Source organism: Setaria viridis, chromosome 9 (genome assembly GCF_005286985.2).
Source record: "Setaria viridis chromosome 9, Setaria_viridis_v4.0, whole genome shotgun sequence".
NCBI lineage: Eukaryota > Viridiplantae > Streptophyta > Magnoliopsida > Poales > Poaceae > Setaria > Setaria viridis.
Genome location: NC_048271.2, coordinates 42,191,050 through 42,257,460, shown reverse-complemented (window position 1 = coordinate 42,257,460; position 66,411 = coordinate 42,191,050). Strand labels below are relative to the sequence as shown.

General features: G+C 45.7%; 6 protein-coding genes and 1 pseudogene across 9 annotated transcripts; 2 read left to right on the top strand and 5 right to left on the bottom strand.

Annotated features, from left to right (window-relative positions):
* The first annotated feature begins 4,070 nt into the window (after positions 1-4,070).
* On the top strand, positions 4,071-8,426 carry LOC117835950 (phospholipase D alpha 1). Of its 4 annotated transcripts, none has more exons than XM_034715285.2 (4): positions 4,071-4,349; positions 5,674-5,733; positions 5,828-7,721; positions 7,807-8,426. In XM_034715285.2, the coding sequence occupies exons 1-4, from the start codon at positions 4,254-4,256 to the stop codon at positions 8,250-8,252; spliced, it is 2,496 nt and encodes an 831-aa protein (XP_034571176.1). In that variant the 5' UTR covers positions 4,071-4,253; the 3' UTR covers positions 8,253-8,426. The 4 variants fall into 4 exon arrangements, with proteins under 4 accessions (XP_034571176.1, XP_034571174.1, XP_034571173.1 ...); XM_034715283.2 differs by having other exon boundaries at positions 4,071-4,355; XM_034715282.2 differs by having other exon boundaries at positions 4,071-4,355; positions 5,825-7,721.
* A 6,070-nt stretch (positions 8,427-14,496) lies between these two features.
* LOC117838989 (uncharacterized) lies at positions 14,497-17,709 on the bottom strand. Its single transcript, XM_034719210.2, has 4 exons — positions 17,458-17,709; positions 16,365-16,759; positions 16,134-16,277; positions 14,497-16,045 (listed from the first exon to the last, which is right to left on the bottom strand). Exon 4 carries the CDS (start codon positions 16,017-16,019, stop codon positions 15,078-15,080), a length of 942 nt encoding a protein of 313 aa, XP_034575101.1. The 5' UTR covers positions 16,020-16,045; positions 16,134-16,277; positions 16,365-16,759; positions 17,458-17,709; the 3' UTR covers positions 14,497-15,077.
* A 17,467-nt stretch (positions 17,710-35,176) lies between these two features.
* LOC117835688 (cyclin-D2-2) lies at positions 35,177-36,888 on the bottom strand. The gene is made up of 7 exons (XM_072290528.1): positions 36,576-36,888; positions 36,203-36,293; positions 36,145-36,155; positions 36,025-36,114; positions 35,737-35,938; positions 35,506-35,630; positions 35,177-35,407 (listed from the first exon to the last, which is right to left on the bottom strand). The coding sequence occupies exons 1-7, from the start codon at positions 36,858-36,860 to the stop codon at positions 35,177-35,179; spliced, it is 1,035 nt and encodes a 344-aa protein (XP_072146629.1). The 5' UTR covers positions 36,861-36,888.
* A 2,081-nt stretch (positions 36,889-38,969) lies between these two features.
* On the bottom strand, positions 38,970-45,114 carry LOC117835847 (dolichyl-diphosphooligosaccharide--protein glycosyltransferase subunit 4C-like). Its single transcript, XM_072291078.1, has 2 exons — positions 44,982-45,114; positions 38,970-39,431 (listed from the first exon to the last, which is right to left on the bottom strand). Exon 2 carries the CDS (start codon positions 39,429-39,431, stop codon positions 39,318-39,320), a length of 114 nt encoding a protein of 37 aa, XP_072147179.1. The 5' UTR covers positions 44,982-45,114; the 3' UTR covers positions 38,970-39,317.
* A 2,451-nt stretch (positions 45,115-47,565) lies between these two features.
* On the bottom strand, positions 47,566-54,912 carry LOC117835687 (uncharacterized; annotated as a pseudogene).
* A 3,078-nt stretch (positions 54,913-57,990) lies between these two features.
* LOC117838418 (uncharacterized) lies at positions 57,991-61,717 on the top strand. The gene is made up of 7 exons (XM_034718441.2): positions 57,991-58,210; positions 58,623-58,785; positions 59,022-59,162; positions 59,834-59,942; positions 60,071-60,132; positions 60,851-60,954; positions 61,241-61,717. The coding sequence occupies exons 2-7, from the start codon at positions 58,693-58,695 to the stop codon at positions 61,341-61,343; spliced, it is 612 nt and encodes a 203-aa protein (XP_034574332.1). The 5' UTR covers positions 57,991-58,210; positions 58,623-58,692; the 3' UTR covers positions 61,344-61,717.
* A 488-nt stretch (positions 61,718-62,205) lies between these two features.
* LOC117838417 (uncharacterized) lies at positions 62,206-65,186 on the bottom strand. The gene is made up of 2 exons (XM_034718440.2): positions 63,536-65,186; positions 62,206-62,481 (listed from the first exon to the last, which is right to left on the bottom strand). The coding sequence occupies exon 1, from the start codon at positions 65,117-65,119 to the stop codon at positions 63,917-63,919; it is 1,203 nt and encodes a 400-aa protein (XP_034574331.1). The 5' UTR covers positions 65,120-65,186; the 3' UTR covers positions 62,206-62,481; positions 63,536-63,916.
* Positions 65,187-66,411: the final 1,225 nt, after the last annotated feature.

The following is a 66,411-nucleotide window of genomic DNA, read 5'->3' as shown; positions in this document are numbered from 1 at the left end:
AAATCGTACTATGTGGGAAATGAAACTTATCTGCAGCTTGTACTGGATCATTTTTTTCATGCCAGACAAGATGAACAATGATGTCTATCAATTACTACCATGTGGATGCAAAATATCATTTTTTATCGATTGACTACATTATACAAATGACTTTCAATCAAACAACAACTAACAACACTTAACTCTATCTAGATCCTTTGTCTAAGCTAGTTTTGGTCATCAAGATCAATCAACAATTTTTAACAAATAGAAATAAATATTTCTTAGCAATCCATTGAAAAACTAACAATCCTAAACACTTAAGAGAACACAATCCCAATATACATTCCAAGTTGTCAGAGTTCATGAGATTTTTAGGATTTCTGTGCTTTCTAACTCCGCTCTCTCTTCAAATATGTCACAACACATCTCAACAAATGTCATGCTCACTTCTAGACTTCAACAATGGAAAAGTGTTTATCAGTTGGTTCTGTTAATATTTAATAATCAATCATAATATAATTATCCTACCAAAAATATAAAAAAGTTACTAATACTCTTATATAACCATTTTTGAAATATATACACTATCATTTTTATGTAGCATGGAAAATATCTTTTGTGTATAAATCTTTTATCTAGAAACATCTTTAGAAGTATCAAGTTTTATATGATTTCTATATTATTTGTAAGAGTTATATATCTATTTGATTTAAATAACATTTTAGAAAAATTTTCTTAGTGAATTAGAGATTTTTAGAGGTGTTAATTGTCACGTTATCTTAAGGTGGCAATTAACCTCCTTCATTGTCGAAGGGGTGCGTCACCGCATCAGACACACCAAATCTCCAATCTTCTTCATTTCCACATAATAGTGCGCTCCGGGTGTCCGCAATGATCCTCTACCATCGCTAGCCAACGTGTGCCCTTCACCCTCATGCTATTTCACTCCACAACCAGCTAGGGACAATAGTCGCCATCCCCTCCGCCCATGATGTTAAGCATGTGGAGGTAGAGCCCATCAAGCACCAATCTCTCGTCCAAATATATGCTTATAATCTTTTCTAATCTAGAGTAGTTAGCAGTGCATCATCTTCATTCAAGTGTAATAGCTTTAACCATTTACCTTGAATGAGCAATTGTGTCCATGGTGGTTCAAGTTGGGTGTGCCATCGTTTCTTCGTGCCATTATCAAATGGTGTTGATTGTTTAGCTAATTCACAAGAAGAACATAGCTGGGGGGAACTTGTATAAAAAGTGGTGGTTAAACTATCATGTTGTTGATGTTGATTCCTCAGTGATACCCTCTCACCCCGTTTATCCTTAATATTAGAAGGAAGATAACATCATTATCATTGATCATACCTCATAATTAGACCGTATTCACATGTAGCTATGTTTCTAGAGTATACCGTAATTTCGCAGAAAATTGGCCCAATTTGGACCATTTACATGAAAAAAAAAAAACAGCATCCAGCATAGAAGAAATGAAGCTCAACAACCCTAATGAGGTTGGGCTGATCATTTGGAAGGAGCCCAAGGCCGATTGGTCTAGTCTAGTCCATCACGCAACCACGTCCAGATTCAACAAATGACTATTGTCAAAGACTTGGGGTGGATTTTGAAAAGATATAATCTTAGAGATCACGTCGTAGCAAACTAGTGATTGGAAGATGATCAAATATATGAGAAGAACCATTCATATCTAAAGGGATTTCAATAGCCAGGACGAACATGCAATTGGCTAAGACTTTCTGGAGGACATGGGAACAACTTGGTGGTGATGATACGTGAATAGGAGGAAAAAGGAACCAAGACGATCGGCATGGACCCCCTTCCCCTGGCTAGTCAACCTCTAGCATTCCTTTTCTCGAATTTGCACATTTATATCACGACATTTTCAAGGTATAACTACTCACCTTCTTGATCAGCGCATCATCATTCTGCCCAAAAGTCAAGGAACTTGAGGGACAACCATATGTAGAAAGTTAGGATAATGAAAATTGTCCAAAGGTTAGCTTAGGCTAGACTCTGGCTGGTGTGATCACCTTGCGAAGAAGATCCATGCCGGAGTTTTGGAACTAGGAGACACAAGTTAGAGGCACGATCTAAATGGTGATCTTGTGATGAACATATTGCAATAGCAATGTAATCACATCATGTTCTGATTCAATTGCATACCATATGCCTCCTTTTATGTTTTCTACTACCATGCTCATGCTCATGATCATGCTTATTCTAGTATAATAACTAGCTAGATTGCTCGGACTACTTTTGTAGTCATGGTGAATAGAATTGCATATCGGAATCATGATAGCTAGACATGTGTCAGATGTCTCCCTCTGAGCTCTCCATGTTCATGTTTAATTTGTGGACTCTCTCGTGTGGAAGGTAGGATCATCTGGACCTAATAGGACGGTCAGTACGTACTCGAGGGATAGATTGGAGGTGAAGATCTAAAGATGTTTTAATTGAGGGCAACATTTTTGCACTTTTTATATGGTATCATTATCAACTACTCAAGTTTTAGTAAGATGCATGATTGAGATAAGTAAGTTTCTGCACGTTCTTGAATGAGTTGTTTGAAGTGTGCGAAGCTAGGGATCCGAGAAAATACATTTCGGTCCTTCTTGGGCCATCGCCAACCACCCAACACAACAGGCTGACCTAATTAGGTCCTCATAGACTATTTATTTTGTTTCAGCTCAACTATATACAGCTTTAGCTCTGTTACGAGTATATCTATATGTTTATTATAGTAGAAGATTTTTTGTATCATAATTATTGTACATCCATGCAACTCTGTGTTCACCTCGCGTCGCTCAACAGCGAATACTCATGGCTTGTTCCTTTCTAAGGAAATTCTCCTGCGATCTTCCAAGGTATTCAGCAGGTCAGGTCAGCTTAGAATCTCCTGCTAAGCACAAGACTTCCTTGTGCCCAGGGTAGAAAAACTAAAGAGAAAGCACACATGGCCTGTCATCCAGTAAGGACTAGAACAGAGCTGCAGATCTCTTGGCTACTGATCGAGATCTCGCTGCCTGCCAAAAGGAGAGCTTGTGACTATTTCAGAACTGCCAAAAGGATAACATTTTTGTACTGGAGCTTTTCGACTCATGTGTCTTGAACTCCTGTGTTTTAAAATAGACCTTTTTAGCTATGTGCCTATGCAGGAGATTTAAATCCACGTAGTATTGTCATCTGGCTGTTGTCATGTGTTGCTCTCGAGCTCTCTTTTTACATTTCAACTATCATATTGTCATGTATCTGAGAAATTAGCGAGAGCTCTTGCCTCTTGGTTGTTATTAAAAATCTGTTTGAGACCATGTTTGTTTGTGATGGGCTGAGACTTTATTTCTATTTTTTATATTTGAAAAAATGATTGAAATTTGAATTTTATTTGAAATCATGAATTTAAATATGGTTCATTTGTATGCATTACAAATAATTTAGTTTGAATTGTTGTTATATGAGATGGAGAGTATACATAGTGGATATGTGGAAATAAAAGAGAAAAATAAGTAGGGCTGAGAAGGAGGGATCTTTACTGGAGTTGTGTGAAAAACAAGCTCCACTATAGAAACCTGAGAAATCTAAAGTAGAAGCTATTGTTGGAGTTGCTCTTAGTCCACTAATGTGCAGCATCTGAGAAACCTGAAGTTGAAGCTGCTAATGTGCAGCATCTTGAAAGCACGCATGTTCTGACCGGAGCTGTAAAACCGAATGGCGGGCCCCCAGAATCAAATCTTCAGCACTTTTACGCACCTAGAATAAAAAAGGCGAGCCGGCGCATCTCGCGAAACCCCAATCGAAATCCAGCATCGCCTCGACGGTCGACGAACTGGTCGCTGTCGAACTTGTCCTTTACTTTTCTTGCATTGCTCTGCGCGTGCTCGTGAAGTCACGGTAGGATCCCTTGCCTCGATACCTTCCGGCAGCTAGCGGCCCTCTTTTCGGTTTCATTCCCTTCTCAGATTGTTCTTGAAGCAAGGAAGGAGGGAAAGCGCAGGTGATGAGTGACCCACAGCACCCTGTTCCTCGGCGCTTTCCTCTCCATGGATATACTTATGATATTGTCCTTCTTGCAGCTGCAGCTGGCGTGCTTTCTTGGGGTTCCGTAGAGCCCAGCTTGCTCTATCGGACGGGAAGGGCTAGTGTATATAAACTGCGCGCACACCACCTTCTTGGCCTCGTCGGCTCGCTCGGAGCAAGAAGCACAGAGGGCTAGGCCAAGGCGGCGGAAGAGGAGCTCGGAGACCAAGGCGCCGAACGCCATGGCACAGCTGCTGCTGCACGGGTTGATCGACGCCAGGATCGTGGCGGCCGACCTGTCCGTCACGTCAGATGGCCAGCTGCAGCCGACCAAGAAGGTAGAGGTAGTGCTGCTGTATACTCTGTTTTCGAGAAACCTAGTAAAATCTTACTTGAGCGTTTTAGTAAAATCTTACTTGCAAAGAAGTGTGGTAGAGAACCAGGTGGAGTTTCTGCTTTCGAGTACTTGCCTAGATTGCCAGAGAACATTTCAATTTCATCCTAAAATTCTCGATCGAGGCGGATTTAAGTTTGGACAGGAAATCAGAAGGCTCAAATAAATCCGTTTCTTTTTGTTCAAAAACAAGGATAAACCCTTAGTCTTGCTGCACATCCTAACGATGGGCTGGGTCTCTTTTGATATCATGCATGACACGCCTTGTTCTCTGCTGGGCTGGGCCTACGCACTTGGGAGGTTTGGACTGCTTTCTCAAAGAAGTACCAACTTTTGCAAAACTATGGGCTCTTTGACAAAAGTACTAGTTTAGCGACAGTTGTGTCACATGAATTACATATTTAAGCCTACATATCATAAATCCATGTGTGAATTGTCGCAAAGTACCGTCGCAAATACTTGATGCTTTGATCAAAATTTGGCCAAACTTTGAAATTTTGGCCGTCAATAGTTGTCATAATATTTAGTTTGGGAACATAAGCATCATATGCTTAGATTTTTCTTGCAAAATACTTTTGTAATCTCAAAGGTTTATTAGATATTGTATCTATATATTCTAATAAAAATATTGATCATAGTTATATATAACTAAAAGACTACAAATATTCACAAGTGTCAAAGTATTTGTGACGCGGGTGTATATAGGCTTACGAACGCTAAATATGTAGTTTAATGATAACCCAGTTTAAATATGTAGTTTTGTAAGAACAAAGATACTCCCTCCATCCCAAATTACTATTCGTTTTGGCTTTTTCTATCTAAAAAGCCAAAACGAACAGTACTTTGGGACGGAGGGAGTATATACGTAGTCTTGCAAAGTCTATCATTCAAAAGAGGTATTACTATACAAGCCTTCCTCGGAATAATCATGGACCCTACTTTCTCATAGGATAATGAATATCACTCTAATTACACAAATATAAGTTGTTAAAGACACCGACATTGTCTACAAGGTACAACTCTGACTATTTATTATGAAAATGTTATTCAAAATGAAATGGATTGTTTGTCATAATGAAAGTATCTTTAACGATGAATCTATTAGCATCAATACTTATTGTTAATCTATCCACTATTTATGTATTGATGATCGGAGTTGGAAAAGTTTGACGGGTAGAAAGACGATTTTTATGATTATAAATTGCATCGCAAATCGAAAATGCCATTGGTTAACAAATTTTTCAAATTTTGATCTTGTCTGAAACCAGACTCGGATGAAGAGGAAGGTCTTCTCATGGATCAGCAAGCTGCCCTTCTGCAAATGCCAGGTTTAGCTCATCCCAGCTGGGTTGGCCATGGTACCACACCTGCCCATCCTTGCCATCGTACATAATCCTGACGCTGCTTTCGCGCTCGCAGCAGCGGCTGGAGAACGCCATCGGCCTCGGCACGGCCGGCAAGCTGTACGCGACGGTGGACATCGACAAGGCCCGTGTCGGGCGGACGCGCATGCTGGACCCCGTCCACTCTCCGCGCTGGAACGAGGCCTTCCGCATCTACTGCGCGCACGACGCCAGCAACATCATCTTCACTGTCAAGGCCGACAACGCCATCGGCGCCACGCTCATCGGCCGCGCCTACCTGCCCACCAGGGACGTCGTCGCCGGCCAGAAGGTGGAGCGGTGGCTCGACATCTGCGACGAGAAGCGCCAGCCCCTGGAAGGCGGGGACAAGATCCACGTCCAGCTCCAGTTCACGGACGTCGCCGCGGACCCCGAGGGCGGCTGGGGCGCCGGCGTCGGCGGCGCAGGGCCGTACGGGGGCGTCCCGCGCACCTTCTTCGAGCAGCGCCGCGGCTGCCGGGTCCGCCTGTACGGGGACGCGCACGTCTTCGACGGCTTCGCGCCGCACGTCCAGCTCGACGGCGGCAGGCCGTACGAGCCCCGCCGGTGCTGGGAGGACGTCTTCGAGGCGATCAATAACGCCCGGCGGATGGTGTACATCGCCGGGTGGTCCGTGAACACCGGCGTCCAGCTAGTGCGTGACCCGCGGCGGCCGTCGTCGGAGACGCTCGGGCAGCTGCTCATCCGGAAGGCCGACGAGGGCGTCACGGTGCTGATGCTGGTGTGGGACGACCGCACGTCGGGGGGGCTCGGCCCGATCAAGCGAGACGGGTTGATGGCCACGCACGACGAGGACACGGCGGGCTTCTTCCGCGGGACCAGGGTGCACTGCGTGCTCTGCCCGCGGAACCCCGACAAGGACCGGAGCTACGTGCAGGACGTCGAGACGGCCACCATGTTCACGCACCACCAGAAGACGGTGGTCGTCGACGGCGGCGGCGTCCCGGGGCCGAACGCGCCGCCGGAGCTCGTGAGCTTCCTCGGCGGCATCGACCTGTGCGACGGGCGGTACGACACGCAGGAGCACCCGCTGTTCCGCACGCTGGGCACCACGCACAACAAGGACTTCCACCAGCCCAACTTCCCCGGCGCGTCCATCAAGAAGGGCGGACCCAGGGAGCCATGGCACGACGTCCACTGCCGCGTCGAGGGCCCGGCGGCGTGGGACGTGCTCGACAACTTCGAGCAGCGGTGGCGGAAGCAGGGCAGCGGCGACAACCTCCTGGTCGCGCTGGACAAAGCGTGGGCGCCGCGCGAGGCGGCCGCCGGCGACGCCGAGTCCTGGAACGTGCAGGTGTTCCGGTCCATCGACGGCGGCGCGGCGGCAGGGTTCCCGGAGAACCGCGACGAGGCCCCCGACGAGGCCGCGCGGCGCGGCCTGGTGAGCGGCAAGGACCACGTGATCGAGCGCAGCATCCAGGACGCATACATCCACGCCATCCGCCGCGCCCGGGACTTCGTCTACATCGAGAACCAGTACTTCCTGGGGAGCTCCTACGCGTGGCGGCAGAACGACGGCGTGACCGTGGAGGCCATCAACGCGCTGCACCTCATCCCCAAGGAGCTGTCGCTCAAGATCGTGAGCAAGATCGAGGCCGGCGAGCGGTTCGCCGTGTACGTGGTGCTGCCCATGTGGCCGGAGGGCGTGCCGGAGAGCGGCTCCGTGCAGGCCATCCTGGACTGGCAGCGCCGCACGATGGAGATGATGTACAGGGACGTGTCGCTAGCCATCCGCGCCAAGGGGCTCCAGGCTGACCCCAGGGACTACCTCACCTTCTTCTGCCTCGGCAACCGCGAGGCGCCGCGCCCCGGCGAGTACGTGCCGCCGGAGCGGCCGGACCCCGACACCGACTACGAGAGGGCGCAGCAGGCCAGGCGCTTCATGATCTACGTCCACGCCAAGACGATGATAGGTAACTTGCATCTTGGCCGATTAATTTCAAGAACATCATGGATTTCATGTTGATCGATCGTTGCTTTCTCGATGGCCGTTTGCAGTCGACGACGAGTACATCATCGTGGGATCGGCGAACATCAACCAGCGCTCCATGGACGGCGGCCGCGATACGGAGATCGCGATGGGTGCGTACCAGCCGAGCCACCTGGCGACCAGGAACCGACCGGCGAGGGGCGAGGTCCACGGCTTCCGGGTCGCGCTGTGGCAGGAGCACCTGGGACAGGCGGCGGCGGCGGCGGCGGGAGAGCTCCTCCTCCGGCCGTCGAGCCTGGCTTGCGTGCACAGGGTGAACCAGGTGGCGCAGCAGCACTGGGACATGTTCGCGAGCGACACGTTCCAGGGCGACCTCCCTGGCCACCTCATGGCGTACCCGATCGTTGTGGGCGACGAAGGCAAGATCACGGGGATGACGACGCAGTTCCCGGACACCAAGGCCAAGGTGCTCGGCAGCAAGTCCAACGTCCTCCCGCCCATCCTCACCACATAATTTAATGATGATTTGATGCACCGTGAACTGCAGCCTGGGGTGAAATGTTGTTCATTGTTGATGTATATGTGCAAGCAAAGTGTGTGACTGGTATTGCAACTGGTGTGTGTGAGTAAAAGATGTGGATTGCAATTTATATGTGAATGGAATAAAGCACAAATGTGATTTCTATTCTTCCTATTTGCAACCATACACTTACGATTCATCCTGAGAGGAACTATAAGAGAATTTTGTTAAAAAGAAAGTATACATCCAATTTCAAACTTGGGTCATGGGTGCACACTCACACCTCATCATCCACCAAATAAGCTAAGTTTTCAACTTGGATCGATCTAATCATACCCGCATGAGGGTGGCCCTGACAAAAAAGCATGGCACAAAAATGATCTTATAGGTTAATAAATGTATATAATGTTGGTTAGGTGAGAAGATCTATTCTATGTATTAACAAATACTCTCATCCCAAAACAACAAGCACTACTACACAAAACGTTATCACCGCCGGTTCCCAAATGGCATCACCGCCGGTTTGGGAGTCCGGCGGATAAAGGTCGGCGATGATGCTCAGTGGTATCACCGCCGACCTCCAAACCGGTTGTGATGCCATTTTTAAAAACTAAAAGAAAAGGAAAAAAATACACCTGTCGCCGCTGCCGTACCCACCGTCGCCCCGCCGGTCCTCACCCACCGTCACCGTCTCTCCTCGTGATGCCCACATCACCTCGCTGCGTTGCCGGTTCTCACCCACCGTCACCGCCGTGCCTCAGCCCCACACAGACCAGATCCGGTCATTGAGGGAAAGAGGGAAATCTGAGCGAGGAGAGAGAACTCACCAAGTGTTGCCCACCGCCGCCACTGCCCAGCGCCACTATGGCTCCCCCGTGCGCCATCCTGCGCCGCGCGGCTCCACCACACGTCAAATCCACCGCCGTTGCTCCTCACTAGCAGAGGGGAGAGAGTTGAGGGGGGCAGTCGCAGTGGCGCAGGGGAGGGAGGAGAGGAAGGGGTGAGAGGGAGAGAAGGGGAGAGATCAAGTTGAGGGAAGAGCGGGGTGTGGGGAAGGCAAGCAGATAAGGGAGCCGCCGGGCACGCGGGGTAGGGAGACGGGTTGGTTTCAGGACACGAGGCAAGTCAAAATTGGAGTTCATAATAATTTCGGATCCGCGAACCCCCCATCACCGCCGGTTTGTATGACGAGCTGGCGGTGATAGGATATTATCACCGCCGGTTTTAGTTTTCACCGCCGGATCATGTAAAAATTCGACGGTGATAACTTATCACTGCCGGCTCGTCGAAAAACGACGGTGATGGCATTTTTTCTAGTAGTGAAGCCTCCTAGCATCATCTCATATTCAATTACTTTAATCTCTATAGGCCACCATGTTGTTTTCCCCTCAATGCATATACAATATGGCCATTTATTGGGCATCCTATAGTCCAATGCCGTGACATGACCTATATTGCTTTAAAAGATATTAAACATTGAATCTTTGATAAAATATTTGAACAAAATATCCACAACACACTAAATGATCTACATGGAGAGTGATAACTCCCATCACATTCTCCCTAGCTATGTATGGCAACAAACTAAGGGCATGTTTATTTGAGCTGCGCCTTTTGGAGCTTTTATGAAAAGTTGGTACTGGTTTTTTTTCTAAAAAACAACAGTAGATTTTCAAAGATGTTTTTAGCTTTTTGAGTAAAGAAAGCTATGAAAAGCTCGGCTTCTGGCTTTACGAAAGCTGCACGAGAAGTTCGATGTTTGTTTGAACTTCTGACTTTTCACACTAAGAAGCTACCCATAATCTCGAACAAACAGACCCTAAAAACTCCTATCTGCACTTCAAGCTTACAAAATGCATTATCCCATCATAATTTCACATACAGCTTGATTGAAAATCCTCAAAAAATGTAGTTGTTTACTTATTTACCATATTGTACTATTGCAAGAAAATATAAAAGAGTCAAAAAAATTTACAAGGATCATGCAAGCATACATAGAGAAGAATACACATATTAGATCCACATACACGTTAGTGTGCCTCCTTTTTCTATCGCAACCTACAAACAATTCACTAAAAATGTTTGCATGTGCGTAAATCATAGAAAACATGACTAAAATTCATGTTGATGGATTCGTACCTATGCAGCTTCACTGGACAAAGAACTTAATACTTTTAAATTTGCTTCTAGACATAGATATTTATCTAGAACATAGACTTGCACTATTATATAGACTATAAGTTTGAGCTTAGTCATATCAGAGCATAATTATTTTAATATAAGGAACCATGTCTATTGCGTTGCTAGAATCAAGGTTCCATATTTGAAGCCAGTGAAGCTTCCCTTGTGGTACAATTATCTTCATGTTGAGATCCTTTCTCCACAAAGAAAAGAAAAAATTCTTGATAATGTAATCTCCACTATTTTTTGAAAATAAAATGCAGAAGAGTGGAGTTGAATGATGTCGGACTTCCTACTCAAATAGAAACTGATAATGTGTCGTCTCACCTATTCATTGTTGGAATCCTTAGCCATTCAAAAATCATTGTTTTCATGATTGACAAAAATCATTGTTTTCATTACCGTAGGCAAATTAAAAAAATAGTAAATATATATCTTTAGTTAATATTTTCTTTTGAATGTAAAGTATTAGAATGATATGTATTTAGGAGCAAAACATAAATGGTAGAATGTTTGTACACCCATATGTAACGTTTTGTGTTCGTCACTGACCCATGTAGAAATATGAAGAAGAATATGAGAAAATTGCAATTGAAGTTATTTCAATTTCTCTATTTCTTGTTATTTGATCTTTAATGTTATAAACTCACCTTCTAACATTCAATTAGAAGATATGATGATAGTGAGAAAGTCTCCATAACACTAATCAATAGTCAGGGATTGTGAGAAATGTGTATAAAAAATGATCATAGCCCTAGATAAAAGATCTCAGCCATATCCTGGAGAAGATATAGAGAAGTTATTGAGAAATTTTAATAGTTGTTGCTCGCAATCTCTCATCAAAATATTCTAGGTTTTCTTTGTCCATATATAGTTTTTTTTGTTGTCACTAAAGGTCCAACACTAGTATTAAAATATAAATACTTATAAATTCCAAAGCGAACATTTAGATTAAATTTCTTAAAAAATTACGAATCTAAATATTTGTATTAACCTAGAAAATGTTCCAAGTTTAGAATAAAAAATTATTTGAGCTTCATGAGAAAATGTTCCAGGTTCAAGAAAGTTCCTGTATAAAACTGCTCCAACTTTGGAGAAAGTTGTTCTAACGTTAAGATTTAATTTATTTAAAATTTAGGAGAAAATTTTCCAATTAACATGATGTTCCAGCTCCCCAAGGAAAAATATTCTAACTACACAAGGAAAATAAAGATTAAAAATTAAAAAAAATATCCACGTTGATTATTATTTGGTTGCATTATTCCAAAGAGCATAAAGGTTCAAAACTAATTTAAAAAATAGATGTATAATTTAAGAGGTAAAAGGAACTAAAAGTTTAACAGGAAAGAAAAATGTGTTCTGCAATAGAATTGCACGCAGCTACGTGCACGAAATATAGCACTAGCCTTGGAGGTGGGTGTGCAAAATACCAGTGACATTAACAATAAAGAAAAATAAGAAGCTAAAATGATGTTTTTTAAAAAAAAAATAATTCTCAGTTATGAATGGAGCGGAGCTCAGCTGGTTAGCTTCTTTTACCCGAAGTCTGAGAGGAACCTCAACCTACTTTTTTATTTCAGACATGTTTAATTCGCTCTCGCAGAGATTCAAACCTAAGTCTGTTGGATATTACTCATATGCTTTAACCACTAAGCTAGAGGCTATTTTGCGCTGGTTAGCTTCCTTGCAGTGGAATCTGCTCACCCGGGTGCTCACAATTTTTTAGATTTATATTATGCTATTATTTTAGTGGTAGGTGACGTGTCAGCGTCTATGGTGATTTTATCAATCTCAACTTCTCGAGGTTTATCGGCTCTGTCTCTCGTGGGGTTACTCGTAATGTTTGGGCTGCATGCATAAGAGTTGCTCGTAATGTTTGGGTTGCATGCATGTATGCGTGTATGGTGATTTTATCAATCTCAACTTCTCAATATCTGTTGGCTCTATCTCTCATGGGGTTGCTCGTAATGTTTGAGCTAGATGCGTGTATTTATAGGGATAAGTGTATGTGTGTATGTGTGTGCGAATCTACGTTTGTACTATGTTTGGATGATGATACTATTTGACTTTGAAAGAATTAGTTGGACCAACTATTTAGAAGGTTCGTAGAAATAGTGAGGGAGAAGGGGAGATGTAGTGGGCTTAGGGGCTCCTATATAGCTTTCGAATCCAGATCATATACATATAGTGGTTAACTAGCATCTTCAGCAGATTAATCATTCTTCTCCCTAATACTAAAAAACTGTCATTTTGGTGATGAGAGGTGCTCCAGCAGATTACCAATCCGATCCCTATTAAAAAATAATTTGGTAATCACCAAAACACACCTCCCTCTCACCTAAATGAAGGGGATTCATCCATGTACCCGATTCATGAGTATGAGGTGTTTTGGTACTCTGCTGCATCACTAGTTAAAAATAAGAAGTTATTGATGAGGGAAAGAGAAAATATATTGATGGAGAATGAGTAATCTGATGGAGATGCTGGCTTCCCCCCCCTCCCCCCTCCATTTACTTAGTACGAATTTTAAACGGTGAAAGTTTATAAGAAAAAATAGTTATACAGGATTTCAAAACTTCCGAGTAGAATACCTTCCAGCCTGTGTTATCATCTCTCTCTCCTCGTCTTCCTCTGTCTGTTGTAGTCTGTACTACTAGGTAACTGGGCCAGGCCCATCGCAAGCCTGCAGGGAGGAGACGGCACCTTTGCGGTTCCTATCTAGGACGAATTCGAGCGCAGCAACGCACGCAGCACTCAGGGAAGAGCGCTGCGGGCGCGGGGTTAATCTCGAGGCACCCCGCGCCTACGCGGCCACGCCACGCAAGTTGTGGGAAAAGGTGGAAAGCAAAGGCGCTCGGCGCTCGGCGGCGGGACGGCGGCACACGCGGGACCAAGGTGACTGACAGTGGCAAGCAAGCAGCCGCGTGCCGGTGCGGCCGCCGATCCTGCTCGTCGCATGCCAGAAAGCTGCTCGGCCGCTGCGCACTCGGCCGTCCCACGTCCCGGTCCCAGCGCGCGCTTGGGCATGCATGCATCCCGGCGCAGGGTGGGGGAAAAAATCACACGCCTAATAACTTCCTGGCAGCCTTTTTCCCCTGACCCGCCGTCCCTACAGCTGCGGGCCGACGATCTCGTACGAAGCCGAGCTCCATCCTCCGGTAGCACAGAGGTGGCGTGGAGGATCCCGATCTGGGGGCAGAGAAGGCGCGGCGGCCGGCCGGCCGGTCTTCCATGATGTCAGGCGAGCACGAGCCAGCGACGGGCCATCGAGCAGCGGATTGCTGCCACTGCCAGGATCCCTCCACGGAACCTGGGCCTTTCCCGCTCCATTCCATTCCGCTTTGGCCGGCGGGACGGCCCCCACCACACTCTGGCAAAGCAAAGCAGAGCCGGCACTCATGCCCGTTGCGAGGCTCGCCGCACGCCCCGTCCCCCACGCGTGCTGCTGCCCCGCGCACTCGGAATCCGCTATCCCCGCATCCCGTTCCCCGGCACCGGCAGAGCCTCCCAACCTGGCGCCGCACCCTCCAAGGGCAGTGGACGAGGGGAGGAGAGGACTCAACTCATGATGCAGCCTCTCTCTTCCAAAGCAATCATGAGAGCGATGCACACTCAATGAACAAGGCTCCAACAGGGGAATCCTTTGAGGATACTACTACCCCCTCGCTGCTGCACGTGCACGCGAACCAGCGCGCCATTTTCCAACCGCATACATGTCACTACGACAGGAAACTACTGCAATAATACGTACACCAAAGGTACCAAAGCGTTTTGCTTTGGGTCCCAGCCAAGGCGTATAAAGCCGTGGCAAAGCGAGTACAGAGACGGGCACACATATATGGTAGTGGGCGTACGTAGCGAGGAGGGAGAAAGAAGAAAGCAGGGGGTTGATGAAAGGCGGTGATGAGGTTGAGCTCCACACAACACTTTGCTGAATGCAGGACCGGTTGGACCCCAGGAACTCCCCACACAACCTAACCTTGAGCTATCCCTCCCCCCCCCACCCCCCACCCCCCCCCCCCCCCCCCCCACCCCGGGTAGTTGGGTCAAAAAGCCATGGGCGCAAACAGCACAACAGTGCCCTTTGCATGGAATGGGCTCCTTTAGGCCCCTTTGCTTGCTTTGGATCCCGCTCAGGCTCGGCGGAAGATCTTTGTAGCTTTGCATAACATATTGCTCCTATCAACGCCATGAGGGACTTTTGAGGAGGGTGGTGATGCAAAGGCACCGAGGCACCACCGACAGGGAGTCTGGGACGGAGAAGATCACCGAAGCCCTGTGGCAGAAAGATGGTGGTAGACTAACTAGCTCACCGGAGAGTGGTATGGCGAGCTAGGTGGAACTTGTGGCCTCCAGGACTAGCACTCCACCGCAATGCAAGAAAGCATTCCATGCCTTGATTCAGTTTAAGTGGGGTTGCAATGCTGCATGTTCATTGTCCACTCAATCATCAAAGCCTCCTGTTATTGGTACGGGCCATGCCAAGCAAGCGCCACACCACTGGATCCTTTTCTTCCAGTGCATCCTCTCAAGCACCAAATTGAGCTGTCTTTGGCATCTTCACCTTATTACTAATACTGGCACTTCATATATGCACAAGCTAGTGGCTTCATTAACCAAATCACAACTGCCCAGGAGCTAGAGGGAGACAGCTCCCAGCGTCTTGACCTTCAGTTTCAGATACTGCAGGTAGCATATTGCTTCATCGAGAACAGCTGTGGCATCTTTGGCGATGCCCCCAGGGACAATCTTCCTGAGTGCAGCAACAGTCTCTTGGATCCTCTCTCTTCTTCGATTCTGATCGTCGGGGTTGTCACCCTCAGCTGCTTCACCTTCCCCCAGAAAGAACTTGTGATCACTCTCCACTTCACCAATGCAACAGGACTGTGCATCAGAGTCATTAACAAGAAGCTTCTGTTCGATGGAATGATCAAGCCTTGCTGAACTGGCCGTGTCCACAACAGACTTGTCAGTGCCAGAGCTGAGTTTTCTCTTCTTGGCCGGTCGCACAGAACCTGCACTAGCACCAGCACTGGCCACTGATTCCACACTCAAGGTGTCATTCTCAGCAGGAGATGGCTTCCTAACTCTGTTGAGTTCTTGAACCTTTTCATACCCTTCATCTGAGTCAGAATCGAGGAGTGCATTGATCTCATCTGTGTTCTCATGAATACCCTCAGTTTCTTCTGCTCCAACATCAGTTACATTAGTCTCATTGCTACCTTGGAGCTCTGGCACAGGATCCAGTGTCTGCTTGCTTATCAAAGGAGCTGCAATAGGAGTATGATTCTCCTGGTAGAAAACCAGAGATCTCTTATGCGAGGGATACAGTGCAGAAAATTCAAAACTCGGTGCCAATTTTGTGACAAATCTTGGAGCCATTGGAAGAGGTCTGTCAGCAACTGATGCTGTGAAAAATGGCACAGGTGCAGCAACAGTGTTCAGATATGTAGGCAATGCCACCGAATTGGCATCAACAAGTCCAATGTCAGGTGGGTAGATATTGCCCGCAGAGCTTTCAGTGTTGAATTTCCATGGAGGATTAGGCCAATGGCACCAAGGATTAACCTTGTCCGCCATGAAGAGACAACCACCAAAAAAATTACCTGAAATTAACAAGAAATTGAGCATTAGTATATCCATATCAAATAATAACAGGTAGCCACAACATGAACGAAAGAAGGATATCATTACCAGCAGAAAGTTCAGATGAACGGGGAATTCTCCCACTTGAATTGTGATGGAGAAAAATCTAAATCAGAAATTTTTCTTCAGCAGCAAATGGAGAGCAGAGCGAAGCTACGTCACAGGCTTGAGGAGATGGCGGAAGTACTCGGCCTACAGAAAATATGCCAAAGCAATGTCAGGACCATCAGGTGAAGAAAGGCAACTCTTAACAACAGCTGGCTTCTTTCCTCACATTACCTGGCAATTCTGCAGCGGCTGGAAGCAAGCTATAACTCTCACAGCGATTCCGTTCTCATGCTTAAACACGCGGAATCTTGTCTGAGCAGCTGCTTTCCACACCATTAGTACTCCACTCCGTTCTCCTCAAAAGCTTTGGCCAAGCAACCACAGCACCTTAACAGCAACACCAGAGACTGGATGGGGAAGTTTTGAAATGCCTTCACAAGCTTATGAATCAGGAATGTCTCCAGTATCCACAGAGGTGATTTACAGAATCACACGGCAGTAAAGGTTCAAGGAGATCCCCCAGCGGAACACGTCAACCGAAAGACCCAGCCATTGCATGCTTTCAGGGCCCCTGCGCTAGAGTGTCAAGTCTCCGGTTCTTCTGCTTATTCTGCACCAGAAATTACCTGCACGAGTGGAAATTCGGTTCTTGGTAAGTATATTGATACACAACCGCCCTGGCATATGCAGTAGACAATCGTATTTTGCACAGCAGTAATCTGGTCCCAGTATAATTTGAGAAAATGAGGCTAATTAAGTGGACTTTGAGAAGCAATGTCCAATCAATTCAGGGTCAAATTGGCTGGCAGCTCTAAGATCCAGGTGTCGTTAGAGCATAATGCGAACCCACAAGTTATCCAAACCGTCGGTTAACACAAGAATTTACACCCGGACAACTGGAAAGAAAAGGAAATGCGGAGGCTTTAGCACGTTTTCCCTCCCGTTGGACACCACACAAATTTTTACTACTGCTAGTGCTTATTGCATAGTACATACGACGCGCGATGAAGCATGAAATGGCGGCGCAACAATCCCCCGAATGAGCCCGGCAAAGTAATAAATCTTGGAAGGCCCGATTCCAACAAGAGTATACAGATCGATCTGCCCATTTAGGCAGACCCAGAATTGAGTGGAATGGGGCGGCAACGTAACCCCAATGCCGAATCCCACGAACACCTTGAAAAAACCCAAATCACCAACCAGTTCGACACCATTCTCAACGACGGCGTCGGCGAATTTGAGACCCCGAATCTACCAGTAGCCGACGAGACCGCAACCAGAATGGCTCCCCCCCAACCCCCACACAGGCAGCCAGGTCACTCACCAGATCGAGCGCGCGTGGGAAGAAGAAGCCGGATGGAGCGGACGGGAGGCGCCACCGATGGGGCGAGTCGAGGGGAGCACGCGCGCGAGAGGAGACGGGACTGCGATTGCGAGGAGGAGCGTGCGCGCCTCGGAGTCGGAGGCGAGGCGTGCGGGCGTCTCTGTGGGCGAGGCTGTGGGTGGCTCACGAGAAAGGCAGGGAGGAGGAGGAGGAGGAGGACTGGAGGAGGCTGCGGGGAGGGGAGGCAGGGCAGGGCAGGCGCGTGGAGTGGAGTCTTATGGGCGGGCCTTGACGGAAATGCCCCCGCGGCGTGCTGGTATTTGCGCGCGTGCACTGTCCGGCTGTCCGAGCCGTGCCACGACAATAGCCCGGTGGCTTTTCGGAGGGCGCCCGGTGGCTATCATTCCTCCAGCTCGGCCACACTCAAGATCAGTAGCACCGAAATTTTTCCTCAATGAAATCCAGGGAAGGTGCACGTCCAGCGTATGATTATTGATTAGTAACACTTGAACCTAGTTTGGTAACATACACCGTAGTAGACGTAGGGGGTGTTTGGGAGGCATGTGCTAAATTTTAGCACATGTCACATCGGATGTTTGGACACTAATTAGGAGTATTAAACATAGCCTAATTATAAAACTAATTGCACAACCCCTAGGCTAAATCGCGAGACGAATCTATTAAGCCTAATTAGTCCATGATTTGACAATGTGGTGCTACAGTAACCATTCGCTAATGATGGATTAATTAGGCTTAATAGATTCGTCTCGCGATTTAGCCTAGGGGTTGTGCAATTAGTTTTGTAATTAGACTATGTTTAATACTCCTAATTAGTGTCCAAACATCCGATATGACAGGTGCTAAAATTTAACACCTGCTATCCAAACACCCCCGTAGTATTGTTGAAATGGTCATTTGTGGGCGGCCAAATTAAACACGCGGTTTGATTTCTGCGTTTCTTCTTTTTTATAAGTTCCATCTTCAACATTTCAAAAGTTAAGTATATGTATGGTCTACTATTTATTAATTTTGATATCTTTCTAAAAATTATCACTCGTGACAGAAGAGCTATTTGGGAGAGAAGAAACTGATCTACCATTATTGCTGAATCTCTCTAAGGTTTTAGTTTTACTATGCTTTTTCTATACCATGCTTGAATTTGATTTCCAATTGTTTGGGCTATTTGGTTTGCATATTTGCAGGCTAGCAGCTACATATAGTCTACCTCTACCAATGATACTTCCAAACCTTAGCTATTATCACATAGTATTTATAGTATACTTAGGTGCCTGTGGATTTACAAAGTTGGTGCACGATGGGCTAGCAATCATTTTTCCCAATTCTTAAAGATAAAGAAGCTAGAGCGTGGGAAAGATGCGGGCAACGGAATTCATTGCTTTTCCTCTTTGGATTGGAGGAGGAGGTGGATTTGTTTATCCGGGGTGCGTAGCTAGGTTTGGTAGTGCTACTAGGTAGGAGTAGTAGCTAGGATAGTAGGATACGCATGCTGCATGGCATGAAGTCAGAGGCAAGTCTAGTTCTTCGTGGCTCCGCGGCACCAAACCGTGTCCGCACGCGCAATGGAGGTTGACGAGTTCGCAATACTCGCAACATGATGCAAAACCTGCTGCCCCCCCTTTGTACGTGGTGACTGGTGAGCCACCTTCTTCTTCTTCCATGCATGCATGATGCATTATGGGATTGGAACCTTCTAAGGTACCTTAGAACTGTTATGTATGCATATCTATCCCCAACTTATTACTCAACAGATACAATGTGATATCATGGTTATGTCCAATCTTGTGATGTTGATCGAACATTCTTGTGTTGGCAGTGGCAGTATGTGGAATGTTGAACCTTGAAGGTACTGTACCAATCGAAATTGGCTCGTGGTTCCATTGGATGTGAAAAGGTAAAGTAGAACTATGCTATGACACATAAGCATCCTCTTTTTATTTTGGTCTCGAAATTTTGAGCTGGCATGAGAACCTTTATCGTATTTGTCGTATTTGGTCTCAAGAAATGGAGCACTACCTATTTAGTTTCGTCGTGTCACTCTCAAGCAGAATGCGCCACTCCAGTTAAGCCTAGCATGCGGGTGGCGGCGACACTGACAGGAGAGGAAAAAACATGAGAAAGAAAAGGAAAAGGTTTCTCGGCACTCGGCAGGACCATCCCGTCCCTCCCTCCACCACTTGTCCCGGAGATGCCGGGCCTGCCTGCAAGAAAACAACCGCATGCCTCAAGGCTCAAAGGCTCCTCCGAAGCCAAGCCAAACCGAGATGCCTCTGTGCGTGCTGCGTGAGAGTGCAGACGACTTCATTCTTCTCCTTCCTATCCTCCACCATCCAAGGATTGAATTGAAGCGTGCATGGCCAGCTGCACGGTTCCCCACTCTCTCTGGGCCTGAGATGAGCGAGAGTGAAGTGAGCATGCATGCGTGGAGCAAAAGAAAAAGGCAAAGGAAGCAGTAAAGCCACGCGCATTTTGTATGCTAGCCCCCATGTATGCGTATGCGTGTGGCCGTGCCTGCTGCGCTGCCTTTTTCTCTCTCGTGCCCAATGGATGGCGGGTGGCAGTGACATGGCTCATGGCTCATGGCTGGTGGCATCAATTATCCTGCAGAGCCAGAGCAGAGCCCGCCCGTCGCCGCCGTCAGTCACTGTGCGCTATCCATCGCCAGCTTTGCGCTGTGCCATCGAGCTCGCGAGCTGCTGCTACCTGGTGGTGGTGCTTGGATGTGTATGGTGGCACTGGCATATTGTTGTGTCGCGGCCGGTTTCCGTGGTGGACGTCTCTGCGCAGACGCTAGCTAGCGGCTCTCGTGGATGGGCGACCGAGATTAGACAATGGCGTATGTACGCCTTCCTTTGCCACACTTGTCATCTGGATGTGCAAATGTGTGAAGCCTTGAAATCCCCCGTGCTGTTCATCACTCACTCGGTGTGCGTTCACGCGGCGGCCGAACAGGACGCTCGCTGGCCCATCTCAGCTCCGTTTTTCCTTCTTCTTTTTTACCGTACGTACGTGCTCCCTTTTCCACAAAGGAAGCCAACAAGGTAACAACTCGATTTCGTACTCGAGTTTAGGTCAAAGCTGGTGGGGGCCGGGGCCTAATTTTTGTGCCCATACCGGCAGCTGTACGAGGAGTTGTAGTGCGCCACGCGCGCCGTCGTCGTCGTCCGGCCGCTAGGTACCTTTATTTTACCTGCTACGGCGTCGCCGCTCCCCCATGCATCGTGATTCGCGCGGTACTTGCACGCGTATCCCAAGCGCACCTGTCAGGGCCGTTTTTCCAAGTCGTGCCTGTGCACACCATACAGCCTACTCATACAGCTGACCAATGGACCGAGTCCATTTGCGACTAGTGTCAAAGCGCACCCAAAACGCTACGTTCACACCAAAGGCAGCGCTCCAAGATTTTCCTAGCTAATTTGCATATATACTCCACTGCGCAGGTGGTTTAATTAGGGACTATGGAGTGCACGACAGGCGACAGCACAAAAAGGTTATAACGGCCGGTTCATAATTGATGAGTGAGTATTTCATATGCACAACATGTTTGTCATTTTTCTAGTGCTTAAACATTGCATGTATATGTTATCACTTTACTGCAGTATTACTAGGATAATTTGTTTTTACTATGTAATTTAGGAGTATCACCAGGAGTGAATAAACGACAGAGACAGTAGAGCACAAATATCAAATTGGTTGCAACCATATGTAGGCACCTAGTTGGTTTTGAATTTAAAGGGTAACAACAAAGTTGTATATATCAGTGAGAGCTGCTTCTAGTTTCAGCATTGCCATCTTCATGTGCTCCTTCTCGCACTGCTTCATATTATGGCCCTGTTTGGCACGGCTCCACTCCTAAACTCCAGTAACTCCATCAAAAAATTCAGCCAAACACCCCAACTCCAAAACTCCATGGAGTTGCCAACTCCATGGAACTGTAGTGCAAATGGAGGTGGAGTTTTGGAGCACCTCTTTTGCTGCTCCAGAAACCTCTCTTTTGAACCTTCTCGTGGAGTTGGTGGGTAATTACCCACCAATGCCACTGGTTACAAAAAAACGTTTCATTCTATTCTCCCTTCTATTCTCCCGAGCCCCACTCGCCGCCAGAGCCCTGCCCGTCGCCGCCCCCGTGGCCGGCCGACCCCGCCGCCCGTCGCCTGTTGCCGCCCGTCGCCGCCCGCCGCCCGCCGCCACGCCCGCCGCCCGTCGCCGCCCGTCGCCGCCCGTCGCCGCCCGCCGCCGCGCCCGTCGCCCGTCGCCGCCCGCCGCCGCCCGTCACCGCGCCCGTCGCCCGTCGCCGCCCGCCGCTGCCCGTCACCGCGCCCGCCGCCCGTCGCCGCCCGCCGCCGCCCGTCACCGCGCCCGCCGCCCGTCGCCGCCCGCCGCCGCCCGTCGTCGCCCGTCGCCACCCACCCAGCCTCCTGTCGTCGCCCGTCGCCGCTCGCCACCTGTCGTCGCCCGTCGCCACCCGCCGCCCCGTCGCTACCCACCCCGCCGCCCGTGGAGGGTCTCCCGTGTGCGGCACAGTGCAGTGGAAAAAGGGGAAGAAGAAGATGGGATAGAGAGGATGACAAGTGGGGCCTCAATTAGGGGGCAACAATGGCAATCCACACTGAAATCGATCTTTTTTGGAGCTGAGAGTACCCATCTAGCCAAACACCTCATTTTTTTCTGGAGTTTTGGAGTGGAGCTGGCTCCATGTGGAGTTCTGGAGTGGAGCAGCTCCACCCGGAGTTGGAGCCATGCCAAACAGGGCCTATATCTGGATATGTCCTAGCAGCAGAAGCGGCAGTAGGAGGAAGGGTCTCCGACGGCAGTCCAGGGGAGGACCAGGCGGAGGGGAAAACGGTCACACTCACACGGCGGCGAACGGCACCGCGCGCCGGCGGCGCTCGGCCACTTGTGCCCAGACCGTCTTGCTCGCGCGCCTTGGCCTCCTTGCTCGCACGCCCCGACGCCGCTCAGCCCGCGCTCCCCAGCCTCCGTGCTCGCGCACCCCGGCCTCCGTGCCCACACGCCCCCGTGACGCTCGGCCTCCGCGCCCAGACCACCTTGCCCGTGCTCCCCGACGGGGTTTGCTCCAATCCTCTGCACTTAAGCACCGGCCTCGCTCGCCCTCCGCGCCCGCATCCTCCTTCCTCGCCGTTTCCCTCCCGTGGCTACTCCGGCGACTCGATTTGGAGGGCCTGACGGGAGCCCGCCGTGTCGGGCGGAACCGATGCCGTGACTTGAGATAAGGCTGGCCGGTCGTGGGGCCACATTGTCATTGTGACAGGGGCAGTTTAGCCATTGAAATCAGTGGGAATTTGCTGTTCAGATTGTGGGCCACCTAGTCACTGAGAAGCCACTTAACATGCTTTGACGGAAGTGAAGGTAAAATTTAAAACAGTGGTAGTGAAGGAAATTCGAGAATTTGGATGGCAATGAAGGAAGTTCTAGAAATTCTAATAGCATTAAGGGAATTCTCTCTATATCTTATGCCTCAAAGGGTGTCCTCCATATAACAATTTGTCCAAAACAAAAGAAAAATGACAAGAAATAAAAAACCATAGCTTTCTGAGTATTCAAAACGCACACGCACAAAAGGGAGTCCACGCACGCCGATGAAGCCGAATCTTAAGAACCTCTAAAGCAGAAGATTTGGGCCCTAATAGTTTATTTCCCCTCACCGTCGTCATTACATCGGCACTCCTCGTTGCCTGCTGCCCCCTTTATCTGCACTTTTTTCCACTTTACACACACTCTCTCTCTCACACACACACGCAGAGAGAGAAAGAGATGATTAGCAGGAAGGATTGTACACTAAAGGTACCTGTAGGCTAAAGCAAGCGTGTGGTTGGCCACTTTAACTAATGAATGGATTGATTACATCTGCTGTTATGTTAGTCGAGTAGAGTAGTGGGAGAACGAAGAAAGAAGGCCGGGAACAAACAAACAGATGGCAACAAAGGGCAATAAGCTAAGGCATGCTGCATGCAGCCAGCCGCGAGCTAGTCAATCCGTGGGGCACACAGGTCTATCTGCTAGCTACTCTTTTGGTCTACCCCTCCTCCTCCCTAATCTGCTTTAGCGTTAGTTAATTACTCTGCCGACTGCAGCCTGTGGTGGTTAGCTAGCTAGCTTGCTTAATCTGCAGCACAAAGCATGAGTGCGTGAGAGGGCCGGGCGGTAGCTTTATTAAAGCCCAGCAAGCGCTCTGATTGCATGCACCCGCAGCAGACTAATCCATCCTAGGCGTGAGGGGGCTCCGGCCTCTCATCAGTGATCTCAGCTGTGGATTAGTGAGCCAAGTCTCTGATGGCCTGGCCCTGTTCGTCGTCAATGATGCTACTAACCTCTGTCTTTAGACGACTGACAGTGTGCTTACGGAGCTGTGTCTGTAGGTGCTGACGCGACGTGTCGCACGCGGAGGGCGCGTGCGGAGGAGGATTAAGGTCCTTTGGGCTTTTCGGTTATGGACACAAGGATATGGCGCAGTTTCTGCTTCCTTTGATCCATAAACTATGAAAGGGTGGGTACGCATGAATCTTTGTCAAGTGTTGACGTGAATCACGTACGCAACCATGCGTGCTGCTGCTTCTAGCTAGCTTTAATTTGCTCAACCGACCAAGCTAAGCTGCCTATTTTTTTTCCTTTTACCGGCCCCAATATAATACTGCACTGGACATTGGACATGCCGAAATGTTGCCCATAATTAAGGCAAATTTAAGGATCGAGCTCAATAAGAACTGAACTATAATATTATATAATATTATATGATTTTGAACTAAAAATAGATAAGGTTGAGTTGGATTATGAAAGAGACTGAGGGCCATGATCCATTACCATATCCCTACCCATAATACATCTGAGACCTCTACCCATGGACAGAAACTTTCAACCCAAGGTAGAGTACATGTTCCTTGAGTCAGATAAAACAATTGATCTTTTTAGCTAGGTAAAAGAAAAAAAATCTTTTAGCCTCTGCCTCAAGGGTGCGTGTATGATGCACACAGCCTAGTCTCTACACTGATTTGGAGTAGAGCTAACAAATCAACGGGATAAAAGAAAACCGAGTGATGCTTGGAGAAGTCGAGCAACACACAGCCTATTAATAAATCTCAACTCATGCTTGACTATTTATTCCTACAATAACGACTTCTGATCCAAAGAGTGCCATGCGATGATTGTCGCCACCTTTTTCTCCTTTTGCTGTTTTGCAGCAAAGCTCAATGCCCAGTGCCAGTAGGCTCATCTGAAGATTACCAGTACATATAAAAATGCTGCAGTTGTTTCTTTCTTTTTTCCAAAGACGGTACCATTCGGACAAAGCCAAATGACCTAATATGCATATATGATATATCCTGAAGTAACCCAACCAAGATTGCATTATTTTTTGGTTTTGATCTTATATCCATAGGCCAATTTGGATAAATTAGAGTTGTGCGAGGATTAATTAGTAGTTGTAATAACTACCATTCCAATTTCCTCTAGCAACGAGGTTACCGAACTTTATCAAGAACACAACGGATACAAACATTGTAAGCTTATTATTGTGAAGCAATCAGATTAATAATTAGACTTCAATTTGCGCAAGCTTCATATCCCACTGTCCAAAACTCAACACCATGCTTCCTTGTTTTTTTTAATTATCAAGCATTAGCTTTTGATCAAGCACGGATCGCGTCTGAAAGCCAGAAAATAAGGCCGAAGGACGATTATACTTGGCGTACTTGCTATTAACCCTAGCTAGATCAATTTAGCCGCCGTCTAGTTTGACTGCCACTCCACACTCCTAATCGGAATGCATTCGAATCAGCAGCGTGCGTGTACGTGGGCTATTGACCGCACTTGGGTTATGCTACCGGCCGGCGGAGCCACTCGAGTCCGGGAGTGGTTGGGATCGCACTCAGCTAGCAGCTCGATCACTTTCTTGGGCGCTCCAGTAGAACCACTTGCTCCACTACTGCACCTGTCGGGGCCTGGAAAAAGGCGCCTCGTGATTCGTGCTCGTCGGCACCACCCTCCAACGAACGATGTAGTAGTGTGTGTGTGTGTGTACTATCTCGATCGGTCCCACAACGTTCCATTCCAGCTTCCACTTTTCACACGATGCACGGCTCGACCTGCAAATGCATGCGTGCTTTAGGCCGGGTTTCCAGTGTGTATGGATCGTGGATGTAATCTTTGTTTGACAAAATATGTGACCTTTTGATGCAACACTGCCTGTCACACCGACCATGCAGCGAATATCAAATCACCAAGCAATATTACAATCCCATAAAGTCCACTCTCTAACATGTCTATTTGTTTGTTATGCTAAAGTATTATTTGTTTGTCTATTTGTATTATTGTATTCACATTTGTTATTACAGCATCATCAACAAGATATTGGTTTCTCTTGCGAAACATTTATTTTTTTTTCAAAAAGCATTTAATTCGTTATCACCAATCATTTCATCTCAACTTAGGTTGGAAGGTTTAGTATCTAAATAAATGAAAGATTTGGTGGTGCACTACTAGGTTTTCAACATTATTTATGGAATGTTCTTTTTTTTCCGGAACACCGACAATTATCAGTATTCTTTAGAATGTTTTTAAATGGCCAACTGTTTTTTTTAATTAAGACATTTCCTTAGAGTTTGAATGATATTTTTGTCATATTTTCATCAAGGTGCTACTTATAAAAAACCATCAGACAATTTGTTCTAAAGCAGCCCGTGAACAACACAACTGTATTTTTTTTCCTCTGTGTTGCATGTTCTGGAAATTACAAAGGAAAAAACACTCCTACTAGCAAACTCCGGTTACTCCATGCCTGGCCTATGCTGGCTATGCACTCCAACTCCAAGAGAAAGGGTCGGGCGACAGAGGCGAACATCAGAAAAAAGAGAAGAAAAGAAAGAAAGAAAGAAGAGATAGTGATGGATGGGGATGTGGTAGCTAGCAGAGATTTATTTGCGTGCGTGCATGCGGTGCGGCCGGCCTTGGCTAGCTATCTCCCCCATCCATGAATCCATCCCGAACATCACTCCAGAAAAGGGCCGGAAAAAAGGCTGGATTATTTTGATAGGTGACAAAAGGCGGGCAGGGGAGGGAATCCCGTGCTCCCCCCCATGCGCAATGTATTGCGGCAACCCCACCAGCAAGCAAAGCGATCGACGCAGCTGATAAAGCTACGGAGGAGGAGAAGGAGGCCTTAACAAAGGCGCTAAGCCCCGGTGATTACCGTAGCATCGGGATGAAATAATGCGCTCGGCAGCAGCCACCTTTTGTGCCACTGTGTTGTGTGGGCGGTTCCGAATCCCTCCCTTTGTTCCCCATCATGCGGCCCCGTTGCCGCCGCTCGCTTTGCTTTGCTTTGCTTGGCGAAGGCGATGCCCTTGTCAGGTCGTTTCTTCATGTGGCCATGTCATGCTCGCCCGATCTGCATTCTGGTTGTTTGTGTTAGGGTTACGTGTGTCTGGCCGGCGGGCTAAGCTATAGTCCAGGGTGGCGAGAAGGCGATAGAACAGAGGGCGTCGTCCACGATTGCCTGCCACCACACCTCCCGTGGGTTCGTGGCTCAGCTCGCTCGCGGTGCCTGGATTCCGATCTCGATAGATGGATCAGTGCGCGTTCGTCTAGGGCCGGTGGTGGTGGGCTAAGCTAGCCGGCGGACGGTGCCTGCCGGCCTTTTCCGTTGGTTGCAAAGAAGAAGAAGCCTCAGAGCACGGCAATTATTGTGGCTAGCTACCCTCCGTAGCGCACTCATAATCTCGTGCGTGCGCGTGTGCGCGTAGCCTCTAATGATTTGTTTACGTACGTGTGGTATAATACCGCGTGCTTATTATTATTATTCGGAGCTCGGAGAGATCACGAAAAGCATTGTCGCGGCGGGAATAGAGGAGGGAGTGCCGTTCGGTGGGCGTCGTCGGACGGTGCCCGCGATCCATGGTGAGAGAACGGAAAGACGACGGCCGGGCAGAAATTGCATTGCAAACCCGGCGAACCAACATGGAGGGAGGGCGAAGCACTCGCGTCTGTGATGAGTTTCTCATTCGTGGGCTCCTGCACATCGACTCCTACAGTGGAACGTACGTCGTCGCGTTTCCCAGGAAATGCATGCGGGCAGCCAGACGCTTACCACGGACCACCCGTAAGCTTCAACTGCTGCTGGGTTGATATCGTCGTCGCCAGCAAAAAAGTATCGTCAACAACGATCTGCCTCTACTAATTACACTCATTTTGCCGACGGGCCACAGAGAGGCTGAAAAGCCGACAGCCCAACACCCAGACCTGCATGGGCCGTACGTTAGTGCACCTACCACTTCCCCGTTGTTCTGAAAATGTATCCAGCAGTGACATCGAACAGAAGATGGGCTGACTTTAAAAGCTTTTGGACCTTCTCTCTCTAATAACTGAAGGGCGTCGCATCCGACCCATCCTATTGGTTGCTTACTGTTTGTTTGCAAGGCCGAGGCGATGCTGTGTGAGGCCCATGTTTCATTTCTTATTTATACGTGTTTAACTTAGTACTCCCTCCATCCAGTTTTCATGGGCGTCCAAGGTTGGAAAAAGTATCCAATATTCATATGCGTATAATGGGAGGGCGTTGTATTTTTCCGGTAGGCGTCGCGAGGGTCGCTTCGGATGGGGCCGTGATTAATCCAGTTTTCATGGGCGTCCAAGGTTGGAAAAAGTATCCAATATTCATATGCGTATAATGGGAGGGCGTTGTATTTTTCCGGTAGGCGTCGCGAGGGTCGCTTCGGATGGGGCCGTGATTAATGCCTGGTCGGCAATCGTTGAAATGGATGCATTTTCAAATACTTCCCACGCACCCCTCATTCTCTAACGCACGTACGCATTCTCTAGCACGCGCTGCTCTCTTTCTCTCGTTCCTAGCCTACCATCGTTGATGGCACAAGTCTGTTCCTCGTCGGCAATGGGCGCCGCTGCCACTTCGGTGCTTGTTCAAGAAGACAAGCAAGCTGTTGCCGTGGCCGCAGAGGGACTCGAGGAAGCAGTTGCCGTGTCTGAGAACGAGAGCTAGAGGAAGCAGTTGCTGTGTCCGAGAATAAGAGCCATATGGACCGTGAGGAGTGGTGGCGCGCATGCAGGAGGCCGTGCTCTCGTTGTGGTAACCAAGGTGCCTACACATACATAAAAAATTGAGCACAATTGATTTGGTTAAAATGCCAATGTTAACTATAGATGCATGCCATACCTCTTGGCTGGTTCAGGCTCTTCCTCTTTGCTGGCTCTACATATACAAAGGGAAATACACCAATTTTACCATCAAATATGCAGTACATCAAATCTAGGCCGAGTAACCACTGTAAGTACCATAACCTTTTCTATGAAAGTTTTACTTTTAACCTCCCTCTGTGGTCTTTCTTCATCATTAGCAAGATAACACTTCTGGTTACGCCTAGTCCTGTAAAACCACTTCTCATCAATGTACATGATGTTGTACATTGGGTTGAACTTAATAGCATTGGGTATGATGTTTAGGAGTATGGATAAGCAGTACCGGACACGTGCCTTTTTATTTTCATCAGTCAAGCTAAACTTTAGGTCAACCTTCCCTAAAACGGTTATGAAGTGTGCTTTTCTTCAAACCCAGCGCATTGGCTAAGATCCTGGAAGGTTGTTCGATCTCTTAAAGGCACGGATTTGATGGCTTCCATATCTATTTCTATTCTTTTGCGACCATGATTTTTAATGAGCTTGTTTCGTACTCCAGATATCCCACCATAATCTGTCCATTGCGCCAAATCTTCGCCAACAACTCTAGATATATGGCGATCTTGAACTCATCCGAATAGAATTTCCTCTTTCTCACATTAGAACCTACAAATAAACAAGGGATCATTTGCAATAGTAGAACGTGACACAAAGGACAAGAGGAAGCAACCAAAACCAGACTATGGAAAGAGTACACAAACCATACATGCAGCAGGCGTTTGCACATGGCTCTCAACAGTACCATGTAGAAGCTCATGCAGAACAAAAGCAAACGGACCATTACAAAACAAGAAGCTAACAGGAGCTAGCAGAAGCTATACATACATACTCTGACTGAAACTCTAACATAAACTCTTAGAGTACTATGGCAAGAGAAAACCAGAATCTGAAACTCTAACATAAACTCTTAGAGTACTATGGCAAGAGAAAACCAGAATCACGAACTTACCTTGTTCTCCAGAAGAATTAGCACCTCCTCCACCTTGTTCCATAGGTCCATCTCCATCATGATCATTTGCATGTTCTGCAAGAGAAAAAGAGATACTGTAAGTGCACTGCATGTGCATCTGAACATGTTTCAGAAAACTCTGAATTCATCTGCAGGTATACTACTGCTATCCGATAACATCGGCACTTACCCTGTTGTCCCCCAAGTTCTTCTAAGGGTGCATGATCTCCCTAGGCGCCCTCTGCTTGTTCTTCTCCAAGGCCTTCTAAGGGTGCATGATCTCCATCATCTCCATTGTTCCACACCATGTGGAAGTCGAGATCATGAGCAGGACCTTCCCAGTCGATGATGGCATCCCAATTGATGGGATCGTCAGTGTCCCAACTTGGTAGCTGATGGTTGAGATCGAAAGTATTTGGCGCCATTGATTGAAGAGGTGTGCAGGGGAGAGTTCACCAGAGATGGAGTATAAATAGAGCCATGGAGACTCCTGGGCGCGATCACAAAAAATTGGCCAACATCCCTGAAATTTTGAAAACCACTCAAACTTTCAGCGGGAGTTCGGATTGGCGCGGCGAAATTTGTTTTGTTTCTGCAGGAATGGTGTGGCGCTGCATGGGAGATGAAGGAACAGCAAACATCACGAGGAAGATGAGACGGCATGCGCATCTGACAGCCAGAGAAGAAGAACGTGCGGTTGGGATCGGGCGTGCGAACAGGAGGGCGGGGTTTTGGATTGTCGTGCATGCTGCAGTAAAACTGAGAGGCGGTGCTGTGCCTCATCAAAAGAATCGGGCGTTCGGTTTTAAGAGCGAGTTAACTCCTCCTTGGTCTTGGTGAAACTTGTTTATGCGCCCATGAAAACTGGATGGAGGGATGGAGGGAGTATAATTCTAGTTGGATTTATATTTGTGATTTGAGGAAGTAGATTTCTTTTGGTAAAAAAATAATAAGGAGAAAAATGACACCAGACTTTTATTCCCTCCGTTCCAAATTGTAGGTCGTTTTGGCTTTTCTAGGTTCATAAATATTTGTATGCATCTAGACATAGTGTATGTCTAGATGCATAATAATATCTATAAATCTTAAAAAGTCAAAACGACCTACAATTTGGAACAAAGGGAGTATTATTTATCAACCGACAATCTCTCAACTTGGAAACAATGGTTTTCATCAATTTTTTCAGCAAGACACACATATCATCCACTATTGTGAACAATATTATGGTGTCTTGTGCTAGAACCTTTTCATAATAAGAAATGCCGCATGTGTCACTAGTAGAAAAACAACCTTCCATCCTCAACAAAAATCTCGGTCATTTTTGACCTGGGACTAAAGCCTTTAGTCCCGGGTCTAAATTTCATGGTCTGTGGAAACCCCTTTAGTCCCGGTTGGTACCGGGACTAAAGATTCCCCCACTGGTGAATTCAAAAGGATAGTATCCCCTATTCAGTCGGATGTGCTGTGTAGGTGAGATGGTAAGGAAGCTACGTGCGAGGCAAGAGGTTGCGGGTTCAAATCCCATGCACCGTGCACGCGCATATTTCACATGAAAAATTGCGTGACTTGTGACATGCGGCGTGCGTGGGGAGCTTCCCAAGAATTTAGAATATTTTTTAGTGCAACTTTAGTCCCGGGTGAAAGACCTATGCGTCTCTCCAACTAGAACTAATGCTCAGTTTTCTACCAGTGTGTTCACAAAGAATTTAATTGGAACACAGGCTAAAATTGTAGAAATTTAGCCTCCATTTTATTAAATATTTAATCAAGCTGCTGGACTAGGGAATTTTTCTATGTTCGATCTCCTTAGCTAGATCTTGTGACTAATTTTGAGTCTGAGCTTCAAATATCTTGATTATGTTCTCTTTGACTCATGATTAATTTAATTATATCAGCCAAAGGTTCTTTAGTTTTATAGGGCCTTAATATCTATGTTATTTGTTTTTCTTAAATGTGTTTACACCAAATCACTGTACTAGCCTGCTGGGTTGCAACGGATAGAAACATGGTTCTGAAACTTTATTTTGTTTGATTTTAAATGCAGCAGGATTTCATGTTGTTCTCACCGTGTTATGAGCAGATTTATATCTAGGCCTTTGTGTGATACATTTTAACCTTGTCCCATAATTTCTTGATGGGCTCCTGTGCACATGCAGATGCATGACCGTTGCAGATCCTTCTTCCTTCATATAAACAAGTTTGCATGCATAAAATTTCCATGAAATACTTGAATTGAAAACATGCCCTATTGTTATCTAAAAGATGAAAAAACATGACTTTTATTTTTTAAAAACATATGTGCCCTTGATGTTGCAATTTTTTCATGTTACTTCCCGTGGAGTAGAAAGGTATAAATGTAGTGAAGCTTCCATGGTGGATATAGTTGAAGCATAATGCCACCTGATTTTATTGTTTGGATAATTTTTCCCATGCAGGATGATGATAGTCATTTCTTCTTAAGATTGCAGATGATTCCTAAGCTTCAGGACTCCGATAGGAGCAGTGTTGTATTTATTGCTATTGCGACACACAAGGTATGAGTGATCCTCTAGAGCTTTGAGTAAAGTTAAGATTGTACCATGAATGATTTTATCAACAAAGAAGTTTAGACTTAGGGTGTGTTTGGCAAAGCTCCCGGATCAGCTTCTAGGCTGAATCTAAGAGGAGCTATGCCAAACAGTTTTCTAGGTAGAAGTGATTTGTGAAATGATTCTATGAAATGCACTAGGGAGTTGGGAGCTGAAAATACTAGCTTCTCCTGCTTCATTTCTCACACAGAAAACCTTTATTCATAAGTTTATCTTACAGAATCACAGAGAGTCACTTTCAGCTATAGATTCACTTCTCTCAGAGAATCAGCTCCCATAGAGAATCAGAATTAGGTGGAGCTCTACCAAACATGCCCTTAATTAAATGACAATGTATATGATCATTGTCCAGAATTATTCAAAGTTACATTCTGGAATAATATTATCCTTCATGTAGTACGTGTGTTGTATCTTTTTGAGAAGTTATTACATCGCTAAAGCTAATGGACCAAGAATCTAGGACTTCATCACTTCCTTTTTTTTGTATGGGTGAAAAAGCTAGCCTATCCCCATCAGTTTGCAGTTCAACTCGTCTGTTCTAATGTTAGTAAAACATCAAGATGTTAGTAACTTCATGAAGTTTCATCCTACTAATGCAATAGTTGCAAGAATAATGCATACGATTAGAATTACAAGGCCTTGACAAAAACCTATGAGAACTATACTGTTGTTTGCAACAACAAAGTAATGGAATTGAAAGTTTTGATTTTTTGGCTCCCAAATTTTCTTAACATATATGTTGAATGTTAAAATAATATTTGGATTGAAAATAGGCTTGATCATGGTCGCCTGACCCACCAAAAAAAATTCGGTCTGACCCAACCATTGCATCATGCAGGATCACGTTTTTCAACTCGCAACAACCTGACTCGAGCTCGGGCTCCAACATTCAACCTGAAACCTGATCCAACCGAAGAACCTGACCCAACTTGAAAAAAACCCTGACCCGATGCCCACCGATTGGGCTCGGGTCAAAAGTTTGAACTAAATGTCTGGCTTATATTGGGCTCAGGCCAGCCAAAAAAAAAACCCTGAGGGTTTTCAGCATGATCCAAACCTTGCCAACCAGACTGATCCAAGTCTAGTTTAAAGTTTCCTAGTTCAATTTGTGTATCTAAATTTTTAATACACGACTTGTAAAATTTTCTTATAATTCTAGGTTTGATTTGAGTTTTAGGTTTTTGATTTGCTACTTTTTAATTCATCCATCTTATAAAAAGTATATAGATAAGACAAAGATACAAAAGAATACTAGCTAGTAGCTACTCATGCAAGTTCCCTACATTTTATCCTCATCATGAATTATAAGACACATTGCATTAATACATTTTTGTAATAACAATTTATCACCTTTTGCCATGAAATTAACTAGTTGTAATATATAAATATGCCATGTGGATTAGTGTAAGATTCGAATCTCCAATGGCAAGTCAAGATGACACATACTAGCTGCTAGTAACCATGCTTGTTGGTTGCGTCATGTGAACTACGTCACCCAGTAATGAATTAACGCTGACCGGTTTGATGAATTATTTTACATCGCGATCAGCAATGTCAGGAGTTCCATATGCGTCAACGTGCCCCACGCACGACATGAACAATGCAAGTGACCCGTTGGACGCTTCATATGTTCTGAAGCCACTGTTTTGACAGCTATATCGTTTGTCTATATTTCTATAACATTTTTCTCGATTACTAATTTTTCTTTTTTTTGGTTGGGGGGGGGGGGGGGGGGGGGGGGGGGGGGCGGCGGACATTGAAACGGAACAGCGTGATTGTGATGCATGTAGTCATGCAAACTGAGTAGATCATTCCTGACATTGAAAGCCTCATATCAGCCCTTGCACAGAGATATACCCTACGTCGATGAGATCTAAAAATTAACGAGCTGCAAAATAAGATTACATAAACCTGTACTGGATGTTCACATCGCATTTCTTCCGACCACTTCAGAAACAAAATATGCTCACAGAAAGCCAGGCCGGCACAGCTACACTTGAAAGAAATCAAGAGAATCGCATGTATGGATGCAGACTCCTAGCTATCGCACGTACGCCCACAGGTATAAACTCAAGTACAAATCACTAGTCACATATATAGGAGTATCTTTGTACAAGTGCACAGAACAGCACTATTTAACTTGTCCCAAGAATCGGATGCATGCATGATTATCAGTCATATCAGTAGCTAGCTAGATTGACGATGCCTGAGATCTACTTTGGTCATATCGCTAATTGCATCGTCCAAGATCTGGCAGCGCGTAAAGATTCATGGCCACATGTACTTTAAGTAATTAGCAATGCCGGCTGCAACAGAATTGTTAACGACTTGCTGTCTTACTTCCTGCACCACTGTATACACAGCATTGTTACCACTGAAAACTACTGAATGATAGCTAGCAAACGACACCTCGGTAGACAGTTACAATTTTTTTTTAACGTATTCTCTCGGTCAATAAAATTGCATCTGGGCAGTGGAACTAAAAGCGGCCGGGTAGTTCAAAGGGAAATCCATCGCTCTGCTCCCTTTTTACCTGCTGTGGTAAGAAACAGTCTGATCACCAGATGTCACAGATCGAGTCCAGTGAGCCAATCGCGTTGGATAGTCAAGTTTGGTCTAGCACTGTGAGTAGTATCAGGATGCTGTGGCTTTAGAGTTGGAAGTTGTTCACTGTTGCTTGATGACACAGAAGTATAGCAAGGACCAAACTACAGATCAAAGAAATTAATACAATCTTTTCCAGTCTTCGTTCATGCTATGCCTTCATATCACCGATCTCATATACACATAACCAGAAGGAAAAAAAACAAAAAAACGAAAAACATGGAATAGATGACGAAATAATTAAGCTTTCTCTTAATATAGTTCGATATTTCCCCCCTTTTACCATGTTTACTGTTCTTTTCTGAACTCATTTATATATATGAATGTCTATGATCTTATGCCATTTGTGCTGGGTCTAGGCGTCTAGCCTTGTCCTCTTGTTAGCTGGAGTGTAAGCCTGGTTTTTGTTGTTGTTGTCCGCTTGTGATGACCCTGGTGTCTGGTTGTCGTCAGTCTTGAAGCTGAAGCATGGGCCATCCAGCACACCAGATGGGCTCTTGGGAACTGAAGGACTCGCATTGCATCCTTCGACCTTCTTCACTAACCCGACCTCTTGCATTGCTTCACAGCTTCTCCTCACATTTTCCTACAATTGTGAATTCGTATGTTTTAGAGGCAATGTAATTGTAATACATGATTAAACACTCAAAAGTAGCTAAACCTTCAAAGAGAGATGACGTATACCTTGTCAACAAGTATGTTAGAAGCTATAAGAGCGCTGCTGAAGTCAAGGACGTGACTTTCAACAGCTGCTGATAGAACCACGGCTGCAGCAATCTCAGAAGGTCTGAATTGCAGGAACTTAGTTGCTGCGAATTCTCAAATGCACACAGAGATGTTCTGATCATGTACTATTCATCTATGGAATTGACAAAGCGGCTAGATCCAATTTATTCATGAAGCAATATAATCTACCTTGCAGAGTGCCAAGGATGAGCTCAGTGCACCGAGAAGCAAACCCACAACTCAGCGGCTTCCCCTGGGTGAACTTGTCCACGAAATAGTTGATGTAAGAGAATGGGGTCACAGCTTGCATCCTCCATTTCAGAGACCTCAGAACAAAAAACTCCACATTCTTAATAGCTTCTGCACCAAACTTATACTTCTCACTGCAAACCTGTGACATAATGATAAAATTTTAGAAACACCATTCCTCAAATATTAAAGCAATTTTATGTAATGCTACTCGTGTATTTTCTCCACCTGGAAGTCTGCGCACCGAGGAACCACAGCCTCCTCCATCTTGGCTGCAATGGATAGGCAAGCAACTGAGAGTAGCTGCTGCATCCAGGGCTGGCCAACCTACACCAACAAGAAAATCACATGCTGATTGACTATTAACTTAATAAATAAAGGAATGACCTGCATAGATTTGTAGAACCTACCGGGGGTTCATTTGTGGAGAGGAACCTATCAAGATAATTAACAGAGAGATAAAAGCACAGTGGTCCAAAATTATGACGAGCCTGAGCCTGCAGTACACATGGAAGAGACAGACAAGTAGTACAATTCAGTTGCTGCGCAAGACAAAAAATTAGTCAAGGGCAAACTTGGAGCTAACAGAATAAAGGCGAATTCTGCAAAACAAAAACATAAGTACTGAGATGGAACGGGTAAATGAATCATGAAGGCATCTTAGAATGACAAACTAGTAACCCCTCAACGAATTAAACAATCCAAAAGAACACCTCAAAAAAAATTAAACAATCCAAAAGAGAAATTCTGCAGCCGATTGTTTGATAGCATTTTTTCACCTTGGTGATCCAATCAATGGCAGCAATCCTCCAAGAGGGCAGCAGTCCTCCACCGTTCAACCTCTGGAGGTAATCCCCCGTTGCAACATCAACAAGTTGCTCCTTCTCCTTCTCCATGAGGGATGCTACAACCTCGTCGCTCTCCAACGGAAAGCCCTGGAAATCAAGGTCGGCCCCCAACTCCGGCATCTCCCCCTCGCCGTCATTGCACCCAAAAATGTCGTCCATGTTCTCTTCGCACAGCAAGGACGACGGGGAGGCACCACCGGCGGAGACTAACTCCATGGCGAGGTTGCTCCAAGGAAATGGTGGATTTTTTTTTTGGCAATTGTTTGTCCGGGAACTGGTAGATAGGGGCTGAAGATTTCAACTTGTTGGCTATGGCATTGTTTTGGGGAGATGGAGTGATCACCAAATCGACTGCGAGAAGATGGGTGATGACGACGCTAATCTATCTCTCCATCTCTCTTCCCTTCTCCCTTCTCCCTTCTCCCTCCCTCTCTATGATTTGAGGAAGATGACTTTTGATGCTTGTTGGAGCCTTGGAGGAGGTGTGAAGATGAGAGAGGAGGCTCTGGCCATTTTATAGGGTGTGAGCATTTATGATAATTAATGTTTCTGGTTGTAAGATATTTTTTGGGAATTTTTTTATGTACTGCTTCACCCGCATGTTAGTTGTGAGCCGGAAAATTAATACTCAAGGCAGTCCTATAATCCTGTATGTATATTCTGGAATTAAATTGCATTCTTGATGTACTGCCATTGCTTTGGGATGTGCCTGCCAGTTTTGGATGTCTATGCTTTGTAGATACTTCGACATTAGAGATGGTAGCATTTGATCAAAGTTGTACTACTAGTATAATGTGTTCTTGTTTAATAATCTTTAATCTCCACCGAGTAGAGCATCCAAAGATGATTTTGTGGTGTTCATGCTCCCCTGGATTATTTCTGTCTCGTTAGCTCATAGTTTATTGTGTTTTGGATCGTCCCAATATCTGTATTTACAAAATACTATATATGCATGTGCCCACTGGATGTGCTTGTATTTGACCATCGCATTTGCCTGCAAACCATATTCCTAATGATTTTTTTTATTTTTTTAACATGTTGAAAAATTACCAGACTAGGCACTCATGAATTTCCTTCCAAACAACAAGGCTCGCATCCATCTTCACGGTGGTCCCAACTCATTGCCATAAGCTTACAGAAATGAGTTAGAGCGAGCACTGATGTCAAAAGATATCTTTTTTAGATTAAGTCAAGAGATATCTCTTTGAAACAAAGAAACATGCGAGTTAAACCTTGAAGAAATGCCTATGGAGAAAGAAGAATCTTGAATGGAAGGAAGGGTGTATTTACAGAACAGCCTCCAGAGATTCTGCAATTAAAAATGACTCGGATTAACAGACTACTTCAGCACTTATTTCTATTTTTGTTTCTTGACCTGTAACAGGAGTTCTATTCGAGATGGCTGGCTAGCCTTTTCCTCGCTGGAGATTACAACCCTTGCAGCTTGCATTCACCAAAAATGTCATGCTAGATCTTGTGATCTTCCAAGGCATTTAACCTCACAGTAGTTTCGCACCATCTTTGGCTCCTGTTTTTTAAAAAACGGTATATTACTTGATCTTCTCCCATTTGCGTTTCGCTCTCTTCTACTACTGGATTATGCCATACTTACCGCAATTACTAACTTCTTGAAATGAAAGAATATCAGATTCACAATCCAAATTAAATCAAAGCAACCTCGATCCATCACCTCCAAGGAAATTTCTAGGATTTTAGGGTAGTTCTGCATAAATCCAACCCAAATGAAATCCCTCCTCTTTGAAATTATTGTGTTCCGTCCAACGATTTTCCCTGGCATCTTTCGCAGTCTGCTGCTTCTGCATCTACACTCCTAACAAACTCTCGTGCTGTTTGTATTGTTATATGAGCTTTGTTACAGTGCTTTTCTTGTTCATTCTTGCATCCGCAAAGGCACTAAGTTAGCCTGTCTTATACTATACCTACTTTCAAAAGTTGGCTCCAGTGACGATGGCTGTTTCCTTGCCCAAGTTGACTATGGCTCCTTCACTCCCTTGGCGCCAAAATGCCATGCCCAAAAGCTTGTCCGATCTGTGGCCTCTTCCACGTCAACCTCACTTCAGTCCACTTCCGTTAGTGGCAGGCTGTTAAACCGCGTAGAGCTTGCGCGTATTCCGTCATGCTTAGGGAAAAAGCTTTTCTTTTTTTCTTTTTGCTCAACAGGGAAAAAACTTTGAGAAACGATGAATGAGACTCGCCACGGCCTTTTTTAAGACCTTGTTTGGATACGAGTCCTCATTGTCTCGCATTTCGGCCTTCGGCACTCGGCAGGATTATTCCAGCCTCTCGAGTTTAACAGCTAACACGGAAACAAACGGGCGCGCTAAGTTTAAACTTTCTTACATGACAGTGGAAGGTAACATAATTCCATGCGTTAGTTGAGTAGCACATCACTAAGACACTATTGAGCATCCGGCAAAATGGCTATTATTCCAGAATCACTTCGGAAATGTCATGGAACTATGTTACCCTCAACTACTTGTACATTATGGCAGTCACAACGGTACAAGCAGCATGACTCGCAGTACAACCAGCCCACATCATCATATAACCAGATTTCTTCCAACTTCGGATCAGCTCATCAGCATAGCCTGTCTGATGTGTTCTCTGCCTATTTGGCTCCAGTTATGGCATGCATTATTCGCCTCAGGCGCACTAGTTCCCTTCAAACTTTGGATCAGCCATCACGAAATGATATGCTGTGACCAAAACAAATATGAAGACGCCCACAAAGTTGGTGAAGAAACCCAAGTCTTGATCGTCAAACATCTGCAGCAAAGACAACAGGCAGATTTCGTTTCAGATCTCAAGAGACAGGTGAATAAATCATTTGTGTCACCTCAAATTAACTGATGGTTGGCAGTTGGCCAGAAACAGTGTAAAGCAAAAACAATTTACAGTAAGAACTGAGGTTATAAAATTGCTTCAAGTATAGCCTGAAGGAGAAAGAGTGGAACCAAGAAGAAAATAACCTCCCAAACATGAAATTTCAAGGATTAAGCACACTGGGAACAATAGGTGGTTAATTACAGCAAAACGCTGCAAACAAAATCTCTATGAGATTATACGTAAATCTAGTTAATCCAAGCTAAACATCAGCAATTGATGTTTTCACGACAGATTTCAGAGTTACCAAAAGGCTCCAAAAATTCCATTCTACCAAATGTGAGAGACAAGTTAGGATAAGCTCATTTCCTCCTCTTTAAGACTGCATAACAAAATATGTGTGAAATATATACACCATACACCTAAAACTGCCAAACAAAAAATGGGGAGTGTCTAAGTAATCACTTGTAATTAATTTCGCAGGAGAATTTTTTCAGTTCAGGCTCAAGTCTTAATTCTTGCCATTTGCAGCTTAACAGCAAAAGGCATGTAACGTGTTTGTTACATTGATTTTAGATTGTACCTCCAGCAAAAGCCAAAGCTGAACAAATAGCCTGATTTTAGAATTGATTAGAATCGCAATCTATTCTAGGTTCTTAGCGCCAAGTAGTGACCACCCTTGCTCTTTTCCCTTTTTCCATTCAGCCCATTTCTGGGAAATAACATTTTGGAGTTGCCACTTGAAGAATCACAAACAGAACACTTTCTCTATACAAAATCAATCCAAAAACTAGGAAGCCAAATAGCTACAACTCCAGTGAATTAGCTTTTGAAAAAGCAGCTTCTCCAAAGTTAGAATCCAGAATCAGCTTTGCAAAAGCCACACCCAAATCAAATAGGCCCTAAGTAGCCTTGGAGAATACAAAGTTGCTTAAATGAGGAAGAGGAACACAGACAAAGAACTGAGAACCAGAAGTATTTGAACAAGCAGATGGGCAGAGAATTAGATCAAGGTATCTAAACACGCTATGTTAAAAGCATAAAATCAACATCGCACTACCTATTTAGAAATACAACTTATTTTCAAAATCATAGAGATTTGTTTCTGTTGGAACTTGAGAGTTCTTCAATAAGGCTAACTACTATAATCTTAAGTTACAACAAAAGTAAAGAAATTAATGGCTGAAGGCTTATTCGATAGCAATAGTCGCACGCACCTCAGCAAGAAGTCCAAAAGACCACTCAAATTTCTTTCATGAAGCAAACCCAAAATAAATACTAATTCCAGGCAAACAATCATTTAGGGTTCTGAAATTTATCATGTTGCTTATTTGATGCATCTTGAAATCACAGGAAACTTGGAGAGCGATGATAAAAATAAAGAAATGAAATAAATTTGTATCCATCATGAACGTTTCTCCGCAATACAAACAGTCACACATGGAAATATAACATATTTGTTACATCAGCAGGTCATGAATGAAGGTCAAATATCTGCCCACAGTCTTCTACCATAAATGTCAAATTATACCTATAAGAAGGAAAGCATGAAAAAAGAAGACAAAGTATTAATACAAAATTCCCATGATTTGCTTTATTCATATATCGTTGGTGACAGTGTAAATGGATGTTCACATGATGTGTTTTCCTTAAAATTTTCTTTGAAATTCCATTGTTAATTGTCGCCAGATTAATGCTTCACAGCTACTGTGCAATAATGCATAATTGCAAGATAGCAAGGTTACTGGCCCCTACACCAAAGAAGGTGCAGGGCGAACATGATGCATCTGCATATCAGAGTTTCAAATATATCATTTTTGTCCATACAATTTCCAGTTTATGTCTTATTCTGATTGGTTGAACACCATATCTGACCGCTTCAAACTATCACATTTCCTTCCTGTACAAACCTTTTCTAGTTTATGCCCTATTCTAATTGATGAAAAGACACCTGATAAGATGCAGCTAAGCCAGACTAGCAACACCATCACGCTCCATGGTTTTCTAAAAGAAAGGAGTTAACTGAAGGAGATGAGAGGTCCTTATTTATCTTAAAGCAAGAAGTAACTTCCCAGGAACAGTGACAAGAATTAACTATGGAGCAAGATACGAGGGTGATAATATGCTCATACTGGTCAGTAATGAGAATGGAAAACCTCAGCAGCTGCATAGTGGTTTTCTTAGCTATTAAAGACTTCTGATGGCTCAAAGCCTCACAACTCTGATGTTGACACAAAACATATCTGAGCTGTATCAGGAATAAGATATACATTGATTATCTGAAATAAGATATATCATGATGCTGCCACTCTATAATATTTTTTAAGCTGCAATAGCTTCCAGCATGCATCGGATATAGACTCTTGAAGACATGACCAACATAAGCTATAGGCCTGAAACTGTATAGCCAAGCCAGCTAACAATGCTATGCTGATTCTATAAACTTGTAGTTTACAGCTATCAGAGGAAAGTAACAAAGATTGTATCCAGGGAAAGAATTGATGGAATTGAATTTTGCAAAAAAAAAAAGAAAGAAATTATGAACCAAAAAATTGCTTTGCGTACAGGAACCAAAAAACAAGACATAACTTTTGCAAGCAACAATATGCACAAATATATATAGCAAGCATTATTATTTTCTACTATGCAGATATCCCTAATGGTTTCCCTTTGCACTTATCAAAGTTTTCTGGTGTCAAATTCAACCACCTCAGTGTAATTTGCAAAAGCTAGTACAGGTGGGCATGATATTAAAAGTAAATAGGTAATTAGCGAACATTTCTCTCCCAAATTGATTATACATTTATACTCAAAATCGGCATACGAATGGATCTCACCGTCACCTATTGCATGTTGTATCCACCTAATAAACTCTGAAACATAACCAAACCCTTTATATTCTACAAAAAGCACTTTAAGGAACCACACGCACACAACACTACTAAATTGTACAATGCATTCTACAAAGAAGACACACATGTGATCTGACTCAAGAGTTGTGATTTGGAACACAGACGGACTCAAACGAAGAAATGTGAAGGAATCTACCAGAATAGGTGAAATCAAACTGCAACAAGGCATTTTGTGTGAAGAAAGAACGAAAGACAAGAATAAAGGAAGCACAAATGGTTTCTGATAGCAAATGCTCGGATCTATGATTGGCAAAGGGAATGAATGTGCAGATGTCTCCCTTGGACACCATCAATGTCTCCAGTTTGAGTGAGGAAGAGGAAAAAAGACAGACAACTGAAAATCAAACATAATTAAAAAAAACTAGGTGGATAGGCAATTATAAAACACTTAAACACATACAAGCATAAAATTAACAAAGAGTTTTCATTAAAAATGCAACGAAATATAGACATATTTTTACTGACCTTTAACATTTCTCTGCACTCCTCAAAAAAATCACTTGTTGATAAGGGATTTCATTAGCCATGAATGAAGGTGTATAGGAAAAATAAATCAACTAACAAAGGTCTTTAATACATAGGGTAGCAATGATGAAAACAGAAAACCTTGGAGAGAAGTAATATGCTTGCATGCATCTCAAAAGTACAGTACATTGGACAAGGCAACAAGACTAATACAAATTTGAAACCATTTTAAATTTGCTTTGCTGATAACTGTTATAGTGTTATCAAGTAGAATAAATGGAAAATCAGTCTGGCATTGATGTTTTCCTTGAAACATCCATAATACACACAAAATAAACTTGTGAATATTGCATCTGCTAGTAAAAAAACTTTGGAAGACAAAGTTATGTCCATACTTTTCTACCATAAATGGCGAATAATACCAAAGAAACACAATAGATGAAAATTACGTAACAGAAGTTCTATACAATTAATCATATTTCAGAACAAGTAATTTTATTGTTTGCTTTACTGATTCAAGTGGCGCACTGCCATGAATCTTGCTTCAATGCTTCATTCCTTGTCACTAGATTAATGTGCCATAACCACTGTGCCACCAGTAAGACTCAATTTGAAGGCAGCAAGGTACAGGGTGATTATGATTCATCATGTCAGTTGCATTAAAAAAACAAGAGAAAAAAAAATCATTTATGCCCCTTTGCAGTTGACAATACAGCTAATAGCATGTAGCCAAGCCATACTAGTAAAAGCAGTCTCTCCATTATTGTGTAAAAGAACAGAGTCAATTGAGAGGGAGATGACAGGTGCATACCTGTCGGAAAGCGTGAAGTCAACTGATAGAGAAGGTGAGTCACTAATGAGCAAGATAAGAGCAAGAGGGAAAGATTAGTGGGACGGTACGGGAGATTCAAGAGGAAGAGGCACTCTAGCTTGAGAGCAAGAGAGGCATTGGAGGAGGGGGGGAAAAACTCAGCAGCCACACGCTAGAGTTTCATGAGCTATTCATGACTTCAGTGGCTTGAATCCTCACAGCACAAATGTGTCATATAGACATACGGAGGTGTGCAAATAATGTTTTGCTTGTTTAAAACAGTCATGTCCTGACATTTCTATAAACGGTCTAGGGCATTTTGAAAGCTGTGCCGGTACCCATCATGCATCGAACATCAATTATGAGTAAGCGATTTAACTTGAGATCTTGGCGCACCTGTATAATCAAGTTTGATTAACAATGCAATGTTAATTGCAGCAAATTACACTAGCTTCATGAAGCAGGACTATCAGCAGAATAAAGCAAAGTTGTTTGAAGGGAAAGAGTCAATTGCATGGAGATTGAGTGAACAACAATTTGTGAAAGAAAAATTCGGTCATTTCACATACTAGAACTACAAAATGAGACATATAGCAAGAGATGACAAGTGCAATTTCATGGGGCAAGCGTTAGTAGTTTGCTACTATGGTTTCCACTTATTGTCGTAATCATTTGCAAGTTCTCCACTAGAGAGGCAGATGGACATTGGATTTGCAAGTTCTCCACTAGTCTGGTGTCAAGCATTATTCGGTAGTGTTTAGTTCAGGTGCAGATGGACATTGGATTTGCAAGTCAAACCGAAATGTAGCACGCATCTAAAACCCCCCAAATGGACTGTACTCGTAAAATGGGCAAACGAACAGATCTCATTCCTCATCAATTGCATGCAGTATCAAGAGAGGCAGAGACATTTATTTCGTACTACCCTGTAAAATTCTACCAACAAAGGACGCGTTACCGATCGGAGCATCGCATCTTGCAAGTAGCGCACTCCAAGTAACACCACACGCACAGTCACAGTGCCAGCCGAATCGCATGCTTAACTGAACCAACAAATCACAAATGTGACCCGTGAACATAAGCTAATACCACCAATTTGGAGCGCAGGCGCAATCGACCAGGAGGATGTGAAGAAACCTACCGGATTGGACTAGATCATACCGCAGCAACGCAGGGCCCCCAGATGAAGAAAGCAAAACAAGAAGGGAATGAATGAAGGAACCCAGAGTACTAAACGGCTTCTGCAACGGAATGCCAGAAATTCGATTGGCGGAGAAGAATGGATCAGGCGAGAACTTTGCCGACCTTTGATACGCAGATTCTCCCTTGTACGCCCCCGATCTCGCCTGGTTTCGACGCGTCGCACCTGCCTCCGGGGACGGAGAGTCGGAGACGAAGGGGGGTTGGTTGATCTGGTGGGGCGGAAAAAACGTGACAGCGGTGGGGCTCGAGTTGCGGCCGAGAGGGTATTCCGTTGGGCTTTTCAGTTGGGCTACTATTGGGCGCGTTAGGTAGCCTGGGCTGTTTCAGCCGGGCCCGTGAGCCAGGTTCTAGCCAGACGGGCTAGGTCCATAGGGTGTAGAGATGTTGATCGGTAAATCTATATCCCATAATGCTGATTGGGCTAGGAGGGTGTTTGGTAGGGTGGGCCGGCATTGGACCCCCTTAACTAATCCAAACTGCTATTAAAAAATGGCGTTTCGTAGCCTGCATAGGGGAGAGTTGCCCTCACCATCAAAAGATGGCATTTCGTAGCCTGCATAGGGGAGAGTTGCCCTCACCACACGCAGGTGCTGGTGAAAGTTACCCCTGCCTTGGCGCCTAGAAATGCACAGATCAAGGGATTTTGAATGAAACTGCTTTAATAAACAAGCAATTAGGGAGGTCAACAGTACACTTGTGAGCAAAGTTTACAGAGGAACAGAATTACATCGAGTTAGCAATCTAGTTAACGTAATTAGGGGCTTCCTTGCATAATTGTTGAAGTAAAACTAAGTAGGAATATGGCACAGAGGGCAATAATCACTTGCAAATGCCGATATTGATGAAGAGAGCAAGCAGAACCACAATGACAACAATTTTGAGATTAAAAAATATCCACCAAGCCTAATCTACAATGTTAACAAGTAATGGGTCGGGATTCAGAAAAAAAATGGCAACCAAGTTATCATAAATGCATGAAAACCAAGTCATCATCACCTCAAAATGGCTCAGCCTATGAACAAGCACAAGAACCAGAGAAGGTTCCAATGTGCCTTAGCAGCAGGCAACGTCTCCTTGCCAGCAAGTAAAAGCATCAACATGGGCAATAGAAACAAACTCAAGTTAGGAAAGTCAGATAAAACTGAACAAAAACCTCAGACATAACCTATTTAGTCAGTCATCATTGGCTAAAAATGATGCATAGCTCAAATCAAGTGTAGTACTTGCCTAACAAATAGGACAGAGGCAGGAGTTGCCTCCTAGTGAAGCAGTCAGATGAACCCCTGACCGCATCACTAGGAGCTAACACCTACTAGGATCCTAAGGGGTGCGTTTGGTAGCCGGTGTGAGCATCGTCAACATCATCATCACCATCCACAGAAACAACACATCTGTAAAGCAAATCAACAAAGCAGCAGCATAAGAGACAAGTGGGTTCTTATTTAGGCTCAGCTTAGGTGCATATGCATGCGCCAAAGAGCTGTCTAATAGTGAGGCAATCAAGGCAAGGTATGCCTTGTTTGCCTCAGTATGTAGACAGTATCTTGCGGCATGCATGCTATCACCTTTACATCATCGCCACTTGAAATCACATAAGGCGTTAGAGAGGGTTGCTTGTGTTCTACTTATAGGTCATACTTGCCAAGCTCGAGTGGATGTTAATCAAGTCACCATACAACAACTTAATCAAGGTCCACCTTGAGCTTGGGGAATACAACCCAAGCTCAGAACTTGCAACCCTTTTATCATCCGCATGCATAAGTGATACATGGAAACCATAATAAAACCAACATAGAGGCCTCACCACATGGAAATCAGATGCATCACCTTTGTCTCATCGTACTTCAAACACTTGTTTTGTATCAATTGCAATCGGATTAGAAAAAATAAAAGGTCAGAAGAGGGATGTGATGGGTCTGAGCATCCCCTAAGCTCATCATCCCTAAAAATGCAAACATGATTTCACAACACCCAACATGAATGCCTAAGTACAAGTGCATCACAGGAATGAACTACTGAAATCTCCAACTGTCCATACAGACATGTGAACTCAAAAGTGGCATCGGAAGAGCAGAAAGTAAGAGTAGAATAGAGGCAATTAAGCTAAAAAGACACGAAACAAAGAACATCATGTATAAGAACTAGAAGACAGGTGCCACTTCATCATTGTCCTACCCAAGGGTAATCATCACATGCTAAAAGATAGGAAATCAATAGAAGCTACAAGGTAACAAGTTAAATAGCAAAACCTTTAGCAATAGGAACAAGGTAACAAGTTAAATAGCAAAATCATTAGCAACAAGAACATGATCACAAGTTAAATAGCAAAACCATTAACAACAGGAACATGATCAGAAGTTAAATACCAAAATAAAGAATATGAGGAACTTGTCAATATGGCAAATAAGGATGTAAAGAACAGCAGTAGAACAACAACATGTCCACATGGCAAAATACTTATGTAAAGAAAACTGACATGTAATGTAAACAGGCATACATGGCATCACATCACAAGCATCATAGGCATATAACAGTACTAGATCCACCATATTATAATACTTACTTACCATGTAGTTCCTTAGCAAATAGTTAGTACCAATGTCTTAACCTTGACATGCTGTCATAAAACTTAATTAGTAATTAGCCACCCCTATGTGAAACAAAAAACCACCACAAAAGGCCAAGTGCAAGTGAGGCTACACCATAACAGGTCAAAACTACGTATATAGAGATCTGTGCAAAATAAGGTAGTGGTCAGGGATAGACACATGCTCAACTATTTTCCCTGAGCTAGAAGGCACCAGCACCTACCACATGGTCAGTAGTAGTACTTGCCCAGCCAGGTCCTGAGCCAGAGGGTGCGGTGGCTGTCACCCATCTTGACAAATGCATTGGCCTGGGACTTGTTGTCCAGGAGATGGCTAAAAGCAACGATGAGGGCCTCCTCAGAGAAGCTAGGGGTCAGCATCACAACATTATAGAGGTCAGGGTGCACCTTCTTAGACCCAGTCTCCCTCAGTGCAGCTGCCACATTGTTCACAGCATCGGTCATGTTGGTAAGGAGAAGTACCTCCTCCTCAGACATGGCAGCCCCCTTCCTCTTGCTCCCAACGCAGGATGCAGGGGCCTTAGAACCCTCACCAGAGGCACCCAGCTTGATGACCGTCTTCTGGTCCACCTGCTGCTTAGTCGAAGTAAGGTCCACTAGCTGCTGCTTGTCCACCTTCTTCTCTGCTATCTCCACAAAACCAGAGAACACCCCTAGTGTCCTGTTGCCATGCCCCCTCCAAAGATGACCCCCATCTGCGCGTAGTGCTCAATGGGCTTGTTTAGCAGCTCAGCGTCCTTAGGACGATCCTGCAAAATAGAAAGCAAAATGAACTTGGGTCACTACTTAGCAAAATGGAAAAAATAGACAAGTACTCAAAAAACATGCAGAATGACCAAAGCACTCACCTTGCAATGGCCCAGGTAGTGCTCCTGCTCAAGAGTAATGCTGCAGGTGTAAGCATCCCAAAGAGCACCATTGAGGTCCCAGAGTTTGCACACCCTGCCCCACCTCTGCCGCCACTTACGCAGGTGGTTGTACACCTGAGTGGCAGTGACATGCTCCCCAGTCCACTCCCGCAGAGCCTTGTCCACCTTGTTCACATGCACCTCCTTGAAGCCCTTCTCAAGCCTCACACCAGTGGCGATCAGCTCACACATGTGACGCAACACAAACCCAGATGTGACAGTGATCCACCTTATAGGTGGCCAAGGTGGACCACCACCAGCAGCACCCCCGTATCCAAGACCAGCACCAGCACCAGCGCCACCCCTAGGGCCTGAGCAACAGCACCAAGAGCAGCAAACACCACCCACACCAGCAGCACCAGCACCCACACCACCAACAACACCACCCTGACCCAGTCTAGAGGCAGCACCAACAGCACCCTGGCCAGCAAGTAACTGACCAGCACTACCAAACCTAGCAGCAGCAGAACCAAAGAACACGCCCTCCTCAACCATTGGCCTAGGTATCCAATAGCACAGATGGCATTTGCGACCATTAATTATATGACACATGATAGGTTAGGTCATTGCAGCCTTTTGTGACCCCAAAGAAATAAGTAGATAGGATATAAGAAAGTAGGGAAACAACACCATTTGTTGAGTAAAACAGGAGTGAAAGCAAATATTCAGGAAAAACCATGATGTAAGAAACAACAAAAGCAGGAACAAAGCAAATATTATTGAGTACATTACTGGTCTTAGCAACATGCCGCGTTCATCACATCACTGCCACACCATGGTTCCTTACAGTTCCACTACAACACACACCACAATAGACCCTAGAGGACCCCTTGTTTTGCTACATGGCCAAAACCCACTCATCCCTCTTAACACCCCAGGCACGAGCTTCCTATGACATTGCAGCATGTGTGGGTGCAGGCTGTGAAACCTGAGGAGATGGTGAGAAATCCTCCCCTGGCACGACTTCATCTACCCCAAAATCCAAAATCCAGTTATGCAGAATGCAACAAGCAATTACAACTTTTACTTGGGAGGGATACGGATGGTAAGGCTTATTATCTAGCATGCGAAACCTTCCCTTAAGTGCCCCAAAAGCCCTCTCAACTGTGTTGAGGAGGGATGAGTGCCTAAGGTTAAACAGTTCCTTAGCATTGCTTGGATTTCTCCTATCCTCAAATTCAGACATGTGGTACCTAACAGCTCTATATGGTGGTAGGAAGCCAGGCCGCAGTGCGTAGCCAACATCGACGAGGTAAAATTTTCCTACACATGAATGCAATTAGGAGTGATCAGCAACCGCAGTATACAAGACAAAATAACAAGGTGGGCTTGCATTGTACCTTGTGGGACCCTCCACCCATCATCCCTCTTTAACCCATCAGCTAGGATCAACGCATCATGAGCTGACCCTTCCCACCTGTAACGCCCGTAAAAATCTACCAAATTAACTCACTCGTTAAAAATGCATTCCAAAATTTTTTCCGACCGTGGAACTCCGTCAAATCTCCTCCTTTCCGTCGGATCCGCCGTTCCGGTCCCGACGTCGTCGACCCTCTTTTTCCATCCCCGTACTTTTCGCCGCGTGCTCGTCAAGTCCATCACGCGTGCCGTCAAATCCCGCAATCCCCGCCGTCTTTCCTCCCTTTTCTCCCTTCTCTCTCCTTTTTCCTTCTCTTTCTTCCCCTTTTTCTTTTCCTTCTCCTTCTTCCTTCTCTTTCTTCCTCCTCCTTCTCTCTCTCTCCTTTCTTTTCCCTAGCCCCTCCTTTTTCTCTGGCGCCTGGCGCTGCCCCTGCCTGGCACGCGTGCCGAGGCGCACTGCACGCGCACGCGCGCTGGGCCGCGCCGCATCAGGCCGCGCGCACGCCCGCGCCGTCCCGCCGCGCCATGCCGCCCCGCCCGCGCCATGTCCGCCCGCCGCACGCGCCCGCCCGCGCCGCGCCGCGCCTGCTCGCGCCTTGGCGTCTAGCGATTGGCCGGGTGCGTCGCGTCGTGTTGCCGGTCGCCGCTCCTGTGCCCTCGTCGACCACGCCGCCACGCCGTCCACGAGCTTCACCATCCCGGCACGCCACCGGCCAAGGGTCCGGTCGCCATCATTGCCTCGGCCGCCGCCCCGCCCGTGCGCCGCCTATAAAAGAGGGGAGCCGAGCCCCTGCACCTCCATACCATCACCACGAGCACCTTGACCTCCTGTTGTCTCCAGGAGGAAGAAAGGGATAAAATCCCTCTCCTCGCGATCTAAACCACCAGTTTCCCCTATTCGTGAACAAGTCCTTCCACCATTCCAGAAGTAATTACAGATAGGCCCCTGCTCTCGCGGTTTAGTCCTAAACCTCATTTTAAAGCCCCTAATACTCCTTTAACCCGTCATTTCATGCGCCAAATTTCCTCCAATCGATCCCAAATTTGACCACGGCCTCCTCTCATATATTTCCGCCGAGGCATATCCAAAGTTCATGAAAATACCCTTCCTACCTATTTTCCGTTCATATTTCCTGTTCGGAGCTCAACGGGTAAAATCTTTTTCCTTTTTATTTATTGTGTGCTCGTTTGTGTGTGCCATAGATCGCGGAGTACCCGAGGAGGAGCGCGAGGAGGAGTTTGACCGCGAGCCCGAGCCCGAGGACCAGTACCGCGAGCAGGAGCTCCCGGAAGGCTTTGAGAATGGCAAGTCCAATCTCACCCTTTGATGCATATTTAATACCCAGTTTTTCAGACACAACCTATCGGCCTGTTTTATAAAACGCATATTGTTTTATCGCAAGACATGGTTGGATAGCCACCCCTTGATTGTTATGATTATTCCTTGTTGTCCTATATTTATCTCTAAATATGAGTTGCTCTGTTTAAATGATAAATACTGCTAGAATGCTTAGGAACTCATTATCCAAATTCAATCATGACTACACCTGTTTATTCAGAAAATAAATGTGTGAGTATGTTCAACTGAGGAGTTGGGCTTTTCGGGTGTAAAGAGAGGTGGTGGATGAGATGGATGGGTGTTTCTTGCGTGGAATGCCGGATTGTTGAGCTCGTACCTTAGTGGTTGAGCAGAGTTGGGAGATATCCATCTTGTCATGGCTAAGGACCGAGTTGATGTGTCATCCTGCCTAATTCCATCATCGTGCAACCACTCGACCGTTGTATGGGCAACGGCTTAGCATAAACCCCACTAGCTAAACTACTAGGCTTCAGGTGTGCTGGTGAGCAACGGGAGCCCTTGGAAAAGGACTAAGCTCTTGGTGACTTAGGTCCCGGTTTCGACCCCGTGGATGGGTTGCTAACCCCTTGGGTGCTTCCGTGTTGACTAGTCAGTGTTGGCTAAGGTGGGTAATGGCTTCGTTAGGATCCGTACCATCACTAAGGTGATTGTGATGCGGTACCCTACTTGTGGGAAAAGTGTACCACCTCTGCAGAGTTAAAACCTATCCGGGTAGCCGTGTCCACGGCATTGGATGAGTTACGGCTCGGTCACACAACTCGCTTTTGGGAGATGGTTGGTTTTTACGGTGCGTGTGTTGGATTTTGGAAGTGTCCGGCAGTTGTGCCGTGCGCTATGACGGACGGGGAGTCCGGTAGTGATAAAACTCGGATCCTTTGTGTAGGATCAACCCCACTTGATATATCGTTTATTAAAGAAAATGCTTTATGAAAATCCTTTGAAATGAAACCTTGCATATGTCAAAAATCTAGCTTTATTGCAAATAAACCTTAACCATATCCTTATTGAATCCTATGCATATTCTTGTTGTATCCCCCTCCGTGGATGGGGTTGGACTTGTTGAGTACTTTTGTACTCACCCTTGTGTTGTTGCTTCAGAGGAAGATCCGGACTTCGTCGCCGAGGACTTCGAGTAGAAGGTTGCGTCCGCACCCAACGCTGCCTGCGGTGTTGGCCCTTTTGCAGGATGCTTCCGCTGACGCATAGTTCCGATTGCAGTCCGGAGTCCGACTGGACTGCAACTTGGATTTGTATTGTTATCGCTTTAGTCTTGCTTTGGGTGTGGCTTGCCCGCCCGCTCCTTCGGGAGTTGTACGGTTTCTGAACTATCTGTTGAATAAATGTGTTATCAGCCTCCTGGGACTGATAATTGGATCACATTTAGTCTCTACTCATGTGGGGACGCTTCACCACCCAGCAAAGACATAGGTGAACCGCATGTCGAAATCGACAGCTGCTAGCACATTCTGTGTTGGGCTCTGCTTACGGCCTCTAAATGCAGCCTGCATCTTAAATGGAACCCTAGCTAGAATGTGGGTTCCATCAATAGCTCCAATGCAATCCTAGGATAGTTATGATGTATGCATCAGTGTACCATGAAGGTAGCAAACAAAAAGAATTTTAGGACACTACAAACAATCCCAAGTACCTTGAAGTATGTGTTCCGTCTCTAGTTCCCAAGAATTTTAGGGTGTGTGCCACCTTCTGGGACCCTGATCATCTCACCCCTCAGCTCCCCAATAGCATAAAGAACCTGCACGAAGTATCTCTTGACAGACTCTATGGACCTCCTAAAGGTGTGATGAACCACCCGAAACCTTTGGTTATGTCCCACAATGTGAAGAAACACGGCTACCTGCTCCTCAACACTAGTGTGTATGTTGTCCTCTAGAAGGTGCCTTTCCCTAAACAGGTTTACCAAGGGGCTTTATGCATCCTTAGCATGCTTACAGACTCAACCTTTGTGCAGTTATAAATTTTATTTAGGTTTGCCTGCCTCTCAGCATCCACCACAGCCCTAGGGACCCAAACAGTGCACTCGTCCTCATCTGAATCACACGTTGTCGGTGTTTAAACCCGGCAACCTACCGAGGGGGGTGCCCAAGGTAGTGTTTTGGTTAATGAGGCTTGTGGAGATCAGGAACTCGAAGGTAAACGCAGACACACAATTTAGACAGGTTTGGGCCGCTAGATTGCGTAATACCCTACGTCTTGCGTGTTGGTTGGATTGAATTGCGTTGGAGGGGGTCCACGCCTCGCCTTATAATTCCGGGGGCAGGGTTACAGGTCAGTCGATTTATAAGAATTCTAGTCGGATTCGACTAGATGAGTTCTACCCCTATTGCTAAGAGTACTTTTCCTAATTCTCGACTAGTTCCTATCTTTCCATGTAGACTACGGCGTCCTGCATCATGGTCTCCATGTCAAATGCATATGGGTGTCCAACCTCATATTCAGGACTATCCAAACCTTCTGGTGGGCCTATAGATGTATGTACGACATACATGGACCTCCTAAACCTAGAGTACAGGAATGCAAGGCATACAACAACAAGAGTAGCAGCTTGAGAAGCCATCCTGGCACGGTACTCGTGCAAATCCATCTACAATGTTGCATTAAAAGGAACAAATTTTAGAACTAACAGTACAGTAATGGAACGTAAGACTTCCTATGGTGTGGTAGCTTACAATAGGATGCGCAGTACAGAGATCATAGCCACGGCTGCTACAAAATTAGCCTCCCAGTGGTCCTCCTCAACATCATCGACCAAAATAGAAACCCTTCATCTAATTGAACATACAGCACAGGGATCATAGCTAGGATGGCTAGTGAAACTAGAGCCATCCAGAGGCTCGTCCACAACATCAATGCCATGCACACAAACTCCAAATCCAGTTCAACAGATCAATCAGGGACCATAGCCTCGGCTGCTACTCCAAATAGCCTTCCAGAGGCTCATCTTGAACAACATCCAACAGTTCAAATTGAACTTAGGCAAAAATGATCATCACCACGGCTGCTACCAAAAGGTAGCCTCCCAGAGGCTCATAGCACATAACATAACTAGAAATATGCATAATTTTATGACAATAAATCCACATCCACGCATTGTCTACATGGGACATGTTAACAGTGAATTAAACTCTGACATGTCGAACAACAGGTGCAACAGATCATGAATAAGTTAATGTAGCCACTACAAATATCAAGAAACTGACATATCTACGAGCACACATGCTTATCCAATGCGGATACCCAACTAAGCGCGAAAGGAAACCCCAACATGAGGTTACCCCAAGAACCCAAGGCAAGAAGCGTGTGGATTTCACACAAATTAACTAGAACAGGTAGAATAAAAGTACCAATAGATCATAAAGAAGTGAAAATAACAACAAAGCATGATAGTTGTACACAAAGGCATGGATATCCAGCGAGGATACCCTATTAATCGCGCAAGAAAACCCTAGGATAAAGTACAACTTCCATGGAACCCTACCCACAGCAGATCTATTGCATTTCCATGAAATAAAACTCAACAGATCAAAGCAAAGTACCAAAGATCTGTCATAGGAGCCCACATCCCATCGCATAAAAGAGGAAATTACAACCTATGGACATGAGGAGAGGAGGTCCAGGACATACCTGCGCAAAGACGAAGATGATCGTCGTGGGGAAGAGGAGGAAGTAGCGTGTGCGGGTGGAGGACCCGAGGGAGGACTCGAACAGTAAGAACACGAGGCAGATATGTTCGGTGGAGAGGAAGAAGTAGGTCACGCTGGGGATAAAGATGTTGATCATGTGGCCGGGGACGAAGAGGTAGCAGATCTGCTCGGTGACGAAGATGAAGGACGGATTCAGTGTTTGCTGCTAACGGAGACCTAACGCTCGCCGGTGAAGATGTACCCACGCTCATCGATAATGAAGACCCCGCACCCGTCAGTGACGGCGACCACAGACACCTCCGGATTGGGCGCCCCGCCACCAACCGCGCCGTCACCTTCGCCTTTGCCCTAACTCGCCGGGTAGAGAGGAGAGGAGAGGAGGGGTCGAGTGGGAACGAGAGACAGAGGAGAGCGGAGGAGTCGCGAGTGGAGGCGGCGCGTCTGGGGGAGGAGAGGGAGGCAGCCGGGAACCCCCGCTATTATACCGACGAGAGGTAACCCTAGCCGGCCCAAAAACTAATGCAAAGGCCCGCTCGGTCTCCCACCTTCCCTCTGCGTACATGAAAAGGCGCCCGCGCGAGCCTGCACCGTGTGAAACGACCGAAATTAGCGTTCCACACGGTGCAGCCTGGCGGACCTGGCCCATGACCCCCTCCAATCTACCAAACAAGGCCGGTTGTATCCCATGAGCCTGGCAGAAGGCCCGTGCAACCTACCAAATGCCTTCTGAGGGCTTGCGAGTATATCATCCACAAGGTCAGGCTAATATTCGGTCAAAGCTAGTGTACTCTCTACATTAAAATAAAGAGCACTCAGGATCTCTCTTGTCTGTTAAAAACAAGGAATAGGAAATAAACAACCCCAAAAGACCCCTGTGAAAGCAGAAATCAGCACTCTTGAGTCTTCTTGGCAGGTGTCGGAGCATGTTCGGGCCTCATATAAGCCACTTGCTATTTGAGGATGATAGCACCTTTCTTTTCTTAATGTGATTGCAAGGGTGTTGAGAAATCTTTAGTTTTCTTCGGTTCTTATTATCCTGATGATGCTGCAATAAGCAGAGTTACACTGCTACTCCCTCTAAAGCCTTCAAGTTTCTGCCAGAAACAGTGTGGAAATGAAAGGAAAGAGGTTCCCCTACAAGGTTACGGTTCAATAGATTCCGACATTTATTTATGAGCTACTTTGAGATTCTGACTACAACATAAAGAGAGAGTAAATTTATTACAGATGCCTAGTCGGGGTTGGCCAAGAAAATTAAAAAAAAAGCACCAGCGTTCTTTGGATTGCCTTTCCTCACCGAAATTCGTTGGCGGGACTTCGAAATTCTCCCACTCTTTAACCAAGTTATGCTAGCAAGATATGGATGGCGCCTTCTAACAAAACCGAATTCTTTGTATGCTAAAGTCATACTTCATAAAGGGTTGATATTTCCTAGCTTTTGAATTTTGACATGCAAGCTGTGCGAGATCAGCTTCATGTACATGTACATGTCATTCTTTAATTGTGGTGTTGTTACTTCCCTACCCCCACAAGCTACATAAGGGAGGAGATGGTAGAGAGAGGACCTGGTGCTCCCGCATCGTCCAGTGCTCCTATGCTCCCAACCGATGTGCATTGTTGGATGCACATCGGACGGTGCAGCTCGGGAGCAGTTGAAGATGCGTTTTTTGCATTTTGACCCTCATATTTTTTTGGAAATCATACCCGCTGTCCAATAGCACCCTTGAAATGCACCATCTGATGTGCATCCATCGTCTGGGAGCACGGGAGCACTAGACGGTGCAGGAGCATCAAATCTTTTCTCGAAGATGGTAAGCTCATACGGTGGACTATTTTTTTAAAAAAATTGACATATGGTGGCTCTAGCTAGAAGGGGGAAAGGGCACATGCCCCCTCACCCCTCACTTTTATGTGATAACCATTTTACTTGGCTTAAACTGCCTTCTAGGTAAGCAAGTTTTGAAGCCATACGATGCTCAAACCAATAGATGTGTAAGTAATGCATCATCACAACTAGAGAATCAATCTTTAGTTGCGGTTTCGACACTAGTACTGCTATGTCAGTACTAAGGGGGGCAGTACTAAACTTTTTTCATCCAAAAAATAAAGAAAAAAATTGTTGAACAGTTGGGAGGCTCACACACGCGCGCAACGTCGCAAGCCACAAGTCATGCGTTATGCGCGGTGCGTGGGATTCAAACCCACGACCTCAAGCCTCGTGCGAGCCTTCCTTACCATCTCACCCACACAGCATATGTGATAGAGTTAGATATGCTTTTCTTTTTTGAAGTAACCCGTGGAGAGACACCACCCGGTACTAAAGGGACCCGGTACTAAAAGGTTTCTGGGCTACTAAAAATTTAGACCCGGTACTAATATTATCATTAGTACCGGGTCAAAATGTGACCGGTAGGATGAAAGGTCGTTTTGCATGTTGTGGTTTAATATTAGTACCGGGTCAAAATTTGACTGGTAGGATGAAAGGTCGTTTTGCATATTGTGGTTTAAGATTTAAGGAAAAAGGAGCAAGAACTACCTGGAGGCAATGAGCTTGCGTAAAATCATTTACAGGCAGAGGTAAGCTCATTTGTACCCGCACATGTTGACATGCACTACAACATCTTTGTTTTATCTCAATCAAACTGACTTTTACACGGCGTCTCGTCCACCCCATTCATGATCAGCACGCTTAATTCGTTTGCCATCGAAATTGTCAAGCATGGTTATCATCATGTGAAACTCAAGATCAACTTTGATACTTGATAGGATACACCAACTAGATGGCTAGGAGAGCTCAGACTTTGACTAGCGCATGTAGCTAGATTCCATACACGAAATCGTATCTCGGTGCGCGTGCGCGTCTGCAAAGTCTTTGCCTTCCCGGCGCTAGCGGCCAGAGTAGCGGGTCAACCACACTGTCGCTACGAGCAGAGTACTCTCCCGTCTTCTTCCCCGTTCCGTAGCGCGGGAAGCCGCCACCACCAACCGACACGATCGCTTCACTGACCGACGGGACCTCTCCGCCGCACCGTTCATTCGGGCCCACCGGTCATGTTCCCACTGGTCCCCCGAGTGGGTGCCACTCGTCCGCCGCGACGCCTCCAAAGTCCGAGCAGCACCTCTCGGTAGCCGGTACGTGGGGGACCACGCCCGCCGGGGCCCCACCGCCACTGGCAGTACAGGCGAAGAAACACTTCCCCCATCGGGGCCCCACTTGTCTGTGGCGCGGAGCGAGCGTGCTCCAGTCAACAGGCCCCAGCCGGCCCAGCGGTGGGGTGGGGAGGGAGTGCCGCGACTCCTAACTCCGGTGGGCGCGCTCCCACCGCCGGGCGGCTCAAAACCAGGCGGAGCGCCTCACGCGCTCAGTCGAGACGGCGGGGTGACTTCGCCGGAACCAGCCCGGTCGCGTAGCCAGGCCGTCTTCCGGCTCTCCGGTGAGCGATCCAGATCTCCACCGCTCTCTCCTCTCTGGTCCCGCCAATGGTTCAGTTATCTCGAGTGTTTTTTTGTTTTGGTTCTGTTTATCGATCGGTGGGTTGAACCGTTGAGGATTGGGCTCCCATGGTTCCGCTATTCTGATTGGATTCCGAAGCCACCATGCTCCATAGCCGGAATGGTGCTCGTGTGTTGCAGTTTGTGGCTTCTCACCCCTTCCGGCAATTCGAGGGTTCGTTGGGTTTTGTGACTTAAGAATCGGGGAAGGAAGTGTGTCCACGATACATTATTCCGTGCATAGTGCAAATGTCGATGACGCCGTGGCCCTGTACTGTGAGGATGGCTTAGTTTTGTGTCTGGTAATTTGGGCTGATTGAAGAAAATGTCTGTAACGGTGTGATTGTTTTTCAGGACGTGCCTTGCTGGTCAGATATCGCCGGATAAGCCGGCAGTTCATTGAGAGGACCACCGGGCTAGAGCAATGTTCTCCTTGTTCTATGGCCTATGGAAGTATGTGTTTACCAAGGACGAGTTCCGTGTTCTTATTCTTGGTGTCGATAAGGCTGGCAAGACGGTAATTGCTCTCAGTCTTTAATTTCTCATAACAAGCATTTAATACTTCCCTGTGCAATCATGGTTCACAATGTCGATTTTACTCAAACTTATCAACTATATATCAGTTCCTATTCTGCTTATCGTGATGTTCTATGTAAGCTACATTGCATTGCAAACACTTTACCTTTGATTGAAAATGCAATGTCTAGATTCCTTTACCTATGTATTGACATGTTTCTGGAACTGGTGATGTAGACTTTGCTGGAGAAGTTGAAATCCATATATCTGAAGGGGGAAGGACTTCCACCAGATCGTGTCGTTCCCACTGTTGGACTTAACATTGGCCGCATTGAAGATGCGAATGCAAAACTTGTTTTCTGGGATCTGGGTGGTCAGGTAAGATTACTGGTGCATCATATGGAATCAATTTTCTTATTAAGCTCTCTGTTGCCGCAATGCCCTCTATTGTGGTTCATAATTGAATGTTGCCAAGCCAATCAAGTTAGCATCATGAATATACATTTTGCATGTTATTATCTCAAGTTTTTAATATCTGGGGAATGCATTTTATATTAAAGAACTAGGATATGGTAGCTTTGATTAGTAATCTAGCATGTTTGCTGTTCTCGGCAAAAATAGAAATTAGTTATATTGAATCGCACTGAAAATTTCATTATCAAATTATTTTACATTGAAAGTGGATCTTTGTCGTGAACTGAAAATAAAGAGATGCTCTGTTGGCTCACTTACATTCAGAATGTATGGATGGTTTTCACGTCTTATATCATGTGCTATATTTGTATTTTGCTAATTTGCCTGATAAAGGAGGAAATTATGGGAGAAACATGAGATACATCCTATATTGGAGTTATATGTTATGTCGACATATATTCGACACAGTTGTTAGGAATGGAATGGGGTGACTGTTAGAAAAGAATCACCTTTTCTTTGTTATAGGAAATGAAATTAATCTAAATTAAGCTAACTTCACCCTATACGTCACCACATGCCAGTACTATAAGATTCCATGCTCAAGTTCAGTTTCTGACACACTACCTGCTTGGCAGGTTGGCCTACGCACAATCTGGGAGAAATATTATGAAGAGGCTCATGCCATAATGTTTGTTATCGATGCTGCTACTGCATCGTCATTTGAAGATGCCAAATCTGCTCTGGGTAAGTTAATTCTTTTATCCTTTTATTTGTGAACTACCGGTTTATTGCTGAATGCTGATGCATTGCCTATTCTGGTAAGCGAAAAAAGAACTCATTCTAGAGAATCTAACCTAAATTTCTTACTTCAGAGAAGGTTATTCGCCATGAGCATCTGAGAGGGGCACCGCTCTTGATAGTTGCAAACAAACAGGTGACATGTTTACTTCCACTTTCCTGCAATGTCTTGAAGCATAACCTTTCTTTATGCTATAGTTTGTGCCACAAGGCATGTATAGTTAAGGTTAAAATATTCAATGCTTACAAGTTACAACAAAGTTGGCACTGTTGTCAATATGACATTCTTGTCAAGTGTACATGCTCTGAGGCACATGAACCTAAATTCTTATATATATTGCAAAGAGATTACACATCGTTGTGAGATTGAATACCAAATGCTTTGGCCTACTAATATACAGACGTGCCACATTATGCAGTCAAATACATTTTCATATTCAATTAAAACGAGAAAAAAGAGAGTTATACTTCCTCTTTTTTTTATGGTCCAATGTATAATTTGACCACTTATTTCAGAAATATGTTCTGAAAAAAAAACGTGTGAGATCTTTGGAGTTTGAACAAAAAAATTGTGACATCTTTTTAGCAACCATGTTAAATGCATATCAGTATCCCTCTACTTTGGAATCGAGGGAATGGTAAGGATTCTCAAAGCATGTTGAAGTGTTAAGAACCAAACAACGTGTAACAATGAACACTATTCAATTAAAAAATGCCCGAAAACATCACACGGCAATCTGTAATTAGATGGTCAGTGTTTCGTAAAACTGGATCCTCATCCTTCTAGCAAATTGTTTACTTATTATTTGCCTCTGTTCTCATGTTTTGATGTGCTTCTGAATTTCTTTCATCAGGATTTACCTGGGGTCATCAATGATGAAGAATTGGCTAAATTTCTGAATTTTAAAGAGCTGGATGATAGGCCATATATGTTTCAGGCTGTATCCGCCTATGATGGGTGAGCACACAAACTACATTGATTCCTGTGAAAGTTCAACTCAACAAATGAAATTTTAAAGAATTGTTACATTTAGTCATGGATGCAAAAAATTTACACATTTCTCATGGAATAGCTACTTTGAGGGCCATGCTTAAGCTTACTCGTACTTAGGGTTGAAAATTATTGCTAATTACAATTTACTACTCAAATTGATAAGCTTTTGACATGACACATTGATTACTGGGTGCAGTCTTTTACAGGTCTGTTATATCGTTGTAATGTGGCAGTGATGCTTTTCTTGCAGGAGGGGGATCAAATCTGGCATAGACTGGCTAGTGGAACAAATGGAAAAAAGTAAACGCACAGAGACACTGCGGGCTCGTGCTGGTGTAGCTGGATCAATTTAGAATGTTTGTATGCGTCATCAAATGATTTTGTTAAAGAACAAAGCATTTGATGCGAAGGCTTCTGTTGCATCACAGCAGCAGTCATTTCCGGCATTTCGTGATTACAAGGACCATTGTTCCGGACGACCCAGAGTGCTGCAAGAAATATTTCGGTAGTTAACTCCTTATGATGTGGTATGGTGAAGGCGATTCGTTTGGTCTTTAATGAGTTGGCATTCTTCTGTACCTAAAGATGGTGAGCATACATGTCTGTATGATGCTTTTCGTATTAGGTTAGCATCAGTCTAGAGGATCAAATGAGCCATGTTCTTATGTCATGTTCGTTGTACATGATAAACACTGGAAAGGAAGAGCAAAGAAAGAATTACATGTCACTTATGTGGAAGTAATTTCCGTGCATAGCTTTTCGACTTATAGTGAATTCAGTTTCATTTGTGTTAGACTTCGAATTACTGCATCAAGAACTTTGGAGGTGCGAATTGGAATATCATGCCCAGAGATTGTAATAGGTAATCTCGTAAACTTTGAACAATAAATGACATAAAAATGGGCTATTACTTACAAATGTCTATGCTTAACAACAACGATAAACGTGATGATTTATTCTTAACGTCAACAATTTACAAATGCTAATATAGAAAAAATGGGCTATTACTTCCAGTCAAGAAGCTTTTCAGGAAACCACACCTGCACTCTGAAGCTTAAATCACATTCTGTAACGAGGGGACCTCACATTCTCAGATCATGAAAAAGCCAATGGCTCCCATTCAGCGAGTAAGAGTGAGCTAATAAAGAGTCACTGGTATGGATCCCCAATGCTGCCCTGCAAGTTTCTTTTGACCTTAAACATTTAACATAAGCATTGAGCAGTTGAAATCATCACTGGGGCCTGAAATTGCTGACACCATAACAACTACAGTTAACATTTCTTGGCAAACTTATGGCAGAGTTTTGCATAGGTTTCTCTCCCATACATGGGGACAACAAGCCTAACAAATTGATAAAAATAGAGCAAGGAATTTGTCTTCAGGTTAGGGCTGCTGATATTCCCCCTAAGCTGGGCCAAAGACGCTTTGCTTCCTTCAAAGCATGGCATGGACAACTTGCTCCTGGTTGCAAAAGAAAACAGTTTCTCTACCTGAAAAAACCACAAAGACTTAGTCCAGTTTCACAGAGGTTTTGGGGGGACAATAATTAAAATACAGGCAATATATTATAGAACAAGCCAAGGAAAAACAACCTCTAGTTCAATTCTGGAACACACTTTTCAAGAACAGGTTCAGGGCAAAGTAAACTGCATAACAGAACGCATACACTGGTAAATAAGTCTACTCCCGGATGAAGTCATTGTTTTGTTCCTTCTTATCAGTGGAAAATAGTGACAAGGAAATGAACTATGGCCTTCTGCATTCATATGGATACACTGCCATGATGACATGGGTACAGCAGAAATATTTCAAGCTCTTCTATGCTAAGCACCCAAGTCCATTTCTCTTCCATGCTATCACTAAGATTCTCTAGAACAAGTTCTGCATGTGTGTTTCAAAGTTTAGATGTCCAGGAAAGCTGAGTACTTGCATTTAGCACACAGTCTGCTATAATATTAACCCATTTCTCATGGTTGAGTACTGTCAAAATGGTACTAACATAAAGGGCAGCAGGTTGCATTATTCTCAAGGCCCTTTTTGCTTCAATACAATTTTTCATCTAGCTAATAGACTCAACCAGAAATTGTCTTCGTCCCCTGTCACCTACGCTCTTAAATATATGACGTCTAGGACAAGATGATTAGTGTAAAATGAACTAATCAACTTGTCCTAGACATCATATATTTCAGAACGGAGGGTGTATCAAGCAATAATTTGAGAACTCATATTTAACAGATAATAGACCATTTACCTTACATGTAGACATAAATGAACTCTAAATAGAAATTAAACAATGTATCCTAACAACAGCACTATGAATGTTGTTGACAGAAACCAACGGAAAATGGAATAGATCTCATTAGTTAACACACGGACTCCTAAGAAGACTAACTAAATGATAACAGTATCAATTATCAACTTCACACGATAGAATCATGCAATGATCAGTACCAAATCAATAATACTTATCATAATTACTAAGACTTGTGCATTTGTAACCAAGAAAGTTTTCTGTACTCAGAAAGCAGAACATAATTCACTTACTTGCTCTCAGCAACTTTTCGTATCACTGTGCCAGGATGAAACCAAAAGTGGCATAAGAAGAATAACCAGTCCAACCACACCTCCATGAAGCATTATTTCCATCAGGTATCAGCAGAAACTCCGCAATTTTGTCTGCCAAGGCAAAGAGCATGTATCTCCAACTAATGGAGATACCACAAAGTTGCCTGGTCCAACACAACCTCCAGCTAAGTAACTACAGGTACAATGGAGACTACAAGTCTACAACTACTACATAACATAATAGGGGATGTAATGATTACAGCAAAATGAACACTTGAACAGCAAGGATCAGCCCCAGAGACATCTGCTTCGACCTGGTTAATTATACAATACTTCTCTAGCTCCAACAAACCATGGCGGTTAAAGCATCCTCCCAAGATTGTCCACCCTCAAGAAGGGCAAGTTGTGCAAATTGCCCAATATATCCTCTGTTGCATCAACATCAATATGGAAGTTGCTCATATCTTCAACCCCGCCAGCACCACTAGCATTCACCCTGCCACTGCCATCTGTGGCCTGCGCCGCCTCATTTATGTTAATCCCCCTCCCCTCCTCAGCCCGTCCATCTCCACCGTCTTCATCCCCAGCCCACCCTTCCTGTCCAAGCATGGTCGAATCAATGCCACTCTCCACACCACCACCAAAAGAGCGTCTCCTGAGCCCCGCTCCGACCTTCTTGCGAGCGGTGGTCTTCTTGATCCTACCTCTAGAGGAGCCACCACGAGCACTGCCAGTCTGTGGCTGCCTACCACCACGGTTCCCTTGGCTCCTACCACCACTACCTTCGCCACTGGGAGCTGTGTTCCATGGGAACATCTTGTAGAATGGCTTCCAGTTGCCACCCATGTCAGCCGCATTGGGAAATCCAAGGGGGAAGAACCCCCAGGCGCATTGGTACATTTCAGTGCCCGGCACAATAGTCGGCGCGGTCGGGATCTCGGCGGCCACGAACCCGCGGCGGCACCCCTCGTTGGGGCACTTGAGGGCGCGCCCGACCAGGTCGCGCGGGTACTGGTGCACGTAGCAGCAGAATGGGCAAGCCGTCCAGAACTCAGGGGTGGGAGGGGCGGCAGCGGCCGCGGCGGCAGGCTGGGAGGAGAAGGTACCAGTTGCTTGATTGGCGGAAGGCGGGGGGCGGCGGGACGGATCGGAGAGGATGGCGTAGGCGTCGTTGACGAGGCGGAGCGCCACCTCGGCTCCCGGGTGCGGGTTGCGCGGGGCGAGGAGGAGCGCGAGGCGGCGGAAGGCGCGGGAGACGGCGGCCTGGTCGGGGCCGGCCCCGGGCGGGAGCTGCAGGACGGCGAGCGGGTCGGGCTGGCCCGAGGGGAGGGCCGACTGGGAGGCGAGGAGGACGTCGGCGACGGCGAGGAGCTCGTCGGCGCCCGGGAGGAGCGGGTCGGACTCGACGGCCCGCTCCGCGAAGCGCTTGCAGCCGACGAGGTCGCGCGCGGCGAGGAGCTTCTCCGCGATCTCCAGCCAGCGCTCCGCCTGCGCGCGGCCCTCGCCGGGGCCTGCCGCGCCGCCGCCGCCGCCGCCGCCGCTCCCGCCGACGGAGAAGTCCATGGCGTTTGGTGGGGGTAATGGGTGGGGGCGGACCGGCGGAGGCTGCTGGTTTTGGTCTGAGGAGGGAGAGAGAACCTGGCCTTTATGGTGTGGGAGGATTACCGAGCGTTACTCGAATTAATTACTCGTCAATTTTAGGGAATCGCGTTTCATTAGTTTCCTCTGTATCCAGATAGATACCAGATCGTTGCTAGTAGTGTGATACTACTACAGTGACAAGTCAACATCCAGGTCAGCTAGGTCAGTCGCTCTGGGTACGAATGCTTCTGGGGAGGGAGAAGCTAAAATCCATCACCTGAGGTAAATAAGGTTTGATTTTGATTTCCGAATGTTTCTAGCTAGCGCCCGTTTAGATCCACCAGCTCCACCAGCTAAATTTTAGCTTGCTGTGGATCCAAATAGGACTTAGCTATTTAGCTAGCTAAAAATTTCTAGTTGAATCCAACTAAAGTGATAAAGGACCAAATTGCCCCTCTACCTTCCTCGGGAAAAGTATTTAAAGTGGGGGTGAGGGATAGTATAAACAAATATCTTTTCAACTACCATTTAGCTAGAGGATTCAAACACCCCCAGCTAAAGTTTAGCTAGCTAAAAGAAAACTCCTAAACTTTAGTTAGCTAAACTTTAGTTGGGTGATCCAAACAAGGTCTAAATTTATGGCTACAAAATTGTCCTCGGATGCTCAATCTATGTGTTGGGGGGAATATTAACGACTTCCTTATACTCCGTAAACGACGATCATAAGGGTCCGGGCCTACCTCCAGCAACAGTAACCTCCGTCAACTTGGCCTGATCCCCGGGTCAAGGGGTCGGACGCACCTGACCCCCCGAGGCCGCTCCTCATCCCAGCCGAGAGAGTTCCGCCTCACTCGACCCCCAGGCGAGAGGGGTCAAACGCGCCCAACCCCTCGCGGCAGGTCTCCGTCTCGCCCGACCCCGGGCGCAACGGGTCGGACGCGCCCGACCCCTCGTCGCAAGGCTCCGCATCGCCCGACCTCGGGCGCAAAGGGTCGGACGGATCCGGACCCACAAGACAGAGCTGCGCCTCGCCCTAGGACGTGCGCGGACCCGTAGACGAGGGCGCAGATCTTGTGGGTCCCCACCGATCTTGCCATAAATGCAACCGACTGGGACGCCCCCGCCCGGAATCCGGCTCTGACACGCAGAAAGGCGCCCGCGCTCCTCGACGTGACCCGCCAAAGTTTTCGGACGGTACACTGTAGCCACGACCGCACGGGGCTACAGCTGCACCGTCCTAACTCTCCCCTGTGACATTCGTCATAGGGCACTCA

Coding starts and splice junctions, on each gene's coding strand:
- LOC117835950 (XM_034715282.2), top strand. CDS start 4,254: ATGGCACAGCTGCTGCTGCACGGGTTGATCGACGCCAGGATCGTGGCG. Junction 4,356..5,673: donor AGCCGACCAAGAAGGTAGAG/GTAGTGCTGCTG, acceptor GTCTGAAACCAG/ACTCGGATGAAGAGGAAGGT. Junction 5,734..5,824: donor TGCCCTTCTGCAAATGCCAG/GTTTAGCTCATC, acceptor TCGCGCTCGCAG/CAGCGGCTGGAGAACGCCAT.
- LOC117838989 (XM_034719210.2), bottom strand. CDS start 16,019: ATGGCGGACAAGGTTAATCCTTGGTGCCATTGGCCTAATCCTCCATGG.
- LOC117835688 (XM_072290528.1), bottom strand. CDS start 36,860: ATGGAGTTAGTCTCCGCCGGTGGTGCCTCCCCGTCGTCCTTGCTGTGC. Junction 35,631..35,736: donor CATCCTTGGCACTCTGCAAG/GTAGATTATATT, acceptor GAGAATTCGCAG/CAACTAAGTTCCTGCAATTC. Junction 35,408..35,505: donor CTAACATACTTGTTGACAAG/GTATACGTCATC, acceptor TCACAATTGTAG/GAAAATGTGAGGAGAAGCTG.
- LOC117835847 (XM_072291078.1), bottom strand. CDS start 39,431: ATGTTTGACGATCAAGACTTGGGTTTCTTCACCAACTTTGTGGGCGTC.
- LOC117838418 (XM_034718441.2), top strand. CDS start 58,693: ATGTTCTCCTTGTTCTATGGCCTATGGAAGTATGTGTTTACCAAGGAC. Junction 58,786..59,021: donor TCGATAAGGCTGGCAAGACG/GTAATTGCTCTC, acceptor CTGGTGATGTAG/ACTTTGCTGGAGAAGTTGAA. Junction 59,163..59,833: donor TCTGGGATCTGGGTGGTCAG/GTAAGATTACTG, acceptor CCTGCTTGGCAG/GTTGGCCTACGCACAATCTG.
- LOC117838417 (XM_034718440.2), bottom strand. CDS start 65,119: ATGGACTTCTCCGTCGGCGGGAGCGGCGGCGGCGGCGGCGGCGGCGCG.